Raw genomic sequence first — 58,412 nt, forward strand, 5'->3', positions numbered from 1 at the left:
GATTAAAAAGAAAAGAAAATTGATAGAAGAGATAGAAAAAAAACCCCATAAGTAATTCGATATATATATATATATATATATAATTTTTTTTTCTTCCGTTTTTTTCCTTCAGAATGCTTCGTTATATCAAAATAAAATATAAACTGGCAATAACGTTCTGTTGCTCGACGGATAATTTTGCTTATGTTGGCGTTAGATAGGAAAAATCGATCCTCTTTTAATTGTTAACAGAGACCCTTCATCATTCCTTCCGCAATTTCGTTTTCGTATTATCCTTCTTTTTTTTTACACCTTTTTTTTTTTAAAAATCTTTTTCTCAAAAAATTGTCAGACGTATAAGATAATCGTCGTATGTGTGCGTATGTATACAGATCGTTTTATTATCTCTTTCATTTCTAATTTTCTTTACTGTTGATGCAATTTATATATATATATATATATATATATCTAAAAAGATACCAATACCTTAGGAAGGATTTATCTGTGACAATCACGTTGTATGTCAGGAGGTTGTATAGTTTGATAAGAAGCTTGAGTATCCCTGAAGTGAGACCTGACGAGTAAACCCAAACCAAGAAGTACAACGGGAAGACCGAGTAATGCGCAAATTAATTCACCTGTTACTCCAGGTGACCATACGATAAAACCTATTTCAACACAGGACACAATTCAATTTCACACACAACTTATTAATAACAATATATATATATATAATAATATTAATAGAGATAATAATTGTGATAATAAAAATAGGGAAAAGTTTCGGTTTTCTATTCGGAACATTGTCCTAATAGTTACATCTCACTCGTGCATGCATGCATGCGTTTATGTGAACTTTAATAAACTCACCGCCGTTTGCACCGACGTTCATTTTGTAAATACTCCACCAAATGCCAGAGAGAGGAAGAGAAACTGTAGCTGCAGCGACAGTAAAGACTGCACTCTCGCACATCGACAGAAAGTTAAGGGACGATAATACGAATATTACGTAAGCTAATAGACAAATCCAAGCATGGCTGGATACGTTCGAGCAAGAGTCGATTGTTTTAAAGTGGCAGGATAAACCGTGTTCAACGGTACGATACAAGTCGACTGGTGAAAGCCCCTAAAATAAAGTTAAAACAACAACTCGACACTAAATTTAATCATATTTATTTGAATTTTATAAAAAAACATTGATCTTTCTGTTTCTCTAATTGAAACGAGTGCGCGCATATCAAATCCAAAATTTGCCCCGTGCGAAATTATTTGATTATGTTCAAAATAAAATGATATATTATATTATAAGTTTGTTCTTTTCTTTTTTTTTTTTTTTTTCTTTTTGTCAGTTTTCAGGCATAAAAACCATCAAATATTTCAATGTTATTTTTATTTGTTATGATACCTACCCTACCAATGCCAGGTAACGTGTCCAACCAACACAATGTAAGGATCGCAAAAAATGTGATTACATGTATGTGAAAAAGAGTCTGAAGGATTGGCGGTTTTGGATAATTTTTTGGCTTTATCGTTGGATCCGGATCTGTAACGTGCAACAATCTTCCACCCTCTTCTTCTGATCCTCTTCGTCGGATGTCACGAGAAGATACCAAACGAGATACGGTGTAAAGAAAAGAATTTGGCTGAGTTGTCAGTAATTGACAAATATGTTGTTGCTGTCGGAACGAAATTGTACGAAATTATATCATTTTTCCATTGAAAATCCATTGAAATATTTTGCCATTGATTATCTTACGATACGTGATTAAGAATAATCATGAAATAATTTCCAAAAATATTATATTATCTCGCATATATTTTATTTTTTCTTTGGAATGAGAAGAAAATGAGCAACGTTATAGTTAATTGGGTGAGTAATTAATTGGATAGAAAAAAAATCCTCAAATTTACCCCAGTCGTATAATGACGCTCTAGCATTGTGAAGAACATCGCAAAAGCGGCCAGTGCACCCACGTAAACGAACGTCCAGACAGCTCTGACGCCCCAGGATCCTCTCATCGTCGCTGTATGAGCTGACACTTCTCTTCCTCTACAACGAAATTCATCGCAAAGACCATAGTCCACGCTTATAAACAGGCCTACTATTATCGTAGTGCTTGCGAATATTCGTTGGAGGCTCATCACTAAAACGTGTACATTATTATTTTAAACAATTACAAAATAATACGAGAAAAATTCATAAAATAATCATTTAAATTTCATTAATTTCACATTCATTTATATTTGTAGATTTTGTTTCTAATAAATTATGTGATTTATAATAATCGAATATAAGATTAATTTTCGATGAAATATATCTCTTACTTTTGCGAGAGAAGAAGAAATAATAAACCAGGGAGAAAAGTAGAGTGATGCCTTTGATCGGATCCTGCAGATGACAGAGAACTCGATTCTGATCGAGAGATAGGGCAACGAGAATACCAGAAAGAGCATAAATTGTGCTTATTTTGATAAGCATGCAGCGTGGTATTCTTATTCTCATAGAGTTTGGTACCAACGGTGGAGGTGGAGAAATTTTATCGGTTACGAAGTAAACGAAACCGAGGATACAAGCAGAGCCGAGAGCACTAAAGAGAAGACCTAAGGAAAAAATAATATTATTTTTATTTCAACAATATTATATAGAAGTAATTCACCTAACTCCTTCTTTTTTTTCTTTTCTTTTCTCAAACTATCTTTGTGCATAAGTTATCCTATACATTTTGTATTTCATCATTGCCTGAATAAGAAATCACTTTGCCGACAATTCGTCTGATAAAAATATTTTTCATACTAACAAGATCCTTAGTATAAGAATTTATCTATTATATATATATATATATATATATATATATATATATATCTATTTAAATATATTTTTCATATATTTATTACAATGTTGTAAGAAAAAATTACTCGATGAAAATGAATGATCACACATTGGCTTATGATGCTTTCACTTGAAAAATGGATAACCGATAGCAAAAGCTATTTTTTATAAACACGTTATGTCTATTCGAATATTTTTCATGCATACAATTTGAAAATCCATTTTGAAAAGTACTCGATAAAAATATATGATCATCCATCATACACGTATCGGATTACCGAATATAAACGTTAGAAATGACACTATCGTTTTAAAGATAAAGTGAAAAATCGTTAATAAAGAATAACTAAAATACGTTACCCCTATATCTATTTGAATATTTTTCACGTATTATTATATTTGTCAAACTTTTGTAATTTACTTTATCAAAATGGATGGGATAACGGAGGCAGGCAGACAGACACCCACATACATACACACCGACTTACCAGTGTAACCGTTAGATACGGCACTGATGCTTTCGAGATATAGTGGAAAACCGATAACAAGAACTGTTACGGATGCAACCACGGTAAATAGGGTGATTAAAAATGTGCATTTTTGCCAGGTCGCTTTATTTTTGTCGAAAAGTTTATCGGAACTGGCACGATAAGCACCGACGTATGGTGACTCTTCCGTATCAGTGTATTCCTCTATCTCAACGTCACTTCCCGTACACCGTAGCTCTTCTTGTTCCTCGTCGTCTATCATCGTAGAGACGCAACTCGCGAGATTTCCCAGGTTCGCCAGATTTGCGGTTAGTTGATATAACTAATATTTCTGCAATCGAAGAAACCTCATATGTATAAACCAACTTTTAACTATTATTTTACGTTACTTATTTTTTTTTTTTATTTTTACATTAAAATCTCTCTTTCTCTCTATCTCACTTGACATTGAATTCGTTTGATACGTTTTAATACGTTGAAGGATACCTCTCTCTCTCTCTCTAAGGCTCTAATTTTCTCTTTGAACATTTATCGGTTAAAAAAAGAAGTCAAAGGTTAAATGTGAATCGAAATGAAATGAAGTTGAAATGCAGCTGCCTTTTCAAGCGTACTCGATCGAATGAAATGTTCGAAAACAATACCGAGATCGATATCGCGAAGTGGCGCATTTTAAACTTCCACTCTTTTACGATATTATCAAACAATGAAAAAGAGAGAGAGAGAGAGAGAGAGAAAAAACAAATATTAATTAAACAAGAAAGATTTCGCTGCTCTTTAGTTTGCGTATCGATTATCTTCATTGATTAAAACTACACTCATTTCTTGGTTAATCTAAAAGAACATATTATTAATTAAAATAACTCAGATAACACGAAAAAATTTCTCAAAGAGATATACATTTGTTTTTTCGTTACCCGATATATTATTTTTTAAAATAAAACGTAAAAGAACACAAGTGAACTTTATTATCGTTGATCAAAGGGATACGAAAAATGGATAAATGTTTGTTATTAAATGCTGCGAATCATTCCTACGATTATTTCATTTTAAATGGTCGGATTCTCTCTTTTATTTATTCATTATTATTTTTTATTTAAATCCTCGACGTTATAATATGACACGCATATCGCGAGATAATAAAACACGCTTGGTTGAGTGAACAAAAAAAACGAACAAAAATTGTATAAAATAAAATATCAAAAAATACTGCTCTTACTATTCACGTTATTGGGATTTTAAAAAACATCTGTCGTCGATCCGATAACACAAGAATACACGAGTTAAAACAAATGTTCCTGGTATACCTATTACTATAAAGTTCCAATTCACTTTGCGAATCCATTTTGCGTGAATCGATTTGTTCATTTATTGAGTATCTTCATTATCTCTTTCTTTTTTCCCTTTAAAATTTGTTAGATAACATTTTTTAATTCGATCAACGTTACTGTGTCAGATAAAGTTTCATTTTTTTAATTAAATCATTAAAAAGTTCTAATCTCTAATTCTGACTTAACTATTTTTTGATAAGTAATAGTTATTAAGCGAATGTTTCTTTAATAAATCTTCTCTCTTTTTGAAAAATATCTTTAAAATAACAAAAAAATACATAGATACAAGATAAATATACATATACAAAATAAATCTTCAACGAATACATATAGATTGAGAAATTTTTATGTGAAAAAGATCGGTCGGTAGGTCACTCACACTTTTTTTACGGAATAAATAAAAAGAATAAAAAGGGAAGAAAGAAAAAAGAAAAATACATGTCTCTCTTTCTCTCTCTCTTTCTCTCTCTCTCTATATATATATATATATACATAAGATGTCGGGCTTATAAGAGAATAGTAACTAAGTACTAGAAACGAATTAAGAAGGGTCAACGTTCTACAAGATTGTACTAAAAAGAGAAAGACAGTAGAGGGTTAGAAAAAAGCTTGTTGTAAGTATAAGAAGAAGAAAGAAAGAAGAATAGAAGAAGTAGGAAGAAGAGAGCACTTGACTTGAGAGAAGCGCGAATGTAAAGAGACAGAGAAATGCATAGAAAGAGAGTGAAAAAAAAAGGGAGAGAGAGAGAGAGAGTAGCGTCTTGCAAACTTAACGAAGCGAGTTAACCGGCTTTTCACCACCCCTACCCCAAAACCTACCCCAAAACCCACCCTTACTATCATCGAACTATTTTACGAAGGCGGTGGAATCGAAGGACTACTTTTTTAGAAGGTTTAGCAAGCTTTTTTCGTAAGACACATTCCATGGAACCGCAACGGCAACAAGCAGTTCGTTTATCGATTAAATTTCGAGTCCATCGGAGTATTAACCGTGAAAACAAAAGCTTCTATACATTGCTTCTAAATGCATACTATCCTTTATACAATACTGCAACTACTACTACTTTAAAAAACAAACCTATCTATACATTTACTTACGTATTTATTCGCGCCTTATTCGCGATGCATCCCCACCAACCCCTGTTTTTATTTCGATCAAACAAATAATAGACAAACAAAAAAGAAAAAAAAAGTAGCCTAAATATGCACGATGGTACGCAGTAGAACAAAAAGGTTAGGTCATGTTCGTGAGATTAAACCGAACTCGACCGAGCTTAACCGAACGAGGTAAACGTTGTCGTCATTTTCCCTTTGATAACGAAAAATCTTCTATGCACAATTATATTGCAAAAACTTCATTTTTAAACATTTATTTATTTTATAATTATTATTATTATTATTATTAATATATTATTATTATTATTTCTTTGTTCCTTTGTCGAAGAAGATTTTTGTCCTTCTGGACTGTGGGTTAACACCCTGGGGATTAGAAAGAAAAAAAGAAAAAAGTAAAAGGGGTAAGTCTCGGGAGACCTTACCTGACACCGCCCAGCGCCCTACCACCCCATCACCCTCCACCCCCTCCTCGTCCTCCTCCTCCTCTTCTTCCTCTTCTTCCTCCTCGTCGTCGTCGTCGTCGTCGTTGTCGTCGTCGTTGTCGTCGTCGTCGTCGTCGTCGTCGTCGTCGTCGTCGTCGTCGTTGTCTCCTTCTCCTTCTTTTTCCGCCACCTTAACCACCAAATTCCTCCCTTTTTGCGCTGCTGTTTTGTTTTCTTTTATAAGCGTGCGCGCCTTTTCCCAACGTATATTGCGCATCCGCGCGTTTGTCCTACTCAAAAATTAATTCGGAGATGAAAATAATAATAAGATAGGAACACGTTAACCGGCTGTGACATCGATTTAAATGCAATCAAAATCGAGAAATTGTAGATTACGTAAACGCAAGCTCCGCATCGTTTGGCTGACGTCGAACGACTGCTACTACTTCGTGAGGTGGGTACATTCACCAGTACGACGACGTACGGCCTTGTTCAGGGCCGTAACGATCTAGAGCTTTCGGTGTAAACCATCTCTTTCTACTTTTATCAATATCTGTATTTTTTACGCTGTAATTTTCTATTAAACTATAATAATTGTTTGTTTTTCTGTAATATGGATTAAATAAAAAATCAGAAATTAAGACTCCTTTATTGTTTCCTGACAATAATTAACTTTTTTATCGCTTATGTAAAGAATGACGTATAAATTTTAAGGAACAATTTTTACGATCGTTTGAAATATCACGATTTAATATCTATCAAAGATAAGTGACTAACATGATGTAATAATAGTATATGTATATAGAAGATAGTGTATGCATAAATTTCAATACGTTGTTCGTATTGGGATGTAATGTTTCGTCTTATTGATCGATAATTATTTCGAATCATTATTTTTATATCGATCTATAATCCTTTTTAGATTTGTAAGTTCTGAAAAAATATGAATTAATGAAATTAACATTTGTTAATATTTGAGTATTGTTTTACATTTGAAAATAATTTGAGCTTTCGACTCAAGCATGGTAAATAATAGATGAAATTGTGCATAAAAGATGATCTTTGTCTATTACGTATGCGGGGTTTCAGTTAGCTTGGCTTTGAACACTTTACAAGGTATGTAGAAGTACCGTTGAGATTCGAGAACGTACCGTTTCTGACAGCTTTCGCACATGCGCCCTTACCTACCATCTTTGATCATTCAACACATAAACGAGATGATCCTTTACTACTTGTAACGTTACCACACCAACACGAAATCGTTTTCGATAAATTGATCCGCAAAATATTTCAATTATTTAATTGTGATTATACGTATGCCTAAGTTTAATACGATAAGTGTATTTCACAATTTCCGATTATGCATCTACTTACAATTATAATTATACGTATATGCATATTTCCATTTTTTCGTTTTTATAATAAAAATCAAAAAGTTTCATGGCATCGTATAAATCTGATTTCTTCTTTTTTTCTTTATTATTAAAACGATAATAATTGCACACGAGTTTTATAATATTATAGAGAAAATCAAGATATCATCTTGAGGTCAAAGAAAGTATAAAAGAAAATGGGACGGCAAATATCTTTCGTGTACGGTATTCTGGACGAAAGTGTAGTCGCGTTATCAAGAACAACTTTAGGAATAGAACGAGAGAGAGAGAGAGAGAGAGAGACGAGAGAGAGAGACGAGAGAAAGAGACGAGAGCATGGTGATTCACGTTGATATGTTTTTCCCATCTCTGTACTTACACGAAGAACGTTAAAACGATTTCGTAGAAAAGTAAGAGCGAGAAAGATAATATGATCCTCTTGCGACTCGTTTTCGTATCTTTTCACGAATTGCCTCGAATTAATAATTGTAACGAGAATAATAACAATCGACGCGACTGACATTTTATTTTATTATCTTCGAAAAAAAAGAAAAAAGGAAAATTAAAAATCAATATAATATATGCCTGGGGATGGATAAATTCGTTCATTTATTTCTCGTGAGAAGAAAAAAATGTTGACGTTCAACACAGTAATTTGACGTTGCGGTCGTGGTGAGAAATAAAATGAAGGGGGGAAAAAAAGAAAATAAAGGGAAGAAAAATATAAGAAAGTAGATTAAAGTCCATTGAGTATGATTCTTCGTTTCGAAGCCTATGTTCTTGACTATATTGTACGAATGTGTAGGGGGGAAAGGAAGAAACCCCAGTGTGAGAATCGATAAGAAGTAGGTTAATACGATCCGGTAAAGCAGAGTGGACTTCTTTGGGACCACGTTTAGGTATTATATTTAGAATGTGTTTACGCGTAGTACTCGACAGATCGAAAGGAAAACTACTCGATATTAAACATCTATGTGAAACGCGTCTTTATTCGTTTGCTAATCTAATCTAATAAATTTTCATCAAAGAGAGAACAAAAAATGACTGAATAAAATAAAATTAAAAAATATAATTTCTCAAAGATTTCACATTTCGTTTGGAAACAAAAAAATGGAATAGTACAAATGTAGAAAATATTCAAGTCCAGATAATGCGATCTTTTTTCTTTCAAATGTCATACATACGGTGTTTCAAAGGAATTTGACTGTCGTTGTCGGTAGAAATATTTTATTATTCGATTTACCTACGGTAAAGGAATAAATTTCTTGACGCAATTTAGTTATCATTCGCAAGCTTCTATTATCTCTATCTATCCTCCATGATCGATATTCTATCGTTACAAGATCTATTATTCTAACGTTACAAAGCAGGACTTATTGAAGATGATGTCGACATGAGATGGCTTTAATTTGACAAACGGAAAATTACAGTTTATCAAAGGCGCTTTTGCGCTTGCAAAAAAGGCTTTGAGTGCAAAGGGTTAATAAGTATGTAATGTTTAATTCAATGTATATGTGTCTAATTAATCTGAAATATAAGTAGAATATTAAAATAATGGTTAATTAATCGAAAAAAAAAATATGTACTGCAATTTAAAAGCACTGAGTATATATTCGGAGCACCGTCATCTTCAAAATTCGCCATTAGACTGAGTCATTGTCCTCTAGAAAATTTCTTTTATTAAATATTGTTTATATGACTTTCCTAATGTTGCGCATGTGTGTAACGAAAATTTTATTTGTAATAAAAAGAAATGAAGATTAAAACGATCTGATTTTAGCATTTTTTTTACTTTTTATGTAATTCTTTCAACAAAGGAATATTTATTTAAATGTTCCAGCGCAGCGATTACTTCGAGGATCAAATTTTGCATGGCTTTCGAATAAAATTCGATAAACAGAGCTGTATTTTTTCATTGAATTGCACCGTTAAATTAATTTGAGAAAAGAAAACAACATCTACATAATATGTGTATACTTTTCTTATTCTTCTCGTTACACATCTACTATGTGACATAAAATTGAGATGGTAAAAAATGATCGGCTTTTAAAATGGAAACCTTCGATGAAAAGAACGATCTTAAGGGCCACGAAGGAATAATATTACGATAACAACGATAATAACAACATAACGACGAAGACTGTGCTGCCATTGCAACGTGAAAAAGGGTTCTTTACAACGAGAAATGAAAGCTCCATGTATACTTTAATATTCGACACTACCCTAAGCTTCAAAGTACTTTGGATTCTTTTTTTTTCTATCTCTCCCCCTCTCTCTCTCTCTTCTTTTTTCCCTCCTCTTATTCAGAATTATTTTCGTTTTCCCCTATCTTATTCCTATTACACTGCACTTGTTGTCATCTTTTTTATTTTATTTCTCTTTTTATTTTTCCATTTTCTTTTGTTCTCGTCAACACACATGTCAAGTCTATCGTGTTTCACAAAATAAAATATTTTACAAGTCACGAAGGGTGTAGTCAAGTTGATATATGCAGTCCCTATTACAAATTCTTCCCTTCCTTTCTCCTTATATCTTTTTCCATTTTTCATTTTTTTGTATAAACTCCTAAGATATAAATAATTGATTGATCGTATTTATACGCATGTACACTTTCCATAAGATAAAAGAAAATATTGATAAAGGTAGAAGATATCTACGAAAATTGTTTGTATACGTATATATGTACACAAGAATATATGAATTTTAATATTAATCAAATAAACGAAATTAATCCAATTAGTTATTTCTCTCGTTGAAAAATAAAATGATTAATAAATATGTGTTTATATAGCATGGAAATTGAACATTATAAAGAATTAGAACTTTATTTTGATGAAATTGAATTTATATGTTCAAAGATCAAGATTTATTCGTTCCATCATCAAAATATGTAATAACATAATAGTAAATTATAAGATTTAGGGAATTACATTGATAATTTAGAATTGTAAGACGGATTCTGCGTGTAGTAGTCAACTCTTTTTACCTGTCTCTCTTTCTCTTGGTCTAGTTTCTCACGAGGTTTCTATACAGGCGCGATAGAAATCGGCGTGAAATGGCACCGCCACAGTCAATCTTGGTCTCTCAGTCGACGCGCGGCATCCGTGTCAAACGCATCGCGTCAAACGCATCGCGTCATCTCTCTCGGTCTAATACCCGATATTCAATATTATTTATTTATTTATCTCTTTTCTATTATTTTTTATAATACAAACTAAAATTAAAGAAAAGAACAAAAATATGTACATTGCAAATCACGATTGAAATCTCGTTGGATCATCGCGTGATCGGACGTGGTTCACCGATGTTATTAAAGAACATGATGATCACTATGATAGACCGGATCTGACGAAGAAATTGAGAAATAGAGATAGATAGATAGAGATAGATAGATAGAGATAGAGAGAAAGAAGATCTATTTGACCCGTGACAATTGTACGAACGTGCGTGTGAAAGTGATTCGTTTATAAAGATTATCGATCTCATTTAACAAAATATATATATATATATATATATATTATTAAATATACACGTGCATCAATTTATATGACATATTTAATAAATCAATAAAATAAAATTATATGATTAAATCTTAGAGAAAATAGAGAGAATAGAAAATAGAAAATAAAATCAACGAGTTTCTATAGTCGAGTTTGGAAGATCTATTACAAATAGAATATCATCGAATGAAGTATTGGAATTTGACAATTCGATAGTCGATGGTTCGATCGGTGTCTCACCGTTTCCCTTTGATCTTTGTTGACCCTTGAAACAACGAATATCAAGGCTAATATCATCGAATTAAACCGATCTATCCTTAGTTAGTGGAACCAGGTGGAAACGATTAAATCCATCAAGATTTAGATCGCGGTGATGAAGTTTAAGAGAAACAACTTGAACTGTGAGTTATATCTTCATTATTTATTGTACCATCGAAGGAACTTGAACTGTCCTGTGGTCAGCGGTAATATGGGTATTACTGTTACTCGTGTTCGACTTATAGCCATTTAAAAAATAATCAAAACAGATAGATAGAAAGAAAAGAAATTGAAAAAGAAAGAAATTGAAAAAGAAAGAAATTGAAAAAGAAAGGAAGAAAAAAGAAAAAGAATAAGCTACGTACAACTTTGAGAATGAAAATCGTGTCAAGATCATCGAGTCCGGAGCCGGTGTTGTTGGGTAAGGACGCTTGAATTTTATCATCAATTAGTAAGTACAAGCAACTCACTAATCGCTTGACACCAGATATTCTTCCTTTAGTTGCAAGTATTTATTTATTTCTCTACGTTACCCATTTATAATGCGAATCGTGTCCAACCACGATGAAATATCGATCCTACGTACTCGTTATCGTAAAACTTACTTAATTTTGATACAACGAAATATGAACATTTGACCGATAATTGCAGTCAGTAAAAGCATATTAGATATAATTTAGCGATTTCGTTCGACCTCTAACTCGAAGATTAAATCATTTGTATTATTTTATATACATACGTAAGAACCGTTCACATGTCAAAATGCATAATTCTACTTTTAAGAATTTTGTTTGTTTTTTTTTTATTATTAAATTGTAAAATAACTTGTGATCGACATTCAACTGCTTATATATTTAATATGGAAATGTTTTTTTTTAATATAATTAAACTCGACAATAATAATTTTGATAGCCATTCAAAGTTAAATGACTTTGTAAAATATTCAGTAAATGAAGAGAGTTCTCATATTTTCTTTCAACAAAATTTCTCTATAATGCGACATTTAACGTTAATATCAAAATGAAATGAATGAAACGTGATTGAAGAACATTCACGTTAGAGTAAGTTATAACTTTGAAAATATCTTTAACCCGACTCGTAACCGCCACAGATATTTCCACACACAACGATCGATACGGATAATCGTAGGATGTATGTGTACTATATCGTACACTAGTTTCTTCTATCGTCACTGATAAAATACCTTCTGTCTAACGTCGTGCCTTCTTTTCATAGTTAAATAAAAATATCTTTTCTTGCTCTCGGACCACTCGCGAAAAAGAAAAATAGAAAACGAAAGAGAGAGAGAGAGAGAGAGAGAGAGAGAGAGAGAGAGAGAGAGAGAGAGAGAGAGATCCATATTTTTCTTCCGGATTCAACAGATCTCAGATATTTATATATATACACATATGTATGTATGTAATACATGCATACTATTTCGAGCGTATACAAATCAGAGACTGCGATGAAATGCATGTAAAGTCAAGATAGTTATATATACTATAGAAAAAAAAACACAAGTAAAAAGAAATAAGAACAATTGATTTATCACACAATTATCTTCTATAAATATCCAGACAATTATGAAGAAGAATTATATTTTATTGTTATTAAATTAACGATGTCAGTAAATTGATGGTGTGTCGAGGCTTTAGCTCTATTTTATTATCAAACTTATAGAATTTACTGATTAAATTGAAACTTAAATACAATAATGATGCAATAAGAAAATGAGATAACCATGGGTGGTGTATCTATGACGTTATTAATAGTTAATGTTACTAATGAAAAGTCACACATTGCATTAATCCCTTCTACAATCAATCCTTTTACTATGGATATAATTTGTAGACGTAAGTAAAGCAAGGTGTCTAACGATACTAAATAATTATCTACCCGTAAAATGATTTACAATTGGTTTAGTTAACAATTGATAATGATTCCAATCAGTCTTACCAAATAATAATTGTGTCTAATCTATAACTTTTTATAGTATTTTCTTGTCAAGATGATTTCATACAAATTTTACTTTAAATTAACAAATGTGAGAATAAGATCATTTAGTTTAGATATATTAGATTCATTTAATTTATTACTTTATCTTGCTTATACAATAAAAGTTGAGTGTCACTGGAAGTTAACGCATTAGTCAGTAGTATAGTCAGGTTTTGATCAGACCGAACGATACGCAATCCGACGGCCATGAGGGTACCTGCACTCATTATCATTCCTTCCGGAAGAATTTAACGTTATGTTCAATATCTTCAATTAATTGTTCCGTAGAGTGAAGCAATTATTCAATGAAAAAAAAATAATTCCAAACGTATATATTTTCTCCGATAAAATTATATAAATAAACCAGTTTTCTATAATTAGAAAGGATTCACAAGTAAATGAATACGAAACTTTATTATGTTAAAATACTTTGAAAATATTTCAATCTTATTATTTTTATCTCTCTCTCTCTCCATTATCTCTTACTTTCGATATTACCTCACTTATTCCTGATATCTTATGTAATTTGAATTACAGTTGTATATAATATAACATTAATATATAATATAACATAATTAATGTACTCAATTGAAAATATATCAAACAAACATATTGAAAAATACTCTCTCTAATTATATATCTCTATTTATTCGATTCTAAAATATATTATTTTTTTGTTCAATGTGATAATATGAAAAAGAAGAAAATCTGTAATATCATCGAGTAAAGTTTATTTTTATCAAAAGTCCATTGTGTTTCTTTTAGCTGTGATATACACGAGGGAAGTATCTTTGGCTGATAAAGAAAAAGAGAGAGAGAGAAAGAGATATATATATATATAAAATACTAACCGGACTGAAACGTCTCTTGTGGCGTCGTCGGCCTTCGTAATAAAATAGGCGCCAGGATTCCGGATCGAAAACAAACGTAAATCGAGGGTGGAAGAACGTAAGTGACACGAGTATATTGTGACGGAGGGAGGGACCAACTTGTTCTTCCGCTCGCACGAGTAAACAAAAGGGTAAACACGTACACATACCCTTTATCTATCTATCTATCTATCTATCTATCTCTCTCAATTTATCTTTGCCTATATAATAATAAAATTGCATCGACACTTGCACGATCTTTTGCATGATCAATCGATCGTATAGAGAAAAAAGATGTGTGTGTGTGTGTGTGTGTGTGTGTGTGTGTGTGTGTGTGTGTGTATAGATAATTAGATAATATTATTTTATTTCCTAGATAATCTTTACGTAATCTATACAAACGAAAGATATTTTTTTATTTCTATAAGTATTAAACGAAATAATTTGTAACAATGATATTGCATACTTGGTATAACTCTTGTATGTTTAAAATATATATCATACTTCCATTCGTGTATTTCATTTAACAGCTTGACAACTGTCAGCAGTACAGGGATGAAATAAAAATAAGGTTCTATTTTATGAATTTTGTTTGTTTGTTAACAGACCATTTGTATAACGCGAAAAATCTCTCGCGTAAACTACAGTAATTAAAAGAGACGTTGTGCGGTTTGCTCGTTAAATAAAACTTCCTCGCTTTTAAATTCTACCCTCTTTATATAAAAATGAAAAAGTATCAAACACGAAAATAATTGTTAGGATTGTTATAGTCGAGATATTAAAAATAAATAAAGTTTATTGAAATACGTATTTCCCCCTGATCATTTATACTTGTTTCCTTTTTGTTGCTCCTAATCAAAAATTCACGTATCAATAAATATAATACAAAATATTCGATTAAAATATATTGAACGATTTTACATGTCGGTGGTAAATTTTTTTTTATTGAAAAAAAAAGAAAAAAAGAAACATTTGCAGCATTTAAATTGCACTCCACGGTAGTAATAGACTTTTATCAAATATCTGAATCGATCTTTTTTTCGATTATCTATTTTAAAGATGTTGAATTTGAAAATCGCTTCAAAGAAGGAAAATCAATGTACGTACGTACGTATGTATGTATGTATGTATGTATGTATAAATGCATATATGTATGTTCGTTACTAGAAATTCTTGTATAGTGACATGAGAAGTTAATAACATACGCGAATAATAGATCGTTGCATAGGAGAGATGTTTTAAATGAATATATTATATATTTCTTCGTTTATATTTATTTATTTTTTTTCTTTTTATCATCATTATGATTATCATTGTAGACGACTAACGATGCAACGACGGCGTTATGAAACATATTTTTCTTCTTTTTCTTTTTTTACATTTTGTTTTATTATTACTACGAGAATGATTTGAAAGAGAAAGAGAGAGAGAGAGAGAGAGAGAAAGAGAGAGTATTATAAGAGAAGATCGTCTCGTGATTGAAGAACGATAGGATTTATTACTCGGTGTAATCAAAAGGTATGTGTGCAACGATGTAAGAGGAAACATGATTGCATAATGAATGATCGAGTGATGAGGATTCTCTTGTAACACAATGACCTTTCTAAATCTCTGTCAAAGGAATCTTTTCCGATATGAACACAATGTTTTTGAAAGTAATTTAAATAAGTCAACTTTTTTATAATTTGAAGTTTTCTTATAATTGAAAGTTTTTTGTTTTTTAAAGAATGATCAGTTTAATATACCTGCACGTGTGTATGTATACCAAGATGCAATTAGGAATAACAGTGATTTGAAATATTGGTAGAAGAAACATGGGTGCATTGTTTTTTAAGAAAATTTTCCAAACATAATTCTAACTTGATAATAATAATATAATTATTATTCATAATTCTCAACGCAATAATTATATCGAGTACTCGTTAATTACCATTAAATCGATCAAAACAATTCAACATTTATTTGATGGTGGTCAAATTAAAGATTTATTTGTTGGTTAAGAGAAAATGTATGCATTGGCTTCCGGCTTATACGTGCGTGCACGTATACTCTACGTATGTGCAAGTATAAATTTACATATATGTACATGTATGCCTAGAACAAATTGATCATAAGACCACGACGAGTGGAGACAAGGTGGTGAGGAAGTGAGGAACCACTATGCATCAAATTGGGTTAATGCTAATGTAGTTATCCAACTACATGATAGCAAATCCAATAAACTACCAGTCGAGAGGAACTTTTTCTTTTTTTATTTTTTCTATCTTTCTTTTTTTCTTTTTTTTTTTTTTTAAACGTTTCCATGTTTGACATGCTGACGTTATTACCGTTGTTATAAAAGTTCGATGAGTTATGAAACTTTTTCGTTCTCCCACTCGACACTTGTTTAAGCATCGTTTTAAAGAACTACTAAAGTTGTTAACGCTCCTGACAATGGTAAACACTTTTAAATAATCAGATAACAAAAAATAAAGAAATAAATAAAAAAATAATAAAAATAGAGTAAATTTCTCAGAGCTTTAAATTGAGTTTACTTAAACAAGTTAAGAGAACCGAGGTAATTTAGAAAGTGTGTCTTACGTAAAAGGACTCGGTGTTTCGGGAAAGGATAATACGTGAAGAAAATGCTGTCACAGCACGTATGCGCAAGATAAAAAGATAAAACAGGAGGTAGAAAGAAGAAGATAAAAAGTACGAGGGAAATAATAATAATAAAGAGGATTAGCAATTTGAAACTATGAAAAATTCCGATAATTTGTTTGTTTTTTAATGCACACATTACAATTGCAAATAATTTCAAAAGTTAATACCTAACGTAACGATACACGATTACCGATATTTTCTATTTTCGTTAAGTTGTTGAAATTATAAATAAAAAGTTTTCTTTCGATAGTTTCTATCTTATAGACGCGTTTAGATATAAGTGTCTTCTATAAGCAGGATTAATAAAACATGAATATACTTTCATCGAGAGATATGATTGAGAAAGGGGGTTGAAAAATAATGAAAGAAAGGGAAGGGAAGGAAAAAAGAAAATATGACGATAAAAGCGTATCTCTCCGATAACGATTGATATTTCATTCTCTTCTTATTATTCTTTTTTACAGGAGAAACATGAAATAACAGAAAGGTAAAGGTGATATCACCCCGTATAATATCAACTTTGTCAAGGAAAAGAAAAGAAAAGAAAAGAAAAGAAAAGAAAAGAAAAGAAAAGGGAAAAGAAAAGGGAAAAGAAAAGGGAAAAATAAAGAATGGACAAGTACGGAGTGGAATTTCCTAAACGTGACTGGAGTCACAGGCTTAGTTTGCGTGGAAGTAGAAGAAGTCATCAGGTAAGACAATAAAGTTAATCATACTATTTCAAATTCATTTCCTTTTTACTATTCATTCGTCCTAACATTTCAACGAGCTTGACAAAGGATAAGAAAATTTCTACAATTTCATTCTCTCTCTTTCTCTCCGTCTCCCTTTTTTTAACTTTTCTTCAAAATGTTCACAATTTCATTGAAACTGGAAATGCAGAGGAAAAATATTTGAAATAAAATAATGGAAGAGAAAGAGAGAGAACAATTTTCTTCTTCACGATATACCACCGAGAACATTCAAAGTCAATTTCTTGTTTCTTTTATCTTTTTATTTTTCCTCGGAACCGGAGAACGCGATCGAGTTACGGAATGCAATTAAAAACTTATCCGAATTGTTCTTTGTGTATCCGAATTGATTTAATTTCTTTACGACGCAGATTCTTTGAATATGAACCCACCCGCATTTCAACAAAAATACTTTTTCAATATTTTTCTTTACGTAGAAATCAAACAAAAATAACGAACGTTCAATTGTATAAAAACGTTTTCATTTTTTTATCCCGGTACCCATTTTTCATTTATTTTTTATTAAACGATATCGATAATATGTCGTCTTGTTGGAAATTTAATATCTTGAGTGTTTTTAATACAATCCGCGTTAAAATCTTTTTATTTTCAAATGATATTTATATTCATTTATTTATTTATGACTTTGATTTATCTTATGTGAAATATGAGTTATCCTAACGACTCCGATAGGATAAGGAACGTACAAGCTGATAGAAGTTAGCGAAACACATTTCTACCAAAAAATCATATTTTTTTGATAAGGTAATGCTTGTGAGCCGAAGGACAAGAGGAGTGTTTAGCCACAGCTGCGGCAGCTGCATATATATATATATACATACATACGTATAAAAAGAGAGAGAGAAAGAGAGAGAGAAAGAGAGAGAGAAAGAGAGATTGGTTTTACCTTTTCCCTGATGTGTTTATTAATATCGTTCGCCATGCTAAGGCCGGACCATTAGAAAGCCACGCGTGTCAAATTTTCTTTTCTTTTACATTTTATTTTACATTTCATTTTCGCTTCCTTCCACTGATTTATTACAGTTTTTTTTAGCGAACCATTTCATATAATAATATAATAAGGAGAAGAAGAAAAAAAAACAAAATAATTCAAAGCTTCTCTCTTTTTCTAATTCCCATAAAATGATATCGGTCTAAAAACGTGTAAACACGTTTGCATGCACGCATGCACGCATGCATGCTTCTCCCATTTCCTAAAGTTGTAAATTTCCTCTGTTCCTAACATTTATTTTTAATGTTTCACGATTTTTTCTACATTTCGTATTATCGTTATCAATGTTATTGAGAAAAAGCGAGAAATTCGAAATCACGCGCCTTTAAAAAGAATAAAGAAAACAATACTTGTGCGTATGTCGTTCGGTAACTTATAGATTACAATTATACGAGCCGATATGAAAAAATAATCGCGCATACACAACAATCATTTTACGAAATATTTTCAATGTCTTTTAACTCTTTGAAATGTAGAAAAAAAAAAACAAAAGAAAAAAAGTAAAAAAAAACGTAAGGTTAACGCGAAATTACTTTTGCTCTGACTAAAATAAAGAAAAGAAACAAAAAGGCATATCTAATTATGACTACCTATAATAACTTTTTAACTTGCAATTTAATTACGCGAATCTCATTGCTATTTAACATCCACAATGTTGAAAAGAACAAAAAATACATGCGTGCAGTTCACACATTAATTGCGTTTCATAGAGTTTCAAAAATCACAACGATTTGAAAGATGTTTTCACTTAAAAAAAAGAAAAAAGAAGAGAGAAACACGTGAATCGAATAAATCTGAACGTTCGGACAATTAAAAAGAAGTGCATACTTTCTATCATGTTTGTGAGTCACTATATTCATCACCTTTTAACTCGGAACAAGTTAGGTGGGCTCGTTAACACGATACCCAGTAGTTAATCGATCCTCTTTCGGAGGATAAGAAGAATTATCGTCGACAATTTTGAGTACTCCTAAGAAAGAGAAAGAGAAAGAGAAAGAGAAAGAGAAAGAGAAAGAAAAAGAAAAAGAAAAAGAAAAAGAAAAAGAAAAAGAAAAAGTTTAGTCTTGCGTGAAAAGAGATCGTTAACACGAGAGTTCACCAATTTCCTTTAACATTTCTCTCTCTCACACTCACTCACACACACACACACACACATACACATACACGCAAAACTCTTTCTTTCTTTTTTTATCATCTTCGTATAAAGTGATGTTGGAAAAACTCTAGCACACTCGTAGAAATGTAATTTCGTTTGACCGCAGGATAGGTGGATACTATTTGAGTAATAGAAAAAAGAATGAAAAAAAAAAGAAGAAAAAATCCTGAGGTTTCTTTTTCGAAGGGTCAAAGTATTATTCTTGTTCATCCCTATTTTTACTTACTCTTTTTACCTTATCAAAGAGAAATTTGTTATCGGAGAATCGTCAAATTCATGATCTGAACGTTCCCTGTATTCTATGTTGAAATGGCTATCGAGTTTCCCTTCTATTATATTATATTATATTATATTATATTATATTATATTATATTGTATAATATAGAGAGAAGGCTGGAACTAGAATTCAAAATGTAATTGGGAAATTCTATAATAGCGCAACGTCATAATATTGTAGATAAGAGAAAATAATTATTACATAATTTTCATAATTTATAAAGATTTGAGGGTAATTATTATGAACCCTTTACACTCGATCAAGACTAGGTTAAAAACGATAATTCAAACGATAATTAATTCAAACGATAATTCAAACGATAATTCAAACGATAATTCAAACGATAACGATGTGTAATTAGGTTTCATTTGGGCAATAACGCTTCATGAATTACCTGTTATTTCGTATAATGTACGAAACGTTAAAATATACATGTCTTGAAGATTAAATTGTCGGTGAAATCATATCAAGATAGCTGTAAAAAATTTACCAAATATGCGGAAGAGATAGAAAAGAATTTCATTCGTGTATGATAACTTTGAATCGTATTAAAAAAAAAAAAAAAACAAAAAAAAGGAAAAAGATTCATCTTTAGCACCGACGTGCTTTTATTATCTTTGTAATTAAATTCTACAATATATTCAGTACATATATATGTATATATACATATAATATATATGCATATCGGATTTTGTGTTATCGGAACATCTGTGGTACTAATTCGTCTTATCAATTTTTCGTTTAGACGAATGACGAATTATTCTCGTGGAAAATCTATCTCGGAGAAACATAAGTAATTCATATTACGAGATTCAATTCTTATTTCCATCGAGAATACTTCTTATTATTATTCATTTTAACGATGCAAAGTTATAGTATCGATCGAGAGTACGTTCGAAACATGAAAAAGATGTTTTAAAAAAGGGATAAGGATAGAAGCGTGTAATTTGTGGAAATAGAAATTTGTGGAAATAGAAATTTGTGGAAATCACGTATCACGTATCACGTATCACGTTTCGTATGAATAATTTATATTATAATTACGAATAATCATATATTTTGTTGTATCTTCTAACATTAAATTATGTAATTTCTCTATCGGGAATAAAATTAATTTTTTATATTTTCGAGAGTATTCAACACTCAAAGGGTTAAAGAACATGTACAGAGAATATTAAATTCGTGGATAACTTGAATAGTATTGAATTATTAAATATGTGACGTCGTATTCTAATTATTTTTCTTCTTTTTTTTTTTCTCACCGCTAAAAATGAAGTACAAGGTAAAACGTTGATCCCACTGAACGAAGAAGAAGCTAATTTTATATTTTTTTTAATCGCTCCTTCCTTACATTAATCTAATTAATTATTTATACAAGGTAAATGAGTAAGGAAAAGAAGTTTCCTTATTAGCGCAAGTAAAATTCTTCCTTAGTTTCTTGTAGAGGAATGAACAAGCATATATTTTTCTGCTTGATTAAAGTATAATTAGTAAGTTCCAGTTAATATTACCTATAAAAGAGAAATTTTCTAATATATAATGAGGAAACACACGCATATTAAATAATTAATATTTATTTCTTTTACCCTTGAAAATTGTACGATCATTTTAATCGTTCAAATCTCAAGTGTCTACTTATCTTTTCAAAGAAACTTCCTATTAACTCGATAAATTTGCATTAAAAGTAAGAGTATCTCGTTTGTCGTGAGATTTTTTTTGTTCGTTAAATAGACATTTATCTCGTGGGAAATAAATCTTTCATATGTGGCAATCTCGAAAGTGAACTTTAAAGTGCCGCCAAAGAAGGATGCATGTACCAGACGTGGTTTTCATTTCGAAAAGTGCCTAGACCAATTGCTACTTCTGTCAAGTCTTTAAAAGGAAATTGAAAAAAAAAAAAAAAACATGAAAAATACTTAAAAGTACAATTAGTCAAATTAAAAGAAAATTAGAGAAAAAAAAAAAAATCATGGAACGTTTACGTACGAAAAATCTTATTTCCAATATATTTCATTATTTATTAGAAAATCGTCAAACCTTACTCGTTTACTTTATCACACAAGAACAAGAAAAATAACAAAGAAAAATAACAAAGAAAAATAACAAAGAAAAATACGTCTCTACGAGAATTAAAAAGATTTGTTGTTTTCTTAAAAACTGCGATAAGAAAGAAGGAAAGAGATAAGTAAATACGCGTGTGGAATAGAAATCGGACAATAGTGTTCTTTGATCTTTCCAAACATAGAAGACTACTTGGAATAATAGAAGAAAGATATAAAAGAAGGAAAGAAGAATTACCGGGGTCTATTTTGTTCATAGAAATCGACAAAATCCGATAGAGAGATAAATAGAAAAAAATAGGCAATAGGAAAAAGATCCGATGACCATTAATAAAAAAATACTTGCACGAAAAATTCCAACAAAGCAGAAATAAATATACCGTGTTTATGTCAAATAAAATATAATATATCATAATAAAAATAGATGCGTGTTGAAATTGTGTTATTTTAATTGTTCCCAGAGCGATGTTGGAAATACTAAATCGACGACAGGATCATTGAAAAGTACAAGAAGATGGGCGAGTCTTCGACAACATCCGGAAAACAATGAGGGTGGCAAACCACGAGTCGAATTACTTCTAGATCCACCAGGATCTAAACCTTCGACTCCTTCAACACCGCATACACCTCACACACCACACACACCTAACACACCAAAGACACCATACACCCCTGTAAAGAAGTCTAACTGGGAAGTTATCGAGCACTTTACTGGCCCACCTCGTCCCTCTATTATCACGGTAGGCGGTTCCTTTGATCGTTAGAGAAACACTTCCAAAATATTCCCCCTAAAACTTTCCACCTCGGATCACGAGAATAAAGACTTTTACGTGCACTTGAGAAATCATTTATATATATATATATATATATGAATTATTTATGAATTATGAAAATTTATGAATTATTAATTAAACGAAAAATATGTCGGGAAAATACAAGGAAAATACAAGGAAAATACAAGGAAAATACAAGGAAAATACAAGGAAAATACAAGGAAAAATATATAAAATAATATGGACAATGTTCCCAGAAATGATTATCAAAATCAATTTATTATTTTCCCAGGAAAATAGTAATTCGTTTTACTAATTACCTTGCAACTTAGCCAATCTATTATTTGTACTATTTTTTTTTTTTAACTTAAACTCTCTGAAAATCGTTTGCCTAGTTGAAATTTATTTATTTAAATATATCTCGAAAATATTGAACATTTGTTTGTATATAACAAGTTTATACAAATTGATTAACTATAACAACGTTAAATTAATTATGATCATGATGAATAATTTACAGATGAACAGAGGATCGGAAGTCGCTGTTGGTATCAATATTGTTGGGAAAGAATCAATAACGGAAACTGCTTCTAGTCCGATAATAACTGAACCATCAAGGAGATGCGCTTTCTGCAGATTTTTAAGCTCCCTTTGTGCATCACATCACTTCAAAAATCTCCAGGTAAATTACAAAAAAAAACTTAACAAGATATTATTTTCAATAAGAAAATGGTAGATTTTATGAAGCTCCGGAGCTTAAGCCCTCCACCCTCCATCTTCACTGTCTCAAAAATATTTAATGGAAATTAATCGATACAAGATTGGATAACGTTCGTCTAATGGTTTCATCGAAATACAGATCATTTATTTTCTCGAGTTAAATCTGCATTTGCGAATACGATTGAGTTTATAATCTGTTTTACGCACCCCTAAGATGAAAGCCCGTATACAACGTATAATATATTATATATAATATGTTATCGAAGACGCGTGTTCGTTATCAAGAAGGTAACTTTAACGTGTAACATGATAGATTTAATTAATCAACGGGTTTAGAGTAGAACACCAACGAAAGCAGCTTCCTGAAAGCTTCCATTTTCAAAATTTAGATTTTTATTGGCATAAAAATATCGATGAATCATGGCAAATCTAATTTCCCAACCATCCAATATCAATATAATAAGAATAATATCTTTTTTTAAACTTTTAATGTATTTTATGCTTCATCTAATTAGAATGCTTTCAAGAAGAAACTTTTATTATAGTATAGTAATGCATCTCTAAAATGCATCTCTAATATGCATCTCTAATATGCATCTCTAATATGCATCTCTAAAATGCATCTCTAAAATGCATCGAAATTGAAATACCAAAAGAATATTTTTCTAGAATAAAATTGTCACGAATATTTTGTTTGTTTATCCACGTTTTAATTTAATCACAGATATACTACGTTCTGCGTTTCACGTACTACGGATAGATGCTATATCATAGTGAAAGCTTTCGCATAAATATTCAAACAATTCATACATATATACGTAAAAAATAGAATAAAAGAAAATATCTAAAGTAACGTTATATTTCATCGTGAACTGTACTCGTGCCACACTGAATGTCCAAAAAATTGTTTCTATAAATATAAACCCATATAAACGTATATAAAAAACTACTACTACTATAAAATCAAATATTTATATATAGTAATACTATATTTCGACGTCAAATTTACGCATGATACACTTGATGTTTCAAACAAACAAAAATAAATAAAGTATAATAAATCAAGTATCAAAAAAAAAAAAAATTGCGCGAAGATTTTGATTAAATAGAAAATAAATAATAAATTAAACACTCATCTTTTTTTCTTTTTGGATGATCGATCAACGAACAAAATTTAAAAGTCAGTTGATTAATCGCAATTCTTATGAATAAATCACGATGATTTTCCAAATGTTACTTACATAGTTTCATCAAGCTATCGATCATGAACGTAACACATGCACACACATAGGACACAAACATATATATATATATATATATATATATATACACTTTTCTATGATGTTTCGATGATAATAATCGTCATGATAGCTTTGAGACGTTACCGACGAAAAATGATATTTATCAATTTTTGAAATAACCGAAAACGGTTATATATATTACTGATAAAATCGCGTTCGATATTATGACGCAATTCTAAATTATTGAAATCTTTTCATTATTTGCTTACGTTAATCCGTATTTAATCTTTATACCAATATCGCTATAAATAGTGATTCGTGACGATGATACGAGTGAAAGAGACAAAAGGAAGAAACAGGAAGGGAATATATAGAAATATATTGTATGGAATGACAGAAGGATTTTGGTCAATCTAGAATATATGCTTCAGGTGTGAATGTGTTTAGAACACCAATATTAAATGTTTTTAATCTCCTTTAAATGAAACAAATGTACAAAATGTTAACAATGTACAAAAATGTCTACACAATGTCAGTAAAATGTGCTTTAGTGGGATGTGCTTAGAATATGGAGGGAGGGGAAGGAAACAAAATCTCAAGCTACTGTAAGTAAGACAAATAAAAAAAAGTAACGAGTATATATGTGTATATATATATATATATATGTATGTGTACGTACGAATAGGATATTAACCCTTCGTCCGGTTTACAACAATTGGATTTCGAAAATTTGCATGAATTTTTAATAAATTTGTAGAGTACATTAAAACGAAGGAACAAATTTACGACAAAATGGAAAAACATTGTTTGAAATATCGTAAATAATTATTAGATTATGTGCACACGAGGCGTCTATTTTTATCCATAAATGTGTAGCTTTTCAAGATGAAAGGAATAAGAGAGAAATTGATAGGTCGCGGAGCTTTTAGTGACTTCCATCTTCAGGAAAGCTCTCTATCAGTCGCTATGGGAACTCGATAATTCTCGATAATTCTCGATAATCGTATGACTTTTTACGAGTAATCCATATATGTATTTACCCAACATCGTATGCGATTTCTTTTGTTGCATGATACTAGATAAGGAGACCTTTGATAAATGGCTAATACAAACACACACGAGTATACAGTAAAAATATAATATAATATATATATATATATATATAGGGAATATCGATCCGAATTAGAGAGGAAGAAAAAATTGAAGAGAAAAGGAAACCTCTCTCTTTCTCTCTCTCTCTATCTTATTTGATGATTTGATAAATGGTTCATACACGTTTGCAATAATAAAATATAATATATCGAATAATAATAATCGGTACTTATATAAAAAAAATAAGTTTGATCGATCAAATTTAATGAAAAATATTTTAACGAGTAGTATGTATTAGATTTCAGATCACAATTTGATATGCCTTTGATACATGCATACATACTTCTTACATGTATGCATATATATATATATATATAGAGAGAGAGAGAGAGAGAGAGAGAGATTGGCAGAATGTCTTGAGAATATTAATAATTCGATCGTCTCTAATGCCATACGATCTGCCTTTCTAATTTCAGGTGGAAATGCTCTACCAACGTTATTTCCTTCGCATGAATCAGAGTAACATGACACACGTGTTAGGTCTACTAGCAGGATTGGCATTCGCTTTGGGAATGCTACTCATCGTTAGATTGATTCTAACTGATGACGAACCCTTACTTATGCTCCTTCGACGATCCGAAAATCTTTCTCTCGCAATTACCCTCGTCATATGTATCATCGTTTACGCAGGTAAGTATTCATTCTAAAAAATAATACACAAAAAAAAAAACTAGGTAGAAACAATTGTTAACATATCCTTCTCACATAATCTTCAAAATTATTACGTTATCATATTAAATATATTTATTTGATCAACGTATATCCAAATTAACTGCACGCATATTACTTTTTTTTTCAACAAATTTTCCTAATTGTAACGTATCTGAAAATTGAATTAGTTATCATGAAATATGTTGTATATCTTTATTCATGCACCTGTATCTGAGTATATATAAGTATATTACTAAATACCCTATATATTCCATTTTGTAAAGAAGAAAAACCGTTTTTTGTATTTTGCCTTTCAGGAAGAACCCAACTATTTTTCTTCATATTTTTCTCTCTCCTCTCTCTTTTTCTTTATTTCTTTTTTCTCCTTTACACGCAATCATATTTTACAATGTTCCATACTCTCGGATATTAATGGATAGTAATAACGAAGGGGAACTCCCTATGAAAAATCTCATTAATTGAACTATGATATATTATATATTTTTCTTTTTCCTCGATTGAAGAGTAAAGAAAAAAAAAAAAATATTGAATTGATTAATAATAATTGCAATTTTGTCTTAATATAAAAAAATGATAATGAAGAAAATTATACCAATATATATATTATTTATTTATATATAAAGATAATATAAATATATAATACTGATAAAAATAAAAAATATACAATAATAAAAACGATCAAAGAGAGAGAGAATAAGAAAAGGAAAAACGTAATAATACAAAAGTCTAAAATTTTGTTATTTTTGATTTTGTATTTAATCAGCATTAGTAGCAGCCATTTCGAGGCCTGGAATGAACGAGATTTGGTTGGCTGTTGTCAGTGGTGCCGTATTGGTGACACTGTTGGCTTTACAAGTTACCCTGAACATTCATTTGGCCTACTTGCACGAGATTCAGCAGAAAAATTACGAAGACGATGAGAACGAAGCATCTTCCTCGTCATCTTCGTCTTCGACGTCGTCTCCTATACCCTCGTCTTCATTGTTCACTATGAGAACGAAAGAACTTCGTACTGGTGGACCATTGGCAGCTGCTTGGGCAGTTTGCTTTTTCATCTACATGGCATATGCTCTTTTACCGATTAGGTTACGACATGCCTGTATCGCTGGAATCTGTTTTTCGATTGCTCATCTTGTTGGAGCATTACTATTATATCCTCAGGATTATCCTGCTATCATGGCCCACGTGAGTACATTCTCTCGTTTTTAATCATTTTATTTTATATTATATTATATTATCAGATGAATTTTTTTTTTTGATTTACCTTCGTAAACTAACAAAATTGTTACAAATTGTAGAGATCTCGAATTATTATACTTGCCCAATCTCTCAATCTACCTTTAAAACTCAAAGCAATACTCGAATAATCCCAATTGGGGTATACTTATACGATTTGCATTATCAAATATCATGATGTATTTTAAAAAATAGAAATATTCTCGTATTTAAAACGCAATACGTCGATCGATATTCTACAATGGTTTTCGCATCTATTCAAATGAATAACTTACAAAAGATTTCGCATATATCTAATTACATATGTATTATATTGTATATATATATATATATATATATATATATATATATATATACGTTGATCAGTTTTGTTTGAATTCAAGCAATCTCGTGTTGAAATTTATACAGCAATCTCTGCCTCTTTCTCTCTCGATAAATTTTCCTTTCATTCCAACGATTCCATATTTCATTTATCTTTTCATCGAGTTAATCCACCTATAATGACAATTGTAGCATATATTTTCCAAACGAAAAGAGATAGAATATCTATAGAATATTCTATACATTCTCGAATATGACATACTGTGCGATAAGTTCTTCGTGCTATGGATAAGAGATAAGCAAATAGATCGATCGGTGTTAGAATAGAAGTGACGGTGAAGAGAACTTTACAAGAGGGAAGGAAGAAAAAAAGATCAATCGAAAGTAAGTAAGAGAGAGAGAGAAAGAGAGAGAGAGAAAGAGAGAGAGAGAGAGAGAGAGAGAGAGAGAGAGAGAGAGAGAGAGTGAATTTAAGATAGAAAGGCTATACTATCTATTCTAAAATCTCATGAAAAGAGTTCCTTGTTATTGGATTTTGTGGCGACTGAAAGTGTCTTCATCCATCAAGTTACCAAGACTCTTAAATTCCTTTCCTACGCGATTACAAAAGCAACTTTTATTACGTTGAAAGCTTCGACAGTTCCTATGTTCGATATAATTCATGAACTACAATACATCGAGATATCTGAATTGATTGAACAAAAATGATATTGTCCTATTTGATTTAATTGACGAGTTAGTATCAATTGTAACGATCGATTTAATTAATAAATTGACGAAATATCTGACTAAAGAATAATTACGTACCTATCGAAAAAATCTAACGTTTAATATCGATCTACAAAATATGTCAGGTTTGTTCAGTAATTTTGAAAACTAACACTCTGTTGTTCGTGAAATGCAAATTAAAGGACCCCAACGATAAAGGATACTCTAAGCGAAAAATAGTTTTCCAAATTGGTCTGTTCGTTCCATTCTCGTATATTCTTCGATTATCAAATTACAATATTAATGGCCCTTGTCGTATGTTCGACGTAATTGCAAGTCTGTCACTCTTCTAGTGGTGACACAAAGGGCAAAGGTCGAACGATGCTTTCGAGAAATATATGAACTGGCTAATGAACTCTTGAAGAGAAAGAAAAGAAATAGACTATATATTTTCAATTTATTTTATATTAGTTTGTTTTTTATTATCTTATTTAAAAATAGAAAAACAAAAAAGACAAATTATTTTTCGTTTTAATAAAAATGAATTTGACTTGTGTCGCACATATATCGTATAATATATTGTATAATAATATTATATTGTATATATACGCCTTGTTTTTGATCAAAGTAATATCTGAAATGTAATTAGTGATAACGAGTTTAACGTGACAGTAATTCGTTGGGGGAAAACCACTGGTCCGATCATGGACCATGATATTGTTTGAAAGGAAGGAAGACGATGCATGTACGCTTCGAAGTAAACGCGATCTCTAACAATCTCAACTAGCCAGTATATTAACTCTACTTCCGTAATGTTCGGTATACCGGGAAACAGGTAAACTCAATGAATTGACTCGGACGTCGATGAAATTCGACAATTACGTCTGAAGGCAGTTCCTTTGGAGATGACTATGTACCCACTTATCTACAAGCTCCTAGACCGATCAAAGAAGTTCATTCCTGTACTACTACTATAATAGAATTCGCTTCGTTTATCAGCTTTGTATCATTGTGTCATTTTTCTGATACAATTAAAGCCTATCTTTATTGTTTTCTTCTTTCTTTCTCTCTTAAAAGAAACGATTTAAACAATTTTTCATTTGATTCCATTTGAAAAACTTGTGCAACTCGTTTAATTTCAAAAGTGCACTTTATAAGAAAAAAAGTACGAAAATATAAGCCGAATGAGCGTGCATCAATGATCATTAAATGTAACGAAAAAGAAAAGAACGATAAAAAAAAAGGAAAAAAAGGAATATACTCGTTGATCAATAGAGTCACGTAAAAAAGATGTGTAGAGAAAATCCGTGAGAGATTAGAGTACATAAGAATCATAAATCATGAGCTCATCATGTAGCCCTAGTTTTCTCAGTAACTATATATCTGCAATCTCAACGTGTTTGTTTTATCCTATCGACTACTGCTACTTGCTACTACTACTACTACTACTACTACTACTACTACTACTACTACTACTACTACTACTACTACTACTACTACTACTACTAGATAATATGATTAACGAGCGATAATTAATTTTGTAAATTTCTGGCACGTCCCATCGCATCGTCTTAATTAAAAAATGAAAAAAAAAAAAAAAATGCACGCAACCCTTTTGTTTTTTTTTTTTTTTACAACCGCTGCTGCAAATAAACGCCAATGCACAAGGATAGAATATATGAAAAATAAATTCACTTATCGTCGTTTGCTTCGGTAACGTTAATAGAAAGGAAAACTATGAAAAAGTCTGAAGAGACCGAAAAAAAGAAAAAGAAAAAGAAAAAGAGAAAGAATAAATCTCTTTTGAAGAGAGTACTTGTAACAAATATATTTGATAATTAAAATACAAATCCGATTCTTCCAATTTTCATAGTGATCCCATTAACGAGATACGTCGAGGAGGAGCCTTTCCATATCAAAGGATTCACATTTTGAAATTTCTCCAAAATTCAACTCGATAAAATCTACAATGCACTTTGTTGAAAAGCTTAAACATCGATTTATGGAAATCGAAGGATGTAGGTCACGGTCGACATAGATCGATTGAGATCGATTGGATAGTTCCCACATTGGATAAGAATATTTGAACGAATATGCTACGATAACAACAAGACGAGTCTTGAACAAACGATCGAATCAATCCTTTGCATCTAGTGATCGATTAAAACAAATTTATTCTTAGTCTCCAGAGAGAGAGAGAGAGAGAGAGAGAGAGAGAGAGAGAAAGAGAGAAAAGGGTGATAACTAGTCGTAGACAATGTTTCGATTCCAGACGAGAACTGGACACGACACCGACAAAATTTAACTCGAGAAATAATCGTAAACTTTAATCTATTCCCAAAGCTAGCAGAGAGAGTGTGTCACTTTGTACAATTAAACTGGTCATTTTGAAAGTCCCATAAAGGAGTAAACAATTTTATATGAATTAATTTGTTGAGTCACAGAATTTGTTTTGACAGTACGACCTAGTTTTACGAATTATCCAACGAATAAATCTCTTTACCAAATGTTCCTATTCAACAATCGCACTTTCCTAAAGGACACAAATTTTGTTTTTTAATTAAAACAATTACGCGATTGGGTTATTAATTTGTTATATAGTTCAATTATACGATAAACTAATTGTTTTATACTTTCCCAAAGTAAAACTTCAAAGTCCATTTTTATAATAAAATGAAAATCATCAATTCGGTTAAACGGAATCTTTTAAATATAAAATAAATGAGGAGTATAAAAAATTGTATTATTACGATCGTAAAAATAAAAGAAAAGAAGATAAAACAATAGTTCGTAGAAATAAATAAAAAAAAAAAGAAAAAAAAGAAAAAAAAGAAAAACTTTCCTCGAGAAAGAAACTTTAAGAAGTAGCATTTCTTTTACGTGTTTGCATCCAACTTTTCCCCAGCGACTTGCCGTACTTTTCTTTCCTTTCTAACATACACGAACGCGAGTTGAATAATAATTTATTGACCAATGATCGAAGACAATCAACAAACTTTTATCCTCAAAAACACCCGTAAGACTATCCTTAAATAAATTTCTTTTTTTATCCTCAAGAGAGAATACATTTATTTTCAACTGAAATTTATAATTTTTCTCGTGTTCATATAAACCGATGAATCATTTCTAACCCGGTTGCACCACCCCACGTGGTGTACACGTTGTTTAATAAGAAAATTACAACCATTTACAAAATTTAAATTTCAAAACAAAAGCAAGATAAAAGAAAGATACAAAAATTGTATAAAATATGGATAAATTTAATCTGAATTTGCGGGTTAACTTAATGCGTGAACTTTTTTTTATACGAAAAAGAACTTTGGCCAGTGAAGTGTCGTCTCGTCAATTTAATTATCGTTTAGAAAAGTGTGTTTGACCGAAGAGTCAACGATAGTATCCGAGTAGAAGTCAGCAACTCGTTCATTCCACACTCGTACACAAGTCTATCAAGGGAAAAACTTAATGGCCAAAGTACCAACAAAACTACCCTTCCCGTACCCGTTTATTCCCCGCTTTTCTCTCCTGAGATTCAACATGGAATTTCTCGTCTTCGTCTTCGTCATCGTCATCGTCGTCGACGACGACCTCGTTTCTTTGCTCTTGGTCAATCGTCGAACCTTTCTATGGGACTATCGCGATGAATATTTTATTCTTTTAACATTCACTTCTCCGTTCATTTACATTAGCCGAATATAAAAGCAGACGAAAGAGGACTGCTATATAGGGTGAACTAAGACAAAAAAAAAACTTCAAATACATATTTCCTACGCTTGTGATTTGACAACAACAAAAATATAAAAGCGGAACGCAATAGTAATTATAATCTTAAAAGAAGTTTCGAAAAGGGGGATATCAATTGTGTACAAAAAAATTACCTACAAATAATTCCGTAATGCATTATTTATTTCTCTCGATCTGATTTAATCTTCTTTTTTTTCATTTATCTTTAGAAAAATTTCATCTCGGTAGCAATATTATTAAGAATTGGAAACGATACGATATAATATTTGCTAAGAATAAAATTTCCGGTTTGCGTCCTGAAAATGAAATTGCTTCGAAAGGTCGAAACCTCTTCTTTTTATTACTTTTATTTGACACGAAATAAGCAAACCCCAAAAACCATTTCATATCCGTACTGTTATTTAATAAATGAAAAGGATTTTTTGTTTTGTTTCTTGTTTTGTTTTCCTGACTAATAATATAATAGATACTACTATCTATATGCTATTTTTCTATTCTTTCTTCTATACTTTCCATGGCTCCCCATAATCAATCAACTATCCTATCTTTTAATCAAACATTTTTTTTCTTCATATTTCCCATTGTTTTCCTACGTTCGTTATTTCTTTTTTCTTTTTTTCTTTTTCCCCCCCCCATTTCCGATGCACCTGGTGGTGAGATTCGATCACATTTCCGTCCGGAAAACAACGGTCCTTCTTTTTTCTCTCGTAACAGTTATTTTGCAATATTTCCCATCAGATACCGTAGATGATTGTGTTAGAAAGATGAAAATTTTGTCAAAATTCTCTTAGAAATTGGCATATACTTTGTTACAATTCGAAAAATGTTTCATTGAAAATTGGGACGTTTCGTTATAGAAACCCAGTAAATACGTCATATTTTTTTCCAATTTTTTCTTTGACGTTATTAATTAACAAAAGAACGAACAAGGCAACAAAATAACATATACAAGCGGGCGTGTATATGTTTATGTAAAATATATGCATGTAAGAGAGAGAGAGAGAGAGAGAGAGAGAGAGAGAGAGAGAGAGAGAGAGAGAGAAAGACGGAGAGAGAAAGACGGAGAAAAATAAAAGTTGCAGAAGCATAAAAAAGGGATAAGCTGTTTATACAAAAAGGTTCATTGGGGATGTTGTCAACGGATAATTAGTGGATATTGTTCACTGAGTCTTTCTTCTTTCTCTCTCTCTCTCTCTCTCTCTCTCTCTCTCTCTCTTTTAATAATACTAAAGATGTTTTATGGTTTCAACGAGATAACGTAACCGAATTTTTCTCCAGAGAAACTCATTTTTATACGATTTATTTATACGGAAAAATTCCAATGAGAAAAGAACATAGGATTTCGAAGAATAGATTTAAAATGATTTTACAATAAATAAAAATAAATGAATTTAATAAGAATTATTATCGATATTAACGATTGTTTTTGATTTGAAAAAATAATAAATATAAGATAAATCCAAATTTTGTAAGCGTGGCTTATTTATTTTTTAAAATCATCTAAGAATTTTGGTTTAACATTGCATGTTCGAATTAAGTATTGTTCTCTTTTTATCTAATTACAAATGTTATTCACGAATGATACCAAATTCGTAATAATAATAGAAAAATATAAATAAAAATAGACAGAGATAAGTGCAATAATGAAAATGCAATACACGCACGAGTGATCTTAATTTTAATGAAACGATAAATTCTCTCATTTCTTCATATTTCTCTTTTTCACCTTTATTATTATTTCTCGTCGAGTTACATTTTCTACTGAGTTTTGAAATTGTTGCCTTTACGAAAGTGAAAGAAGAAGAAGAAACGACAAAAAAAAAAAAATAAGGAGAAATTATACATTGAAATAGAATATTCATAAAGAATAATATCAAAGGACGAAGTACTTGAAAAACATATGCGCTTAAGACGGTGCTACTTTCGATGTATTTTAAACATATATATTCAGCATAATATATTGCTAATGTATGCGTAAAGTAATATATTAAAATATTAATGAAATATAATTAAATATGTATACATTAGTATCATTTTAATGTAGAACTTTTATCCGTAGTTCACAGACGACGACACTTCGAGACTAACTCGACATTGTATACAGCAAATAAAGAAAATAATAAAAGTACTAAAACTTTTGAAATCTATAGAGGAATCAGGGAGAGGAATCAGGGAGAGGAATCAGGGAAGAATCTCGATAAATAGGAGAGAACGCGACGATATAGAATTCCGACTGAAATTCCAACTGAAATTCCAACTGAAATTCCAACCATAGTCTATTACTACTCTCATTGAGTTGAAAATGTACATATGTAATACACTTACAATTAGTGTACATGTAGAAATAAACATATATATATATGCATGTAAAGCTTTCTCGAGATATTCGCACGGTGTTTTAGGGATATTACGGGGTTGCTCGGAAAAAAACTTTGATTAAAGCTCGTTGAAGGTAACAACGTTTTTTCTTCGCGCGTACAGTTTCTCTTCTATTTTTGTAAAAACTTAGAACAAAGCTTTTGCATGTACATACACCTCCTATGTGTTAACGCGTGTATATATATATATATATATACGTATCTCGAGTAGTATCTTTCCGAGCGTTGCAGGAACGTCGATTACTGTCGTCTACACGATGCACTTCGATGTGTCGACACGAAATACGTCCTTTGACCCGAATAACGTCATGAAAATTACTTTGAGAAATAGCTAACGCGAACGTGAACCTGTAAACGAACACGAACGCGTACGCGAACGCGAATTTCTCCATAAAACGATGGAGGTAAATGTAATTTAGGTATAAAAGGCATCTTATCTTCCTTCGGGGGATTATCAGTCTAGCCATACACTCTTATGGGATTAGACGTTAGTAAAAGATACAAATGAGACAGCTCTCATAAATATGTATATAAATATATATTTGTATATATATATATATATATATTATATTTATAAACTCACACCACCCACACGGAGTTTATATCAACGTACATATCGTATATCTTTCAAATACAGTAGTCTCTCTTTTAATTACTTTCTATGTGAACTTTTTCATTTAACTTCGTAGCCGAAAAAAAGAATCTCTGAAAACGTGCGCGTATAGTAAAAAAAAAACAAAAACAAAAAAAAGACAAAAAAAATAGAAAAAAAGAAGAAAAAGCAAACGCTACACGCAGAAACAAAAAAATAAACGTAAACTAATCCAAATGAAGGGTGGGCGCGAGTATCACCCGTTCGATTTCATTTCGAAAAGTAAAATCTCTGGTGATTTCAAAGTAATATGCTAACAAAATAATAATTTAGAAATGTATAATGTAGAACTTTAATTTTTCGTAACACGTAAACTCTAAATAAATTCTACGAGACGCGTTAATTAGTAAGGAATGACGATAAAGTACCCAAGTTTTATGAGATCGTTTGAGGATCGCGAATTGTACCGCGGTTCTCTATTTTTCTCTCTTTCTCTCCCAGAGTATTTTCTAGGAAAGAAAAATAAGTACGACAACATGCCAGCGACCTGTTTACGAACTAATTGCATCTCGTTAGAGCTTAGTTTTCCAACGAGAAACAAGTTGATCCAACGTTGGCAACGTGCACCGATCCCTCTAACCCCTCTTCACCCCCCTACCACCCCTCTTCATCACCAATTACCTGTCCCTTTTTCTCTGTGTTCGTTCTTTATTACTTCAAGTCAATCAAGACCAAGTATTAAAAATTAATCGATGATTTTTAATCGATGATTTTTAATCGATGATTTTTAATCGATGATTTTTATTCGTTTATTTTTGCCCCTTTTCTTTCTTACCCCATCTCGGGAATTTTTATATATTAATTATATTATATTTTTGTTCTTACTCTTCTAATTATACGCATTCAAAGTGCAATTTCCTCGATTTAACACGAAATTAGCATACTTTCATCCGAATTTTTTTCCTTTTTTCTTTTTTTTTATTTCTTTTTCGACAAATCTCGTACTTATTCTCTCTTTCTCTCTCTCTTTCTCAGCGTATTTCTAGGAAAAAGTTCACGTTAGTCTTTGACCAGCCATGAAGTTCGTAGAAAATTTTGAAACGGTTGAAGGATTGTGAAAAAAGAAAACAAAAAAGGGAAAAATAATTTCGTTGTGTCGATTATTTACGGCCGTCGGTTTTCGTTGCACAACGAGAGTATTACGGCCTTTCGTTTGTAATCGGATTAAATATGGAAAGCTATGTGCATATGTGTGTATATATATATATATATATATATGATACATATGACGTGTGTAATATCGTGTAGTACATGCGTAAATATTTTACGCTTGTCAATTTAGAAGTTTTACAAAAACGAATCGTTTTTATTTCCTCTCCACATGCGCTCTTCAATTATTTCAATGATTTTTTCAAGCATTCTACTACTATCGAATGGAATTCTTTATTATTTCTAATCGTTTATAAAAAAAAAAAAAAAAAACCAAAGAGAACGGAAGAGATGCAACAAGAAAAAATTCAAATAAATAATATATATTTATAAACAAATTTTTATATATACGGATATAAAATGTAAAACGAGGAAAAATATATCTATGAGAAGATAAAAGAAAATAAAAAAAAACATAAGATAGAACAAATTTATCGGGGTTTTTCTTAACAAGTATTAATGCTCAACAATTAACGTCGCTCTTAGAAAAAAATATAAACTCGCAAATTAATTGTGCTATAGAGGATTACGTAGTTATAAAAAAAAATTATATCTAGGGAAATATATATAAGAAACTAAATAATTGGAGAAAAATTCAACAATTAGCATTTATCCGTACGAATAAAATGAAACAAAATGAATGGTTAAATTGTTATCAAAAACGTTTCATAAATATAACGCAAGGTGAAAATGAAAAAGAAAATGAAAAAGAAAAAGAAAAAGAAAAAGAAGAAGAAAAAGTAGAAGTAAAAGGGAGAAAATAAAAAGGATAAAATGAAAGTAGCAGAGAAAAGGGCAAATCGATATTTTGTTGCACGCGTTGGTAGAAGTCCTCTTCTGACCCTTTGGTGAACGGTCCGAGAGGGTGGTGGTGATTTTTTCTTTTTAAGACCTCTACTTCTTGGCATCAATGTGAACTACTCAAGGGGACCACACACTCCGACGATTTAATGACGCGAAAACGCTACAACGAGCCATGACGTAAGATCGTCCACTTTTTCCCTCTCTACGAAACAATTTCTAAAACAATGGCCTCTTGGTTGACTCACCCACTAAAAGAAAGTGAAAATAGGAGAGAGAGAAACAAAGAGAGAACGAGCAGCTCGAAATAACCTAAATTTATGCACGTAAACATTTTTTTTTTAAACGTTTAAACGTTTTGATACTGATTGTAAGTCAGCAAGTAATTGATTGATTGACACGTTTTCATTCAAATTTATATATTTTCAAGTATAAACCATTAATCGAATAGACTACCAGTACGCGATAAACGTTCACGAGATAAAGGTCTCTTTCTTTCTCTCTCTCTCTCTCTCTCTCTCTCTCTCTCTCTCTCTCTCTCTCTCTCTGTCTCTTTCTCTATTTTCCTTGTACAATAGAACCAAAGTAATTTATTTCTACGTTGGTATCCACTTAACGAAACTGCCAGAGTAGTTCCGTATGCTCGAATCGCCAATTATTCGTAGATTATTCATCTTTATATATAATCGTTGCGATTGAACGATTATAATTAAATTAAAACAAACAAAAAAATATAAAAAAGAGAGAAAAGCCGAAAAATCGAAAGAATGTTTTTTACAACAGAAATGTCTTCTCTTATTTTTCCTTTTTCATTTGATATTACATCCCAATGCAATTATATTCGTGAATAAAACTTTCATTATGCAATATAAATTCGACTAGGTTTTCTTCAATTTATCTTGTAACTTGTTAAGAAACAACTACTAAAGAACATTTCAAACATACAATATTAAAGAAGGGTTCTAAGCAATTGCGTATAATTGCAGGACTAAATTCGCAAAGATTTAGGGGGAGCAATGTCTCTTAACTTATACACGTTACACGTTACACGTTACACGTTACACGTTACACGTTCGTAAAGGGAAGTTCTCGAGGATACCTTCTGAATAATTGACATTCGTGAAACGAATTTCTCTTTCTCTTCCTCTCTCTCTTCCTCTCTCTCTTCCTCTCTCTCTTCCTCTCTCTCTCTCTCTCTCTCCCTCTCTTTATGTCTCTCTGTGGTCTTGTTGTACTATAAATAACTGGACACACTAATTTTCTAGTTCTGTTAAAATTCTATGCACATTCAATACACATAATTAATTCGTAATATTCAAACAACATATTGTGTAATGTGATATTAATTTAATTTAATTTTAAAATGATCTCTTTTCCTCCACGTTACTCTATAAATATTTGAACAGGTCAAATTTCTAATTTCATTAGAATTCCACATGCACGTTATAATTAGTACTCATAATTGAAATGATACGTATTCGTTAAATTTAATTATCACCAATATAATTGTTATTATTTTACTAACGATATTTCACGACGGCAAGAGTTTATTTCTTATCGATCGTTCCTACGATCGATTTAATTTTTCTATTCGCTTTTTTCTTCTTATTCTTCTTCTACCGAAAATCTTATCGTAGAATATTTTTCAGTACAAATAAGAGAAAATCGCAATAGTTTCGACGTGTAAAATATCGAGGAAAATATCGAGGAAAATATCGAGGAAAATATCGAGGAAAATATCGAGGAAAATGTCGTGGAAATTTGACGATCCTACAGGTGGTTGCAACGAAATTCGTTTCAAGATTTTACTATCACGAAAATGTACAAATGCTTGTTGAATTTTCGAATCTAATGTATATTTTTATTTATCAAAGATCAAGAGAACCAACCTTCTTTCTTTTTTCTATTTATATTTAAATACTAATTAATATGACAAGTCGCGTTCCTATCAATCGTTACGATACAATTTGGAATACTACAAAATAAGACGAAAAAAAACTTATCGTGAAAATTATACATACTAATTATAATTAAAATATCATTATAGAGAAAATGTTCGAATAGTTTAACGCGAGAATAAGGAAAGTTTTCGTACTATCGTACGAAACCTGGATTTGGAAATTTTGCTAGATTTCTCACGTTGCGAATGACGATGAACTCTACCTCTCTCTCTCTCTCTCTCTCTCTCTCTCTATTTATCTCTATCTCTACGAGTTATGATTACCCTGGGTGATTACTATGCGAATAACGTTGGAGTCCGAACTACGCTCGAATCCATGCCGAGAATTCATATCAATGTAATCAACAAACTCTACAATCGGTACAATATACATTGGTGACATATTTCAACCTGAAATCACGAAATAGTTTATATTCTTAGTACCAGAATAAACGTTCGATCGAAAAGAATTATCGAAATGATATCCTATTGTATATATAATATAAATTAATTTCTATTAACTATCTATTTTTTTTTCTATTCTATATAAAGTAAAAAACTAATGTAATACAAATGAAACATAAAGGATGCATCATAAATAACAACACGTTTGAATGATACTAATAAATTAACTTTCGATTAGAAATCATTTGAGCATAGGTAATCGTAGTAAAAGCTACTGCACTAACAGACTAGTTTACTAGGATTTTTCTAGCGAGATAAGAGGTAGCAATCCCATTTGTATCTAATCGTAATTTGACGAAAGTTTCTCTCCTAATTTCGAGGAGAGTTCGAATAACAGAAAGCACGAATAATAGACAAATAAATAGAAAAGTTTTCAATTCTTTCTTACGTATAGGTATACACGTATAGGTATACTACTCGCACGTACGTTGCATCCATACCCCATAAAAAAAAAAAAAAAAACTATAGTCTATACGCGTATATCTTTTTTTTCATTTTCCTTCTTCTTTTAAATTTCTTTTTCTTCATTTCCACTTCCTTTCTTTCTTTCACCACTTTACTAATCCGGCATTAAACTTTCCCATCGTAGCAAGTTCTACGATCCACAGGCTCATAAAGGACTAATCCGGTATTAAAGCTTTCTTAGTAGTCGTCTTGTTCATCGATCCTTCTCCTTAAACGAAAGCTCTAATCCAGCAGTCGGGTTTCGGGCTCATTTTTCATGCAGCTATTCATCGATACTACGAGACAAAGAAGAAACAGAAAGAAAGAAATACGCGTTTTGTTGAAGAAACTTTTTCCTTTTTTTAATTCCTTTTTTCTAATCGAAACTAGTCAAGAGAGATAAGATAAGATAAGATAATCGAAACGTAGTAACTCGAGATTTAAAAAGATCTTCTATTGAAACTTTGATCCGAGGTTACCATCCGACATTTAACTAATAAAACAAATAGAATTTGATTAAAAAGGATTAACTTAAAAGAAAAGTCATTTAAGAAACGAGTTCGAGTTTTTAACACAGACTTCATGAATTTCTTAAGAAAACGAACGATTTTAATTTCATATCTTTTTTTTCTTTTTCTTCTTTTTTCTTTTTCTTCTTTTTTCCTTTTGTTCTTTTTAATACGACAAACAATTACTGTCATTAGAATAAAATGAAAAAAAAAAAAAAGAAAAAAAAGGTCACGATTAAAATGAACAACTTTATCGTGACAATTGTACACATCTACTACAGGAATATGATCGATTAATCAATTTAAATGTTTAACCAAAGTTAATATTTGCGAGACAATTTTCTAATCGTTATAAATTTCTAACAAATATTAGAGAAGAGAATGATCGATTAATGGAAAATATTGTTCGGTTGCAGCTTCTAAGTTCTATCGTCGTGGTTGGTGGGACGAATGTTGCTGGTGCCCTAACTCATCATCCTAGGGAATTAGCACAACGGCAAGCATTCCTTGAAACTAGACAATGCGTCGAGGCACGATTAACAACGCAACGAGAAAATCAGCAACAGGTATGTATCGATTTCATTTTATATCGAAAAATATAAACAATATTATAATATAAATTCTATATCGTGAAAACCTTACACCGACTATTATTTAAGCTTCGCCTAATCTATTTCGAAAATATTTAACCACAAAAAATACTCTACAAATAGAAATAAATTAATTCAAATCAAATTCTCAGTCCAATATATTATCGAATGTCAGTGATTTATAAGATTCTTTTTCTTCGATCATTTTACTAGTTAAAGTAATTGGAAAATAACGGTCTAATAGGTCAATTGGGTAATATAAGGTTGGCCAAAAGTTCCTATAAGTGATTTTCAAAAACAATTTTTCTTTATCAAGCTAATTCTCTTACCATCAATTCGTTAAATTATAAGCTTAGAAACTTTTGACTCATCTTATATGTATAAAAGGGTCTTTCTTACGAAATTACGGTTAATCTTATGTGATTATACGCCAATTGAGCATTTCTTTCTTCTACTTCTTCTTCTTCTTCTTCTTCTTCTTCTTCTTGCCAATTCATTCGTTAAAAATGTGAAAATTGTATAATGATTATTAATAATTCTGCTGCTGGTTACTTTTTTTTTCCAAAAAAAAAAAAACAGAAATGAAATAAAGCTAACAAATGAATTGACAAGATAAGGAAAATTTGGATCTTGCATTTTTACATAATTGCATGATACATAATATGTTTAAAAGTAATTATCGTTATGGGGATATACGTTTCGTATTTTTTTTATAAAATACTGAATCGTTATTTAAAAACGTTCGCTATGTTCGATGGCTTTGGTAAAAGCGATCAAAAACTGTCAATAACATACGTAACCAGAACGAGAATGGTAAAAGGCAAATACGGTGTGACGAATGAAAATCGAATGCAATTAAAATGATTTACAAGTCCATTTAAATAGTCCATTTAAATAGTCCATTTAAATAGTCCATTTAAATAGTCCATTTAAATAGTCCATTTAAATAGTCCATTTAAATAGTCCATTTGATTATTATAGTCAATATTAAAATTCATTTTCCATGATGGGGTGATATACAATTTATGAAGAGATTTATTTTATTACAAAGTACAGACAAAAATACGAATTCAATCAAATATTCGTAAGAATAATAAATATTGAACATTCATTAATCTACATTTTAATGATTACACTTTTCTTCGTTTATCATTGTCGTGGAAGACTTTGTAATTCTACGAGGTATTGTGTACTTAATCAAAAATCGCACAAACGTGTTGTATGTAACGTGTTGATACTCATCTCTGCCATTGCTCGTAGGAAAATGTCGAGAGAAATGCAAACATCTGATCGGAATTTTTCATTAGACAATTGTGCTTTAAAGTTTTTCTCGATTAATCGATCGAAATAAAACAGGCAAGACTTGTATACGTTTACTTTTATACGAATCCCTTTACTGTCCACCATCGAAGTGAAATTAAATTTAAAGCATTGCTTCGTATTCTCGATTGGTTAATAAATAATGTCGGAATTTTTAATATCAAAAATATAAGCATCATTTATTTATTAGGCATAAAAAACTAAAAAATAGTATATCCTAGTAAGCAAAAATAATTCCGTGTTTATTTAAATACAAAATATTAATCATATCAATAAAAGAGATTGAAATATAAATTATTACAAATTGTGACATTATTTATTAGGAAATTCAATGCATGTAATACGTACGTAATTATGAACTGACTCGTAATTTAGAATGAAAAACAAGTTAGAGGAACAAGTTGAAAAATAAAGCAGCTAAGTTAAGCCAAGTCAAGCAGAGAAAGTATGCTAAAGTGAAAATGTGTTTCCGTCAATCATCGCAACGGCCATTCTCTGACATATTTACATTGCGATGAATCGCTCCCAACGTTGGAAAACGTTCTTCCTTATCTTCTCTTTTACCTTCTCTTCTTTCTATGAACATTTGTTCCTGTCATGTAATATAAATAACGTACACACATTTTTTAAAGAAAAAAAATATATAAAAGTAAATAAATAAAAATAAAAATAAAAAAAAGAAGAAAAAAGAAAATCAAGATCGGTTTTGGGAAAGAAAATCTTGGAGTTAACCATAGCACAGACTCGATTTTACCGGCTTTTATTCGAGATTGGGACGGGATTTGGAAGCTTTCAACGGTGAATTGGTAGAAAGGCAATATTTGGTGGAATATCAAATGTTTAGTGGTTGCCTTTTTCACAAGAAATACATCGCAAGAATGTGAAAATATTTCTCGTAAAAAGAGGAAAGAATTTATTTCTAAGCTGATTTCAACGATTCTACGTACACATATGTATATACGATTAATAATTTATCCATTAATCGAGCGATTTTTCAACACGCGAATAGAGTTATGAAATGAAAAGAAAATACACTTGAACAAACAAATAAGAACATTATTGTTAATAATATTTTAAGGAAAAAAAAATATTCAATCATTGAAATTCACATATTAAAATCAATGTAACATAAATATTTAATCGTGTATAATATAATACAAATGAAAGAATATATTATTTTTTGATTAAATACACAATTTCATATAATCCCACGCATTGATGGAATACTGTAAATGAGTGTGCATGCCGTTTTATAGAATTAATTAAATAATACTTTTTCACATGTCGAATATATAACCCGTTTGTATTATACGCCAACTCTCAATATTCATAGAATTAATATTCTCTTGATATTCGAATATGTACTTTCAAATAGTATCACATATCATCGAATATTTACATATGCAGAGATAGATATACACGTAGCTAGTTAGATGTAAAATGTACATCATCCAAGATGTATATCTACAATATTATTGTATAGGAAACCGTATAGCGAATCATTAATTATCCAACGAGTAAATTTAACTCGATAACGTATTAATATAAATCATCGAGGAAATATAACTTAAATCAACTTAATAAATCTTAAATAACCCAAGGCTACAAGTGGATTTCAATAATAATTACTTTTCTCTGATTATTTAACGAAATGCGATTCGTCTAATCGTAACACAATACGATTTTCGAGACTCGTGAAAGCAGAAGTAATTGATAAAGGGCGCGTGTATTAATTTGCGAATGTGTGCAAAAGAGATAGATAGATAGAGAGAGAGATAGATAGAGAGAGAGAGAGAGAGAGAGAGAGAGAGATAGATAGAGAGAGAGAGAGAGAGAGAGAGAGAGAGAGAGAGAAATCATTTGAAATTTCAATGAGACTTTATGTCGTAGGTTCTCACGAGTTATTAATCTATATTTGCATTACACGTACGTATGTGAACGTATTACGTAGGTAAACCTTCTCTGTATACATGTGCGTTATATCCTCGATTATCAAAAGCTATACAGGAAGAGATGTAATCCAAAAAAAAAAAAGGAAAAGAAAAAACACAAGTATAATATGAAATGGTAAAAAGAAAGAAAGACCAAAAAAAGCAATATTTCATCGAAATATTAGAAAAATCAAATAATAATAGGATCGATATATAAGATCGTCGAGAAGAAAAAGTTATTGATGTCGTTGAAAACTCAATTTTGAAGATTGGCTAAAATAAGATCGTTCGACCTATTTTTTGTTGTTGTATTTTTACTCATCGCGGCAACGAATATAAGAACAATTTTTATTCTTTTGTTGACAAGAAAAATATGAAAATATGTATTCCTGTAAAAATGTCAGCAGAGATGGGAAATGATGAAAGATTTGAAATAAATAAATTCCATAAATAGTTTTCTACTCCGACTTTAGGAAAGATTATTGCTGAGCGTACTTCCAAGACACGTAGCAATGGAGATGAAAGCAGACATTGCTGGAAAGCCAAAAGACACGATGTTTCATAAGATCTATATTCAACGGCACGAAAACGTTAGGTAAGTTTCTTTCTCTCGTAAAAGAATTTATTAGTATAAATCATATTTACCGGGAGAGAGAGGAATGAAACCTGGATTTCTAAAGTTAATGTTAACGTTTTAACGACTTTTGTGTTTGTTCGTTCAACTAAATAGATTTTCTCATAGAGATGAAAGAGAGAGAGAGAGAGAAAGAGAAAGAACTCGTACTTGACATGTAATTTAGCAAACGACAAGGAAGTATTGTTCGAATACTGAGAAGTTCGTTTAAGCGGTCCATGTTTCTTTGAATGTATGTAATTTAGAGTAAATTTTATAGCAATTGAAGAAGATTCGTCAAGGATTTATTACTCTCTCTCTCTCTCTCTCTCTCCTCTCATGAGTACAATGTTTGTATTAATGCACATTTGCATATCGACCGATGCAAAATGTTCTATAAAGAAAACTTTATATTTGTCTGGTCTCTGTGTATTTTTCATATTTTTATTTGGAATTTAATACTATTTACGTCTTCTTTCTTGTTATAGTATTTTATTCGCAGACATTTGTGGTTTCACGTCACTATCTGACCAATGCACAGCAGAAGAACTTGTACGATTGCTAAACGAATTATTTGCACGGTAAGATTTATTAATATGACAATGGAAAAACGAAATGTCAAAAGAATAACGTTATTTTTCCAATTCGAACATTTCTACGATAGTAGACAAAATCTAGAATATCGATGAATCGATAATAGAACTATTGTTCATGAAGGTTCTCGCTTTAGCTTCATAGAAACCTATGAATGGATAGAAATTGAACAATAATACACGACTATAGCTATCCACGAATAAATATCGAATGCTAAGCCATTTTGGAAAAATCTAGATTTTACATTTTTTCAATTTTCAAAATATCTAACTTTCGTAATATTTTGTCATCTAATTAATTTACTTATTAATATCTTTTTTAAAAAAAGAAACGCGTTACAATATAGTCGTGTTAAAAACCATCAGTCTAAAAGATCGACGGTTTGGAAGGATAGCCGTAAAAAGAGAAAAAACAAAAAAGTGAAAAAAAAGGGTGTATAACACCCCTGACTGATTTCTCGACGTGCTCTTGTTGCCAAAGCACGTCGATGGCTTTACATTTTTTGCTTTCGGTATTTTCTTCCCACGTAGATATCGAACGATCTTTCCTCTTACGTAGCAGAGAGAAAGAAAAAGGACAAACAAAAAAAATAATATAATGAAATATATTATTCCATATATTATATATCGAATATATTATCGAAATATTCTCAATTATTGCGATTAATAATGGATTCTGTAGTTTCTATATTACAACGAATCTGTAATTAATTATTATAGCTTCAATTAATGTGGAAAATCGAATCAAGATTGTTCGTTCACACACAAATGCACACACAAATTGCACACACAAATTGCACACACAAATGGCACACACAAATTGCACACACAAATTGCACACACAAATTGCACACACAAATTGCACACACCTATAGATTCGTATGGCTAACGGGTATTACTCTGAAAAGGCTAACAAATAAAAAAGATAAAGAAAAGAAAATACAAAAGCACAGACACAAGGGAATCCTGGAAGAAGCTTTTTCGGGTTCTTTTCTTTTTTCAGGTTTGACAGATTGGCTGCCGAGCATCACTGCCTGAGAATAAAACTCCTTGGAGATTGCTACTATTGCGTTTCGGGTCTACCAGAACCAAGACCCGATCATGCCCACTGTTGCGTAGAGATGGGATTGGATATGATTGATGCGATCACGTGAGTTTATGATGTATCGTCTTTTTGTTCCCCCTTTTTTACTTCAATCTTATAATTATCATCTACAATATTAACACCTTGTCACCTGTCATAATATCAAAATTCGCAACAGATTAAATCTTGAATAATGAAACATTATTTCATTTTAATCATTTTAATATTGCATTTTAACATGTTTTTATATATTTTTGTATCCCTTCTAATTTTAATTATTTTCAATCATAATGTGTTCAATGTATTATTTTATTTCAATATTTTGTGATTAAGTACGCATGATTATTAAACGAATTGAATAAAGTGATCATACTTCTGGGATTTTATAAGAAAATAGGTTTATGTTATATAATATATACTCTTGATCTTTGATATTTCGAAAGTTTTATAAAAGAATTATCATTTGATTTTGAATTCACTTAGACTGGTACGCGAAGTAATGGCAGTAAACGTAAATATGAGGGTTGGTATTCATACTGGACGAGTACTTTGTGGAGTTCTAGGCTTGAGGAAATGGCAATTCGATGTTTGGAGTAACGATGTTACTTTGGCTAATTACATGGAAAGCGGTGGTATACCAGGGTGAGTCGGAAACAAAATATACATTATTCTGGCTGTCGAATGACTTGTGTTAAAATAATTCAAGAAGAAAATGAAATATAAACCCTTTAGTAACTTTATCTTACTTTACAAAAACACACTCATATAAGTATACATAGCACATAGTACATATTTTTTCTTTTTGTTTCTTTCATCAAAAACTAATTTCACCCAAAAATTAATATTTACCACTGTGATACAAAATATACTATAGTTATTATTGATACATAATTTAATTTGTTACATACTTTTACTTAATTATATTTAACATGCACATAATGTAGTATTAAAATATATTTAATTATACTTTCTAATTAGTATAAATTATAATATAATCGTCTATTAATTTTTGGGTCATATAACATTCATAATGTATTAGAAAAACTTTCTTTAAAAAATAAGAACAATTCTATATTATTTTATTATAAAAATAAAGTAAAAAAAGAAAAAGAAGGTCGATAGACGTTAGCCAGACACTTTTTTCAGTCGAGTGCATATTACAAAAGAGACCTTGGATTGCTTGGGAGGATATTACCAGGTCGAGGAGGGACGTGGCGAAGAGAGAAACTCTTATTTGAAGGAGCACAATATCGAAACTTATTTAATCGTTCCTGGCGATACTTATAAAGACAATGTACCTGCATCTGGCATAAAAAAAGGATTCACGATAAATGGAAACGTGTCAAAGGAAATGAGGGTTATGGGTCATGGATCCCAACATGGCAAACAAACCAAGTAAAAACATATACCAATGATTTCTTATCTTTCTTTCACGGACAATTAATTACGATCAATTCATTTGTACATTTCTCTATTGATACCTTCATTCAAAATAATTTGATTTCAATAATTACATAGTTTAGGAAAAAAAGATAGCTGATTTATTGTTTGGGAAGTTAAATCTATTCTTGAATATATTTGATGCGCTGATTCCGAAAATATCACTAGTATTACTCTACAACTCTAGTTTTTGAAAAATGCCATATCCTGGTGAATGCAGAAATAATCATTTAATAATAAGGTATACTTGTTTTAAATTATTTTCTAGCGTAAATGGGAAATACTGTGAGAGTCTCTAGTGTTAATTCGATTTAACAAGTATCAATAATTTTCTAGATACGTATACAAATAAATCAGATCACATGTACAATTAATGATATTAAAAAATAAAGCTTTTTATACGGTATCTTCCTAAAATGATAGATGATAAATTACAATTGTTCGTATTTTCGCAATCACCGAGCCAAATATATCCAAGAAAGAGACAAACTTTTCAGACAAAAATGTGGGCCGAACAGTAATCATTTTATTGATGTCTCTTGTTTCAAACTACTTTACGTGTTTTTTTTTTTGCTTTCTTAATAGATTAGGATTTGGTGAGAGTGTTGAGTGCGAAAAAGATCCAGAAGATGAAGTAAATGAATATCTTATGAGAGCTATAGACGCAAGGAGCATTGACCGTCTAAGAGCTGAACATTGTACGCCTTTCATATTGACGTTTCGAAGGCCTGATGTCGAAGAGAAGGTAAAACGATAATCGGCTTAAATCTATTACTAATATCCTTTTTCTCTTTCATTTTATTTTTCTTCATTTTGATATCACGAATTAGTAAGAGAGATGACCAAATAATGGGAAAGTTCAATTTAATTTAAATTGTTTTAATTTCTACATATTATAATACAAATGACCTATATATTGGATTGGATTGGATTAGATTGAATTAATAAATCCTCCGAATTATATTTCAGTACCTATATAATAATTAAATAAAAATTATAATTTTTAAAGAAAAATTTTTTTTTCTATAATATTGTACAATGGTGAATACAATGGTGAATCAAAAGTCTCTAAGTTTGTAATCAAATTAATTCATATTTTAAACAATCTAGAAACGTTTGATCCACAATATGCATATGTATCGTCAAACGAACAAAATTTTACTCTTTGTTTCGATTAATTTTTCCATATAAAATTATCTTCTATCCAACCATCCCATTATTTGGTTTTAATTGTTTCTCTCTCTCTCTCTCTCTCTCTCTCTCTCTCTCTCTCTCTCTCTCTCTCTCTCTCTCTCTCTCTCTCTCTCTCTCTCTAATAAAATATAAACTAAAACCGGTAATGTGTTTCAGTATTCACGAGAAAGAGACAGGATGCTTTCCGCCTACTTTGTTTGTTCTGGTTTCGTTTACATGGTTGTTGTGGTTGCTATAGCCATTACTCTTTCCGGGTAAATATATTAACAAATTATTTCACATTCTCTGCTAATATTTTTTTACCAAGTAGTTGTATATTTAATATCGTGATCACACATATTCATTGTAGATATATATTAAATTTATATTAGACTATATTTAATGAGAGAAACCCCTTCACATAAATACACACGCCCCCACGCATATATTGCTTTTCATCGATTGGTAATAATTTTTTTTTTTTTGATCTTATGGTTATACACCATATATATCATACATTTTTCAGGAGTATATATTTCTACGCGTGCACCGGCGTGAGCGTATTGGTGATAGCTTTGGTAAATGGCATTCTACTTGCTGAGAAAAACGAGGTGAGTTTTGGTGGTTATATGCTAGATGTATATAATATGTATATAATATGTATATAGTAATGTACATATATACATATGTATTCTTACTTGAATGTTTCTTCTCGTATATCTATCTCTACATTTTTCTAAAGTTGATGCATATATATCGTGCACATTCGTGAGAAATAAATCATATACACCACCCTCGCTCCCATACATACATAAATATAAATATAAATAGATATAGAAATATCTACGCGAGCATATACACACACACACACACATTAGCATGCATTAGACGTACATATTCGAAAATGTTAGAATATCTATGACACGGTTATTCGTCGTTGGATCGATCGTAGCAGAAAACTCTTTGGAAAGTTGCCACTTCCTCTTAACCTTGACTACTTGTCGAGATTCCAGGTCAGTGCCAAAATTATCGATTCGTCCATTATGTTTTCGATGATAGGGACTCTTCTACGAATTGATTTCACTTTTATCCTCCTCCGATAGCTGCTCAACATGATCGCTATCCGTCGAATTCGGTTTCATCTTCTTTCCAAATGGATACACACATTTTCATATATTCACATATATATTAGGCTTACTATTGTATATTATATTATTCAATATTTTATCTTTTTGGTTTATTTTTCTTTGATCATAGACGGTACCAGAATGGGTAAGGAATACTGCTGTGAGGATTTTTGAAAATCGAATTATTGCACAAAGCATCGCTACTGTCGTTGTATTTTTAACTTTCATCACTGTTCTTTCACCCATGGTGAGTAATTTTATGATTATTTCTTAATAGAAAAGAGAATTATTTTGTTAGAATTTAAACGCGCGTTGAAAATTTCGTAAATATTTTCTAACATCCTTTTTCGTTCAATTTAATCCCGATTCTTAACTTTTGAATTACTTTGGAACCAAGGTACGTGTAAAACAAGATCAAAAGTTTTTCATCTAACGTTTTCCAAACAATTACAACTTCCTCTCTCTCTCTCTCTCTCTCTCTTTCTCTCTTTCTCTCTTTCTCTCTTTCTCTCTTTCTCTCGTTCTAATTCTATTTGTACATTATCTATTCGTAACCCTTTCCACGTAGAAACAGTAATTCAATACGTTTTATCTAGCTAATGGCTAGTAATGGTAATTAGTACGATCGCTTTTCATTATCTAACAATCGAGAGAGAAAGAGAGATAGGTATGGAGAAAGATAATTTGTCGTAGAACAGGAAACACACAACAGGAGAATCACAACTAATCGTTCCTATCGTAATTTGTTCTTCTCTCTTCTCGTTTCAGATAAAATTAGATGGAAGCGAAGCATGTGGAAATAACAATTTGACTGCAAGCACAGAATGGCTTAACAATTCGACCGTAATGGTTGAAAGAATCGAAATAAAAGATGGACCATGTTACTATTCTCTTTTCTCCGACGTGAGTTACAATTAAAATGTATTATTATTTTCGACAAATTATTATCCCATCTTTATATTAATTGTTTAATAATTCCTCTATATATCTCAAAATAATATAACAATTATTACTGACTTGTGTGAAATTGTCGCGTTAAAGTGAAATGAAAATTATTGATCTCATTCCAACAATTTTAAAGATTATCTCTCATATTTTTTAATTAGAAAAACGACACTACCAAGAACTCATTTACACACACAATTATAAAACGTGATAGATCTTGTAATTAATATTTATCTTTGAGAAGAAAGAGGAACAAAAAGAAAGGAAAAGAGAGAAATTGTTTCCGATAAATAAATTCTTCCATAATCGTACATACTAACGAACATTATGGGTTTTGCATGTTTAAAAATCCCTTATAAAATTAACCCACAGATTTTCTTTGTTTTATCTCAACAGTTATTTCCTGTTCTGGTGATGTTAGTTATGGTGACCTGTGCGGTATATCAAATTTTAACTTCGGTTCTCAAAGTCGCTGTACTGGGCATTGTCGTGACCTGTTATTTAGGTGTTAGCATTTATCAAGCCACTAACGATGATAGTCTTGATCCTGCCGAGAAATGGTTAGCCGGTGTACTGGTAGTTTTTTTTATGGCGTGTCTGGTCGTTCATTCGCAACATACCGAAGCTACATACAGGTAGTACTATTAATAAATACGAATACAAATAAAATGAAAAGGGATAAAAAATGTTTAGTCACAGTTCGCATATTTTTCCAGAAACGATTTTTAAATGACATGATTACACATAAACTTTTATTCACAATTTATTACAAATTTATACACACAGACTTATTTACAGTAATCCTATTCCTTAGAATGATCAAAATAAAAATAAAAAATCGTATAATCTGGACTTAACATTTGTTATCCCTATACTACATGCATGTAGAAATATTTACCATGAATTTGGAAAATTGATTCAAAGTCGAGAATTAAATAAATGTATTCTTTTTTCTTTTTTTTTCTTTTCTTTTCTTTTTTCACAGATTAGATTTCTTATGGAAACTTCAAGCAACCGAGGAGAAAGAAGAGATGGAACATCTCAAGGCCTACAATCAAAAATTATTGGCGAATATTTTACCAGAACACGTGGCTGCCCATTTCCTTTCCACCGTTAATTCCGACGTAAGATAATTGATTAATCAACTTCGTAATATCGAATACACCATAATTAACGCGTAACAATTGTTAATACATTAAAAGTCCCTAAGTGATTTTAAAAAAAAACAGTTAGTTACCTTTTTCGCGTTTGGTGGATTCGCAATCACGAGTAATTTTTTTTAATTAATCAATTTGATTAATCGAAAACGTTGACAAATAAAAAAAAAAACGTATTTGACAATATCCAAGAATAATAAACTGAATAATAATAGAGAGAACTCGTGAAAGTAACAAAAGCAATTAATTTCGTATAAATGTAAGTAGGATAGAGAAAATAAAGGCGAAAAAAGTATATACTAACGGATTTTTGAGAAAATAAAATTTTCAATAGTCGCATCGTATGCAAGTACAACGTTGTAATCGAAGTGCACATGCTTTTCTAGGAACTCTATCACGAACAATGCGATTTCGTTTGCATAATGTTCGCCTCAATACCAAACTTTTCGGAGTTCTATGTCGAGTTAGAGGCGAATAATGAGGGCGTCGAGTGCCTCAGACTTCTAAACGAAATCATCGCAGACTTTGACGAGCTTCTAGCGGAGGAACAATTCAAGTACATCGAGAAAATTAAAAGTACTGGTGCCACCTATATGGCAGCATCCGGTTCGTATATATACATTCTTGCTTTCTTTCTTCTTTCGTTATTCTTTTTCCTTTCATTTTTGTTGGATACAAAATTGTTATTTATTTGGAAAATCACTGACCATATAAGTAAAAATAATATTATTCTATTATCCTTCGAGAGAGATGCATTTATATTTAATTATTTTTCCGAAATTAAAATAAAAAAAAAAAAAAATGAGCAAAATTGAATCCCGCATTAAATCAAATTACATTGTAATTCGACAATATTATATAGATGCATTTAAGGATAAGTAAATAAAAACGTACACAGTTACGCGATGAAGAATCAATAATGTGAGCATGTCCGTTATTTATACATTTAAAAGTATTGCTATTTATAAACGCCTTCAAATCGTTTTCCTTTTCATTAGGCCTGACGAAAAGCACCTGTGACATGAGGGACTACAAACATGTGACCGCCATGGCGGACTATGCTTTAAGAATACGCAAACAGCTGGCAGACGTTAATGAACATAGTTTCAACAACTTTAGGATGCGTGTGGGGATCAACATAGGGCCGGTATATATAATATCCCTAATATTATTAAACTTTACTTATTGTTAAACCTTCTATTGTTATACTTTTATAATCATTAAAAATACTCGCGTATACGTATAAAAACAGAGACGTATATTTACATGCACAGGTTGTTGCCGGGGTGATAGGTGCAAGAAAGCCGCAATACGACATTTGGGGTAACGCTGTTAACGTGGCCTCGAGAATGGATTCTACTGGAATTTTGGATAGGATTCAGGTCACCCGAGAGGTTCACGATATTCTATTGGCCAAGGGTTATCCACTTATTTGTCGTGGAAGTATACAAGTTAAAGGAAAAGGCAGTATGATAACGTATTTCCTCAATGGACCACGTGATACTACAAAGACGAGGATTAATAAAACAGAAATTTTAACGAGGGCTAATTCGAATCACAACAATAATGCTAATGTCAACGAAAGAATGTCGTCTCCCAATAATGGTGCAACACTTTGAAGAAGAAGAAGAAGAAGAAGAAGAAGAGAGATGAAGAAGAATGAAAGAAAGAAAGTCATTTTTTTGAGATTATCGATAAAAATATCATTCTTGTGTGCTTTCTTTACACGTTTAGTACTGATAAAACTTTGATTATCTGGCCAAGTTGTACAATATTTTAGCGACGAATGAAAAAAAGAATAAGAAGAAGAAGAAGAAGAAGAAGAAGAAAAAAAGAAAACATATATAAGATTTCATTTCTGATTTGTTGATGCAATTTATTTTCTGGCTATGGTCCAGATAATCGATGCTTTCGTCGTATATACAACATATATATATGTAATACAAAACTACACATGTATACGCGTGTGTATATATATATATATATATACGTACGAACGTACTTTGGATTTTTCCGTCTCTGTCTCTTAGATTTTATTTCTACATTGAAAGAAAATATATCAACAAAAAAGAGAGAGAAACGATATATTGATGCGGTGATCGTAATCTCGACTTTCTTGTTTATGACATTAATGATTTTTTTTTTTTTTTTAACCATAAAAATATCTTTGAATATAGAGATATATAAAAAAAAGTCCGTATTATTGTTGGCTTTCTTATTGAAAATTTGATAATCAATGCTAAGATGTGATCTATGAAAGTGCATATCGTTCTTTAGATTATTTCAAACGTCTATCGCTACTTTTAATGAAATTCAATCAAAAGGAAAAGAATATTTTTTAATTATATCGAAAGAATAAAGATTGAATGAATTCAACGTTCGTTTCGATAATGACTTTTTCAAAAAAAAAGCTCAAAATATAAATACGAACCTCTTTTTTTATTTATGATACTATTTTTTCTATTTATTCATTTCAACATATCAACTTTTTCTACGATATATATAATATATGAATTTTCATTTTTTTAATATATTCATCGATTAACTATTCTATATCTTTAAAAAGACTATACATTTATATGACGGAAATATCATAGTTTTTTCATTCGTCACAAGATTAACGTTAAAGTTAATACAAAGTTCATTCGATTAATATTTTATATTACAAATATAAATATACATATATATACATATAAGAAGAAAGAGAAAATATGTGTAGTGCATTTAATTACCTCATAGTATGATTGTGTTCAAAAAAACGATAAAAGAAAAAAAGGATTAAATAAAAAGTCTAACAGTAAAACAAAATATATCGCGTTCGATAGGGAAAATTAATAATTCAGTTCTTTCCAATAAACATAATTTCTTTCTTCTTTTTTTTTTTTTTTGTCGTCGATAAGTTGAATAATATTCACGGCAGATAATAATTTTCCTCGATAAACGGCAGCATTAGTCTAATATCGATTAACTAACTCGTGCCATAATTTTTTTATTAGTAGCAATTAAGAATTTTCTTACACAATTGTTTGTTACGAAATCAATTATATACATTTTTTTCTTACATATCATTTCGGAAAACGTTACAGCTGATTTCATATACATATACAGGATATGATTTTCAACTACAAATAAACTACAAGTTTAAAAAATTCTATATTCTATCTAATAACTTTTAGTCTCTACATACTTCTAGTCTATACATATTTGCAAAAAATCTTTTTAGCTTGTTAGCAAAATTTGGATAAAATTAATCAAAAGTACCTTCAGCGTAATAGTAAACGAAAAAAAAGACAAACATAATAATTAAAAAATCATAATTTCGAGTCGTGAATAATTAAGAAAACAAAAAAACGATTTTTTCTTTATATCTCTTTGCTTATAAAAAATATGATTTTAGAAACATGTTCCTAATAAGTGTATCTACAACTGTACCTACGTGGTATTAAGTGCATCGATGCGAATGAAAGATAATTATTCAATACATTTTCTCAATTAGAACGAAGGAAAGTTCAATATGCGTTTATATAATAGTCCAACTAAATATATACTTAGATATATAAAAATATAAAGAGCAAGCAAGTATGTAAATAAAAATGAGCGTGCTTTGTGATATTTGTAACAAGTACATGCGACTTTTCTCTCTGTCTATCTTTCTCTTTCTCTTTCTCTTTAATTGTTAATGCGTGTCTAACGTATGAAAATAATATATAATGCTTGATGATTAAGCTTTGACGTAGACAGATGCAAAAGCTATTATATATATATATATAAATGTAGTAGCGAAAAAAATTTCATTTTCTGTATAATAAGTTTTAATAACATCGATAAAAAGTTTGTATTAATTGTATCATAAGATATGAACATTTTCGAATCTAATCTAATGCGATAATAGCTTCGTTCGGTATTAATTCAATCCGCGTAGTATGTACACTTAAACTAATTGAAAAAAGTAAAATGAAAAATGCATTTAAACAAATATAAAAGAAAAAAAATATGAAAGTTATAAATCAGAATCAAATATTTCGTTAAATCTTTATCGTCTATCATACTATATTTACTTGTATCTCATATTTCTTAAAATGGAACAAACAATTATATATATACATAAATTAAAGAAATAAATTAATAAATGAAAGAGAAAATTGAGTAAAGTTTCGTTGTGTATACAGGTTATATATAATACATTGCTGGCAGGTCCAGTTATTATGATGATTATAGATTATTAATATTATTATTATTATTAATATTACAACATTAAAATAGATAAGATAAATACATTATATATGAATTTCATATATGGAATATAAGAAACGATAAAGATATAGTGAAATCGATCATAAATAGTAAAACTTTCGATTGGAAATATTAATTAAACGTTTATTGTTAATCATCGTGTCTAGTCTCGTAGAGAGAATTTCGTTCTGAGAGAAAAATCGAAGTAAATGTATCATAGAATAGGCAGAATGAGGAACAATTTCTTATCGAATCGCTCTATTTTTAGATATGAATTCTGCGATTTAGAATTTTAGAGATGAATTCTGCCATATATATATATATACTTCTATGTTATAATAAGAATAATAATGATGAAACAAAACAATACAACATGCATCCATCCACAGAAACACAGATGCAATCACAGACAGCAACACGCACACATATTACTATTATTACTACTACATACAAAAAAAAAGAGGACAGATAGTGCAGTGACTTTAGAAAGTCAAGTCAATATAAAGTATGTAATACCTGCAACATCTTCAATGTGGCCTAAGTTATGTGTCTACATTCAGAAAATACTTCCACATTATAAATAAATTCAGAAGCCTGACACAAATTATCCTTAACGAGAAATGCGAAATAAATTTTTATTAAAGTTAAAAAAAATCGTTAAATAATTTATTCATTCATGCATATTGCTCATTCATTGATTCATTCTTCAAGCATGTAGTAAATAAATCAAGTGATTTTTGATTAGTAGTTAAAACCAGTTCGTTATTTTATTTCTTTCTATTTAAAGAAAAACAAGATCTATGCGAAACTCTAATATTTCTTTCTTGGTCACATTGGAAAAACGACCTATCGATTATTAACTCTTAGCAAAAAATTAGCGTGAACAAACATTTGTTCACAAACACATACATTCATATAATCATTCATTTAAACAGAAAAAACCAACACCACGACTACTAAGAGAATATAAACTAGAAACAGTGGAATAGAATCTTGCCAATACTAATGACCCTAAAACAAAAATTAATTTTATATATATATATATATAACATATAACTTATATATTATTTTTATTAATTCATTGTTATATCATAAATGATAGAGCATTACAGACCTTGAGATACTACTGTAGAAATTGTTGTAAATATCCATTGATAAAGCGGTACTTTTTAATATTATTCCTTACAGCTTGAAAAAAACCTTACATTCTTAAACAAAAAACTAGATGAAAAGGGCATTTGACAACTGTAAGTAGAAAAAATATTGAC

General features: G+C 30.5%; 2 protein-coding genes across 6 annotated transcripts; one reads left to right on the top strand and one right to left on the bottom strand.

Annotated features, from left to right (window-relative positions):
• Positions 1-292: 292 nt before the first annotated feature.
• On the bottom strand, positions 293-6,265 carry LOC106791016. 2 transcript variants are annotated; one of them, XM_014756344.1, is made up of 7 exons: positions 6,164-6,265; positions 3,298-3,628; positions 2,305-2,580; positions 1,891-2,123; positions 1,389-1,655; positions 850-1,105; positions 293-647 (listed from the first exon to the last, which is right to left on the bottom strand). In XM_014756344.1, exons 2-7 carry the CDS (start codon positions 3,557-3,559, stop codon positions 478-480), a joined length of 1,464 nt encoding a protein of 487 aa, XP_014611830.1. In that variant the 5' UTR covers positions 3,560-3,628; positions 6,164-6,265; the 3' UTR covers positions 293-477. The 2 variants fall into 2 exon arrangements, with proteins under 2 accessions (XP_014611830.1, XP_014611831.1); XM_014756345.1 differs by lacking the exon at positions 6,164-6,265 and adding an exon at positions 5,724-5,866.
• A 4,867-nt stretch (positions 6,266-11,132) lies between these two features.
• LOC106791020 (adenylate cyclase type 6) lies at positions 11,133-54,707 on the top strand. Of its 4 annotated transcripts, none has more exons than XM_014756351.1 (23): positions 11,133-11,715; positions 14,055-14,310; positions 17,266-17,493; positions 22,499-22,777; positions 23,331-23,492; positions 26,340-26,553; positions 27,359-27,780; positions 41,355-41,504; positions 45,253-45,374; positions 45,881-45,973; positions 46,989-47,135; positions 47,553-47,711; positions 48,216-48,464; positions 49,095-49,254; positions 49,860-49,957; positions 50,209-50,293; positions 50,940-51,056; positions 51,578-51,712; positions 52,151-52,389; positions 52,740-52,878; positions 53,298-53,517; positions 53,910-54,058; positions 54,186-54,707. In XM_014756351.1, exons 3-23 carry the CDS (start codon positions 17,413-17,415, stop codon positions 54,528-54,530), a joined length of 3,765 nt encoding a protein of 1,254 aa, XP_014611837.1. In that variant the 5' UTR covers positions 11,133-11,715; positions 14,055-14,310; positions 17,266-17,412; the 3' UTR covers positions 54,531-54,707. The 4 variants fall into 4 exon arrangements, with proteins under 4 accessions (XP_014611837.1, XP_014611839.1, XP_014611838.1 ...); XM_014756353.1 differs by having other exon boundaries at positions 14,055-14,237; XM_014756352.1 differs by lacking the exon at positions 14,055-14,310.
• Positions 54,708-58,412: the final 3,705 nt, after the last annotated feature.

The sequence above is a fragment of the Polistes canadensis genome, unplaced genomic scaffold (genome assembly GCF_001313835.1).
Source record: "Polistes canadensis isolate GaletaPanama2010 unplaced genomic scaffold, ASM131383v1 scaffold_278, whole genome shotgun sequence".
In the NCBI taxonomy this organism is placed as follows: Eukaryota; Metazoa; Arthropoda; class Insecta; order Hymenoptera; family Vespidae; genus Polistes; species Polistes canadensis.

Bases quoted from the DNA above. Each gene is read 5' to 3' on its own strand.
- LOC106791016 (XM_014756344.1), bottom strand. From the start codon at position 3,559: ATGATAGACGACGAGGAACAAGAAGAGCTACGGTGTACGGGAAGTGAC. The intron at 2,124-2,304 runs GTAAGAGATATA...TACACGTTTTAG, and splicing joins TTTCTTCTTCTCTCGCAAAA to TGATGAGCCTCCAACGAATA. The intron at 1,106-1,388 runs GTAGGTATCATA...ACTTTATTTTAG, and splicing joins CGTTACCTGGCATTGGTAGG to GGGCTTTCACCAGTCGACTT.
- LOC106791020 (XM_014756351.1), top strand. From the start codon at position 17,413: ATGGACAAGTACGGAGTGGAATTTCCTAAACGTGACTGGAGTCACAGG. The intron at 17,494-22,498 runs GTAAGACAATAA...AATTGTTCCCAG, and splicing joins GAAGTAGAAGAAGTCATCAG to AGCGATGTTGGAAATACTAA. The intron at 45,974-46,988 runs GTAAGATTTATT...TTCTTTTTTCAG, and splicing joins CTAAACGAATTATTTGCACG to GTTTGACAGATTGGCTGCCG.